The sequence below is a fragment of the Benincasa hispida genome, chromosome 11, assembly GCF_009727055.1.
Source record: "Benincasa hispida cultivar B227 chromosome 11, ASM972705v1, whole genome shotgun sequence".
Taxonomy (NCBI): domain Eukaryota; kingdom Viridiplantae; phylum Streptophyta; class Magnoliopsida; order Cucurbitales; family Cucurbitaceae; genus Benincasa; species Benincasa hispida.
In genome coordinates this window covers 9,216,425-9,288,513 of record NC_052359.1, presented here as the reverse complement: position 1 = coordinate 9,288,513, position 72,089 = coordinate 9,216,425, and the positions used below count along the sequence as shown (strand labels likewise).

Below are 72,089 nucleotides of genomic sequence, written 5' to 3'. Positions count from 1 at the left end.
GTAAATTTATTGAATATCTCTGTTTATGAAGATTAACAAAGATTAAGTTACTGAGTTTGTTAACAAAGATTAAATTACAGAGTTTGTTCCCCCAACTTTTACTAAATTCCTTAATTTATAAGAAAGTACCTATTAGATCACTAAGCTTTCAAATGTTGTATCTAATACATCTGCAAACTCTAAAAAACTTTATCAAAAGTTTGAAATTTTAATTTATGTCCGATACAACAAGTCTCTGTTTTATAAATTTTGTTTTATAAATCATGGGTAAATTAGACATAAAATTAAAACTTTAAAACCTATTGAAAACAAAATATTTAAAGTTTAGAGTCCGATCGATAAACATAAGGTTTTGGCAGTCTATATTTTGTGTCTTCCTTTCATTACTAACGTTTTCGAAAAACTGTCCAAAAGAAAATGTTCCCACCTTTTATAACTAGCATACATTTTTTAAACTCGTCGAAATAGTTTTTTTCAGTCCTTTTCTCGACCAATATTGACCACACAAATTTGAATGAAAAATTATATTTTCATCTTATATCCAAACTATCGATTGTTTTGGGATTTCTAAGTGGAATCTCTGCTAAGATGCAGGTCGATATTCAATAGAATTTTTCTCAAATCTTACAACCTTTCTAATCTTTTAAAAATTAAAAAAAAAAAAAAACTACAATCCCATCCATTTAAAATTTCATTTAGATAATTGGTAAATCATTTTGAAAATTCACATAATTGTGGAACCAAAAAGTTTGGGTGTAAGATTTAATATAGACTAGGAAAGATTAGAGAATTATATTAGAGAGAATTTCAAAAGATCTAAAATTTGGAAAGATTACACAATATTTTAAAAAAATTATGTTGAATCTCAATGTTCATCCTGGTGAGATTCACTTTAATAGATCAAAAGAATCGATAATTTGGATATAAGATGAGAAAAATAATTTTTTATTCAAATTTTGGTGCTGAAAAGGACCAAGAAAACTATTATAACAAATTTCTTTAAAGGTACTCATTCTAAAAAGTGAAACTTAAAGAGATTATTTGTAACAATTTTCTGATTCAAACATCATAAGTCGGGTTTAGAAAAAAAAAAAAGTTTTCAAAACCTCAAAAGCTATTTAATTTCTTAACAAACATGAAAACATAATGAAAAAATTGGAAGGAAACTTTCAAAAGTAGAAAACTAAAACTAAAATCAATTACCAAAGTGGAGCTTTAAGAATCAATTTGACACTTATCGTAGGTTGAAAGACGTATTATATGCTTTTTATACCTCAAGAACCTATTAAACATAATAACATTTAGAAAACCAAACTTATTATTATTAACATTTACCAAATAAATCAAAATTCTCAATTCTCTTCTAGAATAAGTAATTCTTTGAAAAATATTTTATGAATTTACCGCATGAAACGTAGTAACCTTGTTGTCTAAGCAATCAAAATCTAAGAGCAATAATGTAAAGATCTTCATCACCGTCAACTTTGCTAAGCTTTTGCATATGTTCTAGAATTTCATTAATTTCATCTTCAAAGTGGTAAGAAACACCTAGACGTTGAATTGAATCAATTAAACTTAGTCTTTCTGAAGTTATATCAGCAGCTGCAAACATGCTTCTCACTTCTTCTTTTAGTTCTTGAAGTTGTTTCCGAACTTGTCGTCTTCCACCTAATTTTTCATAATATTGTATCCCACATAAAAAAAACATATGTCATAGCTATTATGTAATAATACTCATATCCAAAAGTATTATGAACCTCTAGCTCTAAATACAACTCGTTCTTTTTATTTTTTTATTTTTAAAATTTTAAACCAACCTAATATAGCCCAGGTGTTAGAAGATATACACTTTTGAGCAAAAAGTTAGACGTCGAAATCTCCACCTATGTTTAATGATATGAAATGAACAATTAAAGAATATAAAAATAATGTAAAGAAAGATAGACACACAGATATACGTGATACACTAATGGTGTGTAAGCTACGTCCATCAGACAGAAAGAAAACAATATTATTAAAAAGAATGTTTTCAAAATACAAAACAACGCCAGTAAAGTTAGAGAACTTGTATAGTGTATTTCCCTAAACCCTAAAGTCATAATCGTAATTAACCATAAATAATGAAATATGTTGAATACGAATTTTAACAAGGCATACCATACTTGGATGTTCGAAGCACTAAGATAACAAATTTAAAGCATTTCCACATTTAACAATGCTACAAGATATGTGAGTTTACTAGTATATTAATATGAGCATGTACAAAAATCATGTATAGTATAGACGAGTATTAGGTAAACGATTTTGGGGCTAAAAGTAATACTAAGTAAAGGAAGTTTTTATTTTAATTTTTAAGCTTAGGAATTGAAGAAAACAATTACGATAGCTAATAACCAAAATGATTAACCAATCTAGTTTAAAGATGAAAATAAAAGTTAAGCAACAACGAAAAGAAAGGAAACTATGAAACAACAAAGATACTACATAATGATGGAAAAGAAAAAATTTGGAAACAAAGTTATTATATTACATATACCGGATTATCGTTGCAATGAGAGGAAAGAAGATAGTCTCCCCAAGAACTTGGGGGAAAGTTTGCATCTCGACGAGGAACACCACCATTGAAAGAGCCATTATTTGGTGCCATTGGATCTGTCATTACAACTTCTTCATATGACATTTTGTCTTGAAGAGAAGAAGATTAGAAGGCAAATGGATTCTGTAAAGGGTTTTTTTAGCTTAATTCTTGTTAAAAGAATTTAACTTCAACTACATTTTGGGTGTGGAATTTATAGATAATAATAATGCACGGCTGCTGTTGCTAGTGCTTATCCAATTAGATATATTATAGACCATTCATTGACGTTGAATTTATCCAATGTAAAAAGTTGGCTCGTCTTGTAGAACGATGTTTTGTCTGGATGTGATCATTATTCATAAGAGGCAAACTTTTAAAGTTTAAAAGGTTAGGAAAATGTGCCAAAAGGAAAAATATATCAATAAAATGTTGATGTTAAAAGATATATATGTCTCGAAAAAATTATAGAAACGAAGTAGTAAAAAAATGATGTTTGAATTAGTAAATAAATATTTTCTACTTTTAAATATAGCTAAAATATTTATTATTTATATGGCAATTAGACATAAAAATATTAGTAAATATAACACAATACAAAAGAATCTGTAGATATAGCAAAATTTAAATTCAGCTTTTCGAGTCTATCAGTGATAAAGTCTATCGTGATTTTGAGAACTTTTTTCTGTATTTTTAGAGAGATTTCCGTAATTTTCTTCAATCTTTGTACAAATTCTTGCAAGACTCAATGAATTTCTTGAAGGTTTTGCTACTTCATGAGTAGGTAATTTCTTTTATCTTGGGGATTATGTTAGGTTAGCTAATTCTTGAGACTTTTTCATTCAATTTCTTCTTGTAATTTGTTGTTCTTGAATGTTCTTGCTGTTAATTAGGTTGCAGAAACTAATGATTTTGATGGAAAGTTTGGACCTCTTTTCCTATTTTCTTGAAAAGATTTACCAGTTTAGAACACTCACATTAATCATGCTTGATTTTAGTCTTTCTAATTCCAAGAATGTCATAGCTGAGAAAACCTAAGAAATGAATGCAATTTAGGAATTAAATGTGGAATGTCTTTAGGAAGCTTTTATGATCTAAATTACATTAATTGGCTAATTCTTGTTTTACTTTTACTTGGTTTCTTAGAACCAACAAATCCCCACTCTATTTGGATTTCCAAACTCAATTTTATCAATTAATAGAGATTCTTCGTGGATCGACCTCATGCATCCACTTTACTACGTGTTAGTATTAGTAGTTGTGCGCATTTTGCAAATTCTATTTGTTTTAGGTTATAATGAGCTAACGACATCATTTTTAGCTTGAACAAATTGGCGTCATTTTTGGAAAACCATACAATTGGCTTATTTGAATTTTGAATTACTTTAAAAATAAAAAATAAAAAAATAAGAGAAGTAATAAAATCCCAAAAACAGTTAGTGTGATTAAATTTCCTTTTGTGCATGACCTGCTCTCCTTGGAGTGTACTTTGTGATTTGATTGTAAACATTGACCGTGAGGAGAGGCAACTTCAAAGGAAAAGAACAAGAGGAGAAGAAGGAGAAATTGAAGAGCTAAGACAAGAAGAAGAAGAAGAACCAACACATTCAAACATTATGGGAGAAGCAAGAGAGTAAACCTTGCGAGAGCTTATGGAGCCAGATTACAACCAACAACCATTGTGCATAGTGTACCCGGAGACTATCGTTCCATTCGAACTTAAATCGGGACTTGTGCATCTCTTGCCTACATTTAGAGGACAACCTAGCGAGGATCTACACAAACACATGAAAGAATTTCATCTAGTATGTAATGGAATGCACCCTCATAGGGTAACCCAAGAACAACTTAATCTTAGGTCCTTTCCCTTCTCTTTGAAAGATGTGGCCAAAGATTGGCTATACAATTTGCCCGCGGGATCCATCATTACATGGAATGGTTTGAAAAAGTTCTTAGAAAATTGTTTCCTTTCATCCAAGGCACTAAATATTAGAAAAGAAATCTATAGCATTAAGCAAGTTGTAGGAGAGTCACTTTATGAATATTAGGAAAGATATAAACAACTTTATGCTTTATTCCCTTATTATCAAATTTGTTAACAATATCTTATCCAATATTTCTATAAAGGCTTACTTCAATTTGAGAGGAGCAACTTTGATGTTGCCTCTAGAGGGGCTCTAGCTAACAAGACACCTATCGAAGCTAGTCAACTCATATCTACCATGGCGGAAAATTCTCAGAATTTCGAATCAAGGACTCTCGTGGAAGATGTGGTGGTCACTGCAAACAAGGAGGTGGAATAAACTATGATAATAGAAATGGTATGAATTCTAAAAATTAACAAAAAAGTTCTTCCTCATCTCAAGGAAGAGGAGATGGAAGAGGGAAGAGGGAAAGACTTTGGCAGAAATCAAGGAAGTGGACGTGGTAATTTTTCTAACATTCAATGTTTTAATTGCAAAAAGTATGGTCATTTTCAAGCAGATTGTTGAGCACCGAAAAATTAAGATGGTAATTCCACCATGATGTATAAAGTGGAGAAAAATTATGAAGGTGTTCTATTTCTTACATGTAGTGCTCAAAACGATGTTATAGAGTCTACGTGGTATCTTGATAGTGATTGTAGTAACCACATGACGGGAAATGGAAGTATATTTGTTACTTTGGATGAAGTGAAAACTTGTGATGATACCATATTGCAAGTCAAAGGCCAAGGTGATATTCTCGTTAAGACGAAGAAAGACACAAAACGAGTTATGAATGTATTCTATGTTCCAGATTTGAAGCACAATCTTTAGAGTATTGGCCAACTACTTCAGCGAGGTCTAAAAGTTTCATTTGAAGGTGGTGTGTGTGCCATAAAAGATCAGACTGGTGCTCTTATTGCCAAGGTAAAGATAACTGCTAATAAGATGTTTCCTCTTGTTACAAAATCAACAATTAATGAACACAAAAGGAACATAGAGATAGAGAAGATCGACAAACAGATATACGTGGGTCACTAACGGTTGTTAGCTACATCCACGGGCAGAGGGAGAACAGCATTATTAGGAAGAATGTTTTCAGAAAATTACATCAAACGACGCCTCTAGGGTTTGAGAGTTTATATAGCGCACTACTCTAAACCCTAGGGTCATAATCGTAAATAACAACAAATAAATAAATATGCTAAATATGAATTATGAATAGGTTTCCAAAAAATTCCCGTGCTTGGTTGTTTGAAGCGGCAACAAATAAATTCAAGGCATTCCAACAATCTCCACCTTGACTTGAATTCTCTCCTAGATAAAAGATGTACCAAAATGCAACATAAATCAATATTGCCAGACGTACCCAGACTTCTCCCTCATGCCTCAAAGTGTTCCACAAAGGTGACCATTAACAATTCAAAACATTCAGCAAGTCCAAACAATGTTGGAACTTGCCTTGTGGGACCGGTTTGGTGAACATATCAGCAATGTTATCAGCAGTACCAATTTTCATCACTTTAACTCTCTGCTCACCTCTTAAGAAGTGATATCTTACATCTATGTGCTTAGTTCTCTCATGCTGAACTTGATTCTTGGCTAGGCATATTGCACTCAAACTATCACAATAAACAATAGCTTGGTCATGATGCAAACTAAGATCACTAACTAACCCCCTCAGCCATATTCCCTCTTTAGCAGCTTCTGTCAAGGTCATGTACTCTGCTTCAGTAGTAGACAAAATAAATATAGGCTATAAGGTTTCCTTCCAACTAACAATAGAACCACCTAGAGTGAACACATAGCTAGTCATAGACCTTCTACTATCAACATCTCCAGCATAGTCAGAATCAGAATAATCGGTCACAAAACACTCTGTGCAATTTCCATAAACGAGACCAACATCAGACGTACCTCTAAAGTAACGAAAAATCCTTTTAACGGCTTGCCAATGCTCTTTCCCAGGTTGACCCATGAACCTGCTGACAACACTAACAACATAGGCAAGATCAGGCCTAGTACAGACCATAGCATACATCAAACTTCCCACTACACTAGCATAAGGAACTCGAGACATGTACTCCTTCTCAACTTTAGACTGTGGTGAAAGCACAAATGACAAACGAGCATTTACAGCACTAGGAGTATCTATAGGCTTAGCTGATGACATACAAAATATGGACAATATTTTCTGAATATATCCTTTCTGCGACAAGAAGAGTTTATTCTTATCTCTGTTCCTATAAATCTCCATACCTAGAATTTTCTAAGCAGCACCCAAATCCTTCATATCAAACTCAGCACTGCGAAGATTCTTCAATTTCAGAATGTCAGACTTGGACTTTGCAACTATGAGCATATCATCTACATATAAAAGTAGATAAATCATTGATCTATCACCAGCTTTGTTGTGATATACACAACAGTCATACGGACTCCTGTTATAGCCAAGTCCAATCACATAGCTGTCAAATCGTTTGTACCACTGCCTTGGAGACTGCTTTAACCTATACAAAGATTTCTTCAACTTACAAACATAATCTTCTTTACCTGGACATCGGAACCCATCTGGTTGGGTCATATAAATCTCTTCCTCCAACTTTCCATGTAAGAAAGTTATCTTCACATCTAGTTGTTCAAGTTCAAAATTTTGATGTGCTACTATAGCTAGTAACACCTTGATAGAAGTATGTCAGACTATTAGTGAGAAGATCTCATTATAATCAACTTCTTCCCTTTGTGTGAACCCTCTAGTAACAACTTGAGCTTTATATTTAATGCCCTCTAAAGGTGATATTCCCTCCTTTTTCTTAAAGACCCATTTACAAGTGACAATTTTTCTCACCTTAGGTCGTTTAACTAATTCCCAAGTCTGATTTTTGTCAAGAGATTCCATCTCATCCTTCATACTAGCAAGCCATTGAGCAGACTCACCACATGTCACAACTTCTCTATAGGTGGATGGCTCATGAGGATCCACCTCTTCAGCAACCTGTAACGCAAAAGTAACCATATCTTCAAAATCATACCTCACAAGAGGTCCAACACCAACTCTTATAGCTCTATCACGAGCTATACTCTATTGATCTACTCGTGATCTAAAATTCTCAAGCAAAGCAACTTACGTTTTAGGCACATTAATTTCTGGTTGCACATCAGTTTCTGTAGTAACATGTTGATCTTTTCCATCTTGATGTTGTAATTCATTCACAGTTGAAGTGAATTGCATCTCCACCTATTTATCAACACTATTATTTTTTCCCACATCAGTAGACATCACAAAAGGCTTTACAGTTGAGTTAAACATGGAATTTTCATCACATATCACAGTCCTACTAAGTATGACTTTACTCTCAGAAGGTGACCAGACTCTATATCCCTTAACTCCATCCCCAAAACCCACAAATATACCCTTTTTAGCTCTCGGTTCTAATTTACCCTCATTAATAAGATAGTAGAAAGTACAACAAAAAACTTTTAATAAAGAATAATCTGCAGGCTTACCATTCCACACTTCATAAGGTGTTTTACAATCAATAGTTGTGTGAGGTCCACGATTGATCAGATAACATGATGTATTTACTACTTCTGGCCAAAACCTTCTAGCCAACCCTACATTAGAGAGCATGCATCTTGCTCTCTCCAACAACGTCCGATTCATACGTTCTGCAACCCCATTTTGCTATAGAGTATCCCTAACAATATGATGGTGAACAATCCCCTCAACTTTACAGAACTCATTAAATTCATATCCATAAAATTCTAGACCATTAAAAGTTTACAGCCTTTTAATCTTCTTTCCAGTTTTATTTTCAATCAATATCTTCCACTGCTTGAAATTCTTGAAGGCTTCACTTTTATATTTCATCATAAAAACCTAAGTCGTTCTTGAGTAATCATCAATTATAGACAAAAAAATACCTACTGCCTCCAATAGATTTTACTTTGGAAGGTCCCCAATAGTCTAAATGAATATAATCAAGTGTCCCTTTTGTACAATGAACACCTCTTGGAAACTTGCTGTGATGAAGCTTCCCAAATACACAATGTTCACAGAATTCAAAATCCTGCACCTTGTGCCCACAAAGAAGATCCCTTTTTTTTATAGAATTTGCATCCCTTTTTCACTCATATGACTAAGTCTCATATGCCATAACTTATTCATATCATCCTTGTGAATGAATGACGATGCAACAACAACATAACCTGTTATCGTGGAACCTAATTGAAAATATAGTGTTCCACGCTTTATACCTTTCAAAACTATCTCAGAACCCTTATAGACATACATTGTTCCACCTTTACCTTTAAAGCTGTAACCCTTGCTATCGAGTACATTAAAGGATATCAAACTCTTCTTCATTAGTGGAACATGCCTAACCTCTTTTAAACTTTAGAAGGCACCATTATGTGTTCGTATCTTGACTGAGCCGATTCATACTATCTTGCACACAATACCATTAGCCATGCTAACATTCCCTTCATCTATTTGTTGATAGGTTGAGAACCACTCTCTATTTAGGCACATATGATAAGATGCCCCAGAATCAAGAACCCAAACATCATCAGAATGTGCATATTCATTCATAACTAAAGCTAGATCTCCTTCAAAATCGATCTCGAATTCTTCAAGATCAACCTCAACTTGTGCAACATTAGCAGATGTTTCCTTTTTGTCACTCTTTTCCTTCTTTTCCTGATTTCTTTTTATCTTAGGACATCCAGTTTTCCATTGCCCCTTTTCTTTACAGTAGTAACAAGTATCATCTGACCTAGAACCCTTTGACTTCGAAGAATTTTTATTTTGGTTCGACTTCTGCTTACCAGAATTCCTATGTCCCTTGCTCCCTGAAGTAGTTAACCCAGATGCTTGACTTTTTGTAACTGAACTTCCTGCATTCTGACGGTCCTCTCTCATAAGCAACGTGGACTTTGTATCTTTTAAGGTCAGAGTTTCTTTCCCTCCAATATACGAGTCAACGAAAGTCTCATACGATGGGGGCAAAGATGTCAACAAAATTAGGGCAGCATCCTCATCATTAACCTTAACCTCTACGTTACGCAAATCTAATAAAATTTTATTTAATTGATCAGATGGTCTCGTAGAGACGTACCTTCCTGCATACGTAGATGATACAGACGTTTCTTCAGAAACTACTTCATGGTTAAAGATTTCGTCATGTAAAGACTTTCCAACTTCAACCAAAGACCAGCTGCAGTTTCTTCATCTGTGACCTCGGTGATGATGTCATCAACCAAACATAGCATGATCATTGAATAAGCCTTCTCCTCAAGAGTCTACCATTCTTCGTCATCCACGGCAGCCTTCTTTGACTTACCTGTCAACAGCGCCCACAGCTCCTGCTACTTTAGCAGGGATCACATCTTGATCTACTATAAACCAAAACTGTTCCTCCTGGTAAATTTGTCGATCTTTACGTTCACGCCAGACATCTTCAATTTTCAAACAAATGCGGAATTTCAAAGAAACCCTAACAAGGCTCTGATATCAGTTTGTTACGAAATCGACAATTAAAGAACACAAAAAGGAACGTAGAGATAGAGAAGATCGACACAAAGATATATATGGTTGACTAACAATGTGTTAGCTACATCCATGGGCAAAGGAAGAACAATATTATTAGGGAGAATATTTTCAAAAAATTACATCAAACNATCCATGGGCAAAGGAAGAACAATATTATTAGGGAGAATATTTTCAAAAAATTACATCAAACGACGACTCTAGGTTTAGAGAGTTTATCTAGCGAGACCCCCGTACTTGGTTGTTCGAAGCGTCAACAAACAAATTCAAGGCATTCCAACACCTCTTAAATTTCATATGGTCAAATCTCTAGTTTAAGCAGCATGTTGAAGGATCCATCCTGGCTTTGGCATTTTTGACATGGTGACTTGAATTTCGGACAACTATCATATTTGTGCAAAAATCATATGGTGAGAGCGATTCAAAATATCAACCACGAGACAGATATTTGTGAAGTGTGTATACTTGCAAAACATCACCGAGATGCGTTTCCAACTAGTAAAGTGTGGAGAGCCTCCAAACTTTTTGAGTTGATTCGTGCAGATTTGTGTGTACCCATGCGTACAATATCAAATGGAGGTAATTGATATTTCATAACCTTCATTGATGATGTCAGTAGAAAGTTACGAATTGATCTTTTGAATGAAAAAAGTGAAGCATTTGAATGTTTTAAATCGTTCAAAGCTTTAGCTAAGAATTAAAGTGGCCATAAGATAAAAACTTTGAGATTTGACCCTCGTGAGAATATGTAGTTTTTGATAATTTTTTCAAGGAACAAGGTATTCATCATCAACATATAGCTTGAATGACTCCACAACTGAATTGAGTTGCAGAAAGAAAGAATAGAACAATTATAGAGATGGCAAGAAGTATGTTAAAAGCAAAAAAGATGCCAAATGAGTTTTAGGGAGATGCTATTGCATGTACTACTTATATTTTGAATTGAGCTCCTACAAAAAGTGTTCCAGGTATGACTCCTATAAAGCATGGTGTGGTGAGAAATGATGTGTTCATCATTTGAGAGGTTTTGGGAGTGTAGCTTATTCTCATATACTAGATAAGCTAAGAGGCAAATTCGATGATAAATTAGAAAAATGTATTATGGTAGGCTATAGTGAAAAATCTAAAGCTTATCAGTTGTATAATCCTTTGCAGAAATAGATTATTATCAATCGGGATGTGATTTTCAATGAAGATGAATCCTAGAACTAGGATGTCATTGGAGAAGCAGATAGTTCATATCATGTTAGCATGGATAGGAATGAAGATGCGCAAGACTCGGAGCAAGTCAAGATTTAGGCAGTGGCGTCATCTTCATCTGCATCGCCATCTTCCACAAGTGATGATGATATGTCACTAAGAAGAATGAGAAATATTCGAGAAATTTATAATGCTACTAGCATAATTGATGTTGATGTTGCTAATTTTGCATTATTTTCGGTGTTGATCCTATAAATTTTGATGAGGCGATCCAAGATGAAAAATAGAAGATTGCAATGGATCAAGAAATTGATACTATGAAAAGAAATGAAACATGAGAGTTGATGGATCTTCTAGTAAACAAACAAGTTCTTGGAATAAAATGGGTGTACAGAACAAAATTGAAGTCAAATGACGAAGTTGAAAAATACAAGGCAAGACTTTATTAAAAGGCTACAAGCAAGAACATAGTGTGAATTATGAAGAGATCTTTGCTTCTGTGACAAGAATTAAGACAGATCGATTGATTTCGTCTTTGGCTGCTCAAAATGAGTGGAAAGTTTAGGATGTAAAATCCACTTTTTTGAATGGACACTTAAAGGAAAGATATTCGTTGAACAACTTCTGGGTTATGTGAAAAAAAAAGAAGAAGACTGTTACAAAAAGACTCAAAATCAAGAAGAACAAGTTTGCAGGCAGTTGAACTATTGTGGATATCTTTCTGTTATGTGTTGTAACCATCAGAACTTCATCGTTGACTATATTTCCTGCATATATAAAAGAAATGAATGTGAGATTAATGTAATAAGAAGAATAAGAGTAAACAAGAAAACGAGAGAGCAAGATATTCGTTCTGTAATACTTTGAAGAAGTAATAAAGATAACCTCCCGATTAGCACAGTGGACGTAGGCCTTTGGCCGAACCACTTAAACACTTGTGTCATTTCTTCTTATCTCTACGATCCTTTAAAATTTACTAAACTATCATTTACACGACCGTGTAGTTCCTATCGCATCGTGTACTCAATCGTATAACTCCACGTCTAATCGTCTATACGATCGTTTAGCTCCTCAACTGTCGTCTAAAAGATCGTCTAACTCCTCAACTATCGTCTACAAGATCGTCTAACTCCACTTAACTATCGTCTAAAAAATCGTCTAGCACTTCATCCAATTGTTTACATAATTGAACTATTGTTTAGTTCTTGAAGCTTCGTCTACACGATGGAGCTACCATTTGGTAAACGACTGACAATTTTCAAGCCTCAACATACTACTATTGAGGTTAATGCCCTAAAGTCTCGTGTCCTGTAGTTTGTAAATAGCATATACGAATACCAGTGATTGTTAATATATGATATTTACTTCACATCTATTTGTTTTGCTCGGTTATTTGATTTATTTGCTTTACTACAAACCAATAAACATAAAATCCCTGGTTATCTGTATGTGACTCAAGCATGTAAGTGGTGACATACAAGTGGATCATGTCTTGAGTGATAACCAAAATGGTTTGTACTATATGGATATAAGAGGGAAACCTTATCCTGGTAATGCTACGGACGCGGCCCGCTTTGTGGAATGGTCATAAGTGTTGTGACTTACCACAAATGGAATGATCCTGATCATTCGTGTTGGGGACATGCGAGCGGGAGCGTCCTATACAAAGTGTTTGTATAAGATCTGACCACGAAGTGTTAATGTCTCGTTATATAACACCATTCATGACAGAGACTTCACTTCATTAGGATGAACATAGGTAACATGTCCTCAATCGTGAGTGAGTTGGGAACTCCTACCATTGAGGGTGGTTCTTTGATTTGTATGGCTGCGAGTGGCCATGTCGTCGATTCAAACCTACCATTTTGGGGATTCGTCTGATTTGGGAGCTACGAACTCAACTACACAATATGGAATTCACTCCTTCCCCGAGGCAGGGGTAAGTAGATAGATGGCTCCCTTAAGGGCTGATTCTGGGGCTTGAACGATGTAGCGCCAGACACCTCTCTTTGACCCGAGAGGTATTCACACCATAGTTGGACTATATTGTATTGTTCATTAGAAGAATCGGTGGTACTTAAGGAGTGAGATGTAACTACAGGGGCAAAACGGTAAATTGACCTAGCTGTACTTACGAGCATCTGTGAAGGGTCATCGTACTCATGATTGGTTATATCTAATGGACACAGAAATATATCTGTGGTAAGAAGAGTTCAGCCATTGGTCTTTAGTGGAATCACTAACAGTTAACGGATGGTGAATCTCGTGGCTAAAGAGTTTAGTTAGCTATTCACATACCGTTGGAGCTTCGAGCCACAGGTCCATTAGATCACCTGGATAGCTTGGATAAAGTCGAGAACCAGTGTTTAGGTTAATTTGAAATGTTCAAATTGACTAGAGGAAGTTCAATATAATTGGACTTATTAATTATATATGATATAATTGGCTAAATGAATGAGATACATTAATTTGGAGGAAATTAGATATAAATATGATTTATATCAAGTAGAGGAGAAAATATTATAGTAGATATATGATATCAAACTATTGGATATAAATATAATATGATTATATTTATTAATTAAATTAATTGATTAATTATTTGATAATTAACCGATTAATCCACGTTCGGACGTGGGAAGTGGGGCTTCGAAGGTTATGGTAACTGGCGGGTTAAAGTTATGAAAATGGTTTTCATTTTATTATTCAATCGTGCATTCGTATCGCCTACGCCCAAAAAGAATCCATGAAAGAGCGATCGCGAAAGCCTATACGATAGAAGCTCGTTCGTCTAAACGGTCGTCTACTTCACGCGTTCTCTAAACAATTGTATACATCTTTTCTAAATGATCGTTCAGTTTTTCCTAAACGATCATGTAGCTCTACTATACGATAAGCATTTCCGCTATACGATAGCAGAGTTCATCTCCCACTTGCTTATCGTCTACACGACGTCTTCTCCTCCATCCTCTAACAAACTCACTAGAGCCCACTCTTTGGGTTTTTGATGTCGAGGATACCCGGGTTTCTCTTATGGTGGTGTCGTCCCTGCAGCATTGTTCGTGTACGTTCGGATCGTGCTGTTCCAATCGACAGACTCGTCGGGTGTTGGTAGATCGGTGGGAGGTTTTTCGCTATTTTGGGTCCAGTCGTTCGAAGAGTGTCTTCATATGGTATGAACCCTTTCTTTGTTTTTTATTGTATTCTGAGCATGCTGATTATGAGTTTAATATGCATAACTGTTTGTATGGAATGCATAACTGTTTGGGAGCGATCTAAGCCCGCTCATGGAATTCTCGGTATGAGATCCTTCAATTGTTATCAGAGCCAGGTTTCTGATACTCTGATTTCATTTGTTGCAACGAAATAATGTATACATTCATGGTGGGTGCATTTCTATGCTGTTTTAAGTGTTAATACTGTTGTGGATGTGCCGGATTAATGGATGTTTTCGGGATGAATTTCCTTAGTCAGTTTAATTCCATTTACGTTTGCGGTTGTTTGTAAAGGCCCCTGCGTTTTTTGGCATAAATAATCGTAATCGAGTTTTTATTCAAAATGTTTGAAGTATTGAGTCATTTGTCGAAGTTCTGGGTTGCGTCTCTTCGAGGAAGGAGATGATCTAGGGTTGATTGCATCGTGCAAAAAAGGTTCTATGCGATCGTTGTCCATCGCATCGTGAAGATAAAGGACTATGTGATCGTGGTTGAACGCATCGGTTGAACGATGGGGTATGCGATCAAGAGTTGGTCGTATCGGGTTGACGATCGAGCACGCGATCGCTGAGTATCGTTTAATGCTCGCACGAGCTAGATGATCGTTTAGATCAGCAAGTTTCATAGGTTAGTAACTGACTAAACGATTTCTTAGCATTACAAGGTAAATCGTTTCCCAAGTTGCATGCATTGGTTAGACGATCAGATGCTCGCATATCGTTTAAAGTGTGCTAGACGATCGTTTAGGTCAGTAAGCTTCATCGCTTAGTAACTAATTAAATGATCGCTTAGTAACTCAAGGTAAATCGTTTACCTATCATTGCGCTACACGATCACATGGACGATCAAACTTCACAGCCTCGTCGTCGTCTATGCGATCGTTTACTAAAGTTCTTATCATCTAGTGTACGCTGAACGATCGTCTACCTACTGAACATTACTACATGATGGAGACCTCCGGTTGTTCAAGACCCAGTTCGCCTGTGAATCAGTTTGCTCGATGAAAAATTTAATAGACAGGGTTTTCATTCCGATTTTTTTTTTTGTTTAAAGGCTCATCTCGGTCCATTAATCTATTTGTTTAATACATGCGATGTATGTTTTATATGTCATATGATATGCACATATAGTAAATCCCACCTTAGGTTATGCATTGATCATGCATCATCTCTTTATTGTAATTGTTATAATTTAGAGAAGCATGATTTTAATTATGTAAGAGCATGCTCATTCATCATATAATATAAGAGTTATATTTATACATGCATAAAAAGCATTGACATGCATCATCTTTATATTATAATTGTTATAGTATAAGGGTGAATGATAGAATGTTTGCTTGGTTATTACGCGTTATATAAAAGTTATATAGTAATCACCGGACATTGCGTGAAGCATGACACATAGGTTACTTTATAATTGTTATAAACGCCTCGTTATGCGCAATGTTTTTTAGTTGTTTCTTTTTAAGAGTTAAAGAGAAATTAGAACTAAAAGAAATAAGAAATACATGCATGCTAACTTGGGTTTAATTCATGTTTTAAAATGTTTAAAACTTATATCAAATAGACCTAAGATCATAGTTCTAATATGATTAGCAACCCTAAGGCTTTAATCTTTTCATCAGTTTAATAGGATTAAATTGGCTAATAAAAGGTTAAAGAGTAGCAAATCTATCTATAAGGGACCTTTTGTCTAAGGCGGGTTTTGTCTAGGCTGAGGTATTTAAGCTGACGAAAACGTAAAACCCCTACCTGGGAACTAACCTGGAAAGGTGAATTAGATAGATTTGATGCATGCATGCAATTTAAGGACAGTCCATTAAAGTGTTTAAATGTGACTACTTGAACTTGTTTATATTTCATAAACAAACGTTGTTTATGAGCAGGCTTTAAAAAGACCACTTAGACCAAAATTAGTAGCCGGATTGTCTTGGTTTATGAATCCCTAGGTAAAACATTCAGTGGGAGGTACTTGGGGCATAAGATGCTTTACTTAAACTTTTCATTTTTCTCCTAAAGTCCACACCGTGAGATTTATCCTCGGCCTCACGGCACCTTTGGCATGTCCCCTAGTCAGATGGTGTTTGGGTAGGTGAATATCAAGGTGGATGGAGAGAATATTCATAGTAAGTGGGAGCGGGAAGTGCAACAACATATCCCTCGGTATCGCTCGTTAGGTTGTATAAAGTTACCGCGCATCGCCTCGAGGCACCCTGGGAGTGTCCCTCTAAAGGATGGCAGTTTTGCACGTTTTTTTATTTGATCTCCTGTAAGAGGATAAGGTAACTTAGTCTCTTGTCTAATCTGTCTTTTCTCTACGGTAAGCGCATTAGGGCGAGACTCTGGCACCGAAAACGAGGGGTTACACTTACACGGAATAGTTAAAAGTTAACGATTCTGGACCAAAAAATTGTGGTTGTTAGGTTCAGTTCCAAGAGTTGGTTCTGCCTAATGGTTGAGAATGTCTCATCCCAGTGAAGAGGCAACTGATCACCCCACCAGTGGCGTTTGTCCTGACTCATGGGGCATCATTGCAAAATAGAAGTCTATAACTTAGGGTACTTGAAACTGTTTTGCAAAACTAATTGGTTTAAAAGTGGTTTAGCAAAATCTAATCAAGATTTGTTCGTATTTTCAGCAACTTTTTCAAATGGCTACAGCGCCCTATCGTTGTTAGCGCGCGAAAAATTAACTGGCGACAAGTTTTTCAACATGGAAAAAATATTGATCAACGATATCCTAATCATCTGAGGATCTCAATGTTCGCTCTTCAACTGGAGGCTGTCCATCCTATTCCAGCTCCATGTCGCTCGAAATGTTCGGGAGCTATTACGAACGTATGGACAAAGGGCGACTGAGAAGGCCCCGAGCCATATATCTTTGCAAGTCTTTTCTGGACAATTTGGGCCAAGAAGCATGAGCCTATGTTCAGCCGTGTGATCATAGAGTCCCTGCGGGGTGTGTTTTGATAACCGTCTGAAAACAACTTATTTATGATGCTCATAAATACATATTCAACTCCAAAATGCAAGAAGACACCTCTGTTCATGAACATGTGCTAAACATGATGGTCCACTTCAATGTGGCGGAGTTGAATGGGTCTACTATCGATGAGGGCAGCTAGGTTAGCATAATCCTGCATTCTTTGCCGGAGAGCTTCATGCACTTTGTTAGCAATGTGATTCTTAACAAAGTGAAATATAACCTTAAAACTCTCCTCAACGAGTTGCAGACATACCAATCTTTACTGAAAAGTAAGGAGAGGCAGAAGGGTGAGGCAAATGTTGCTTCATCCTCAAGGATGTTCCATAGAGGTATGACCTCAGGAACGAAGTCAGCATCTTCTACTTCTAACTCTACAAAGGGGAAGAAGAAGAAGCGTGGTAAGGGAAAAGGGTAGGTACCTGCTAACCCACCGCTTGTCTCCCCGAGGAGGCATCCACCAGTTGCTAAGGGAAAGTGTTTCCATTGCAACCAAGATGGACATTGGAAGAAGAACTATCCTTGGTATCTAAAGGAGAAGAAAGCAGCCAAGGCGGATAAAGGTAAATGTGATTTACTTATGCTCGAAACTTGTTTAGTGGAGAATGATGATTCAGCCTGGATAATTGATTCAGGCGCCACTAACCATATTTGTTCTTCTTTTCAGGGGATTAGATCTTGGTGACAACTGGAGGCTGGTGAGTTGACGATGCGAGTAGGCACCGGGCACGTTGTCTTAGCTGTGGCAGTGGGAGGACTCCAGTTGACTTTACAGAATAGGTTACTAATTTTAAATGATGTATATATTGTTCCTGAACTAAAAAGGAACCTTAATTCTATAAAGTGCTTATTGCAATGTAAATACATTGTTTCTTTTAATTTGAGTAAAGCATTTATTCATAAAGATGATGTTTTTATTTGCACATCAAACCTGGAATCGAATTTATATGTGCTAAGGCCGTTAGCCATTAATTCCCTCTATAATTTTGAAATGTTCAGAACTACCATAACTCAATCAAAACGTCAACGAATTTCTCCAAAAGAAAATGCCCAATTTTGGCATCTACGTTTAGGGCACATCAATCTCAATAGGATTGAGAGATTGGTGAAGAATGGACTCCTAAGTGAATTAGAAGAAAACTCTTTACTTGTTTACGAATCTTGCCTTGAGGGTAAGATGACTAAACGACCTTTTACCGGAAAAGGTTTTAGAGCCAAGGAGCCTCTTGAGTTAGTACATTATGACCTTTGTGGAACCTATGAATGTGCGAGCCCGAGGTGGCTATGAGTATTTTATCAATTTTACTGATGATTACTCCAGGTACGGGTATATTTATCTTTTGCAACGGAAGTCTGAATCCTTTGAAAAGTTCAAAGAGTTCAAGGCTGAAGTTGAAAACGCATTGGATAGACGGATTAAAACACTTCGATCAGATCTAGGTGGAGAGTTTTTAGACTCCGAATTTTAGGACTATTTGATAGAACATGGAATCGTTTCCCAACTCTCAGCGCCAGGTATACCTCAACATAATGATGTAACGGACAGGAGAAATAGAACCTTGTTAGACATGGTTCGATCAATGATGAGTTACGCTTCCTTACCGGACTCGTTTTGGGGTTCGCTGTGGAGACTACGGTGTATATACTCAACTGTGTTCCCTCCAAGAGTGTTACAATAACACCTATGGAGTTGTGGAACGAGCGTAAAGCTAGTTTACGTTATTTCTGCATTTGGGATTGCCCTGCACATGTGCTTGAGGCTAATCCCAAGAAGTATGCCTCTTTGTAGGCTACCCCAAACGTACACGAGGGGGTTATTTTTATGATCCAATGGAAATTAGGATGTTTATTTCAACAAACGCTACTTTCCAGGAGGAGGATCATATAAGGGAGCACAGTCCACAGAGCAAAGTCGTGTTGCGTGAGCTTTCCAATGAAACTACTAAAACTTCAACAAGAGTTGTTGAAAAGCCTACTACATCAACAATAGTTATTGATGGAAGTTCATCTAGTAGGTCGGTTCCACCTCAAGAGTTGAAGAAACCTCGACGTAGTGGGAGGTTTGCGAACCCACCAGTTTGCTATTTGGGATTCACGAAAATCCTTGTTATGGTAGCAGATGACGACGTTGAGGATCCGTTTTCTTATAAAAAGGCAATGGAGGATGTTGATGGGATGAATGGGTCAAGGCCATGGATCTCAAGATGGAGTCAATGTACTTCAATTCAATATGGGATCTTGTAGATCAGCCTAATGGGGTTCGCCCTATAGGTTGTAAATGGATCTACAAGCACAAACGAAGTGCTGATGGGAAGGTACAGACCTTCAAGGCTCAACTTGTGGCAAAGGGTTATACCCAGGTAGAAAGAGTCGACTATGAGGAGACTTTCTTGCCTGTTGCCATGTTCAAGTCGATCCGCATCCTCCTGTCCATTGCAGCTTATTATAATTATGAGATCTACAAAATGGACGACAAGACGACCTTTCTAAATGGCAATCTTGAGGAAACCATTTATATAGTGCAACCCGAGGGATTCATAGCCCAAGTTCAAGAGCAAAAGGTTTGCAAACTGAATCGGTCCATTTATGGACTGAAACAGGCGTCTCGATCTTGGAACATACGATTTGATGTTGCGATCAAGTCATATGACTTTGACCAAAACGTTGATGAACCATATGTCTACAAGAAGATCCTCAACGCTCCAGTACTTTTCTTAGTGTTGTATGTAGACGATATCCTACTCATTGGGAATTATGTAGGTCTACTGACCGTAGTTAAGAACTGACTAGTGACCAAATTCCAAATGAAAGATTTGGGAGAGACTCAGTTTTTTCTAGGTATCCAGATCTTTCGGGATCGTAAGAACAAAGTGCTAGCATTGTCTCAGGCATCGTATATTGACAAGATGTTGCTCAAGTACTCGATCCAGGACTCAAATAGGGGCCTATTGTCGTTCAGGCATGGAGTCACCTAAGATGCCTCATGAGGTTGAGGAGATGATGGGTCCCATATGAGTCTGCCATTGGTAGTTTGATGTACGTGATGCTCTGTACTCGTCCAGACATCTGCTACGCTATGGGCATAGTCAGTAGGTATCAGTCGAACCCAGGCCAGGGTCACTGGGCCGCATTGAAGAACATCCTCAAGTATCTTCGGAGAACGAGGGACTACATGCTTGTGTATGGTTCGAGGGATTTGATCCTTATAGGATACACGAATTCTGACTTTCAGACTGATAAAGACTCTCAAGTCCACATCAGGGTCAGTCTTTACTTTTAAAGGAAGAGCTATAGTGTGGCCAAGCACTAAGCAAGGGTGCATCGCCGACTCTACTATGGAGGCGGACTACGTAGCGGCTTGGGAAGCTGCTAAAGAGGCCGCCTAGCTCAGAAAGTTCTTGACAAACCTGGAAGTTGTTCCAGATATGTCTAGGCCCATTACCCTCTATTGTGATTGATAACTTATAGAAATACAAGTTATTTATACTGCCTTATCTAGATATTGCGGCCAAAAGAGAATAAATATGTGTTAATTGTATGAAAATTAGTTTCGAAATACAATAATTATAAATCATCGCAAATACACCAACTAACATCATTAAGATGGAAGAAAATGAGACTTCTACTCTATTTTACAAGAAACCAAGTCACCGCTTACGATCAAGGCTACTCATCTCTGTCACACTGCGCCTGTTAATCCACAATAAAAAGATGATTAATGCAATGACGGTGTAATGTGACAGTCAGTTCGAAGCCGACTTTCAACCGCATGCGGTAATAAAAACAACACCACATAAGAACACTCGATCGAAAGATGCAGCTAAGCAACGCAAAAGTGGAGGATTGTGACACGTGTACGCCTAACGGTTGTGCAGATTTGACGGTCTGATTGCATAACAGAAGGAATAATATCCCACCATCTTCAGAATTTCCATAACAAAAGTGGGGACCACAAGGCTAGAGTCAAAGATCTTCACCTATAAATACACTATAGAGTTCACAAAAAAAAGATGGCTACTGGATACAGGGCGAATTGATATTAGGTCATTGAGAGAAAGGCTGAGCTGAGTGTTAAACTAAAGAAATCCAGGAAGAAGAAGAGACAAGGCCAAGATGTGAGTCTCAGTGTTAATCTGCCAGATCCCTACACAAAGCTCTATATTCAGATCCCTACTACTGGTTGAGCAAGCCTGAGAGGGAAGCTCATCCTTTCACACGATCTATTCATATCGATAAGTAAATCTCCATCCAAATCGGTGCCGAGACGTTGGCACTTGATTTTATTTGTTTCTAACTTCTTTCATCATTGTATTTCATCTTTTTTACCCCTTCATTCACACACCATGTATCAGATGCTAAACAGATATATTGAATGTCTTGATCGTTTTCATTACCACTTCTCTACCTATTTCCGTTCCTCCATTTATCGCTTTCTTCATGAAGTGTTCTTAATCCCTGGTAGTTAATATGAATTAAACGAGTACTTAATCTGTGTTAAAGAGATAATTACGTTTAGCTAAGGTATGCTAGACGACATCTTCACCTGTGAGAGTAGAAATGAAGATGTCATTCTGATCTATCGAGAGAAGGTCAGAAGAATGCGTTAACTAGAGCGAGTAGTACTTCCAGAGATGGAACCAACCTTTCGTTCATTACGTTCGTCTCTATTTCACCACAGAGATGTGGAAACACGACCGATCACCGAGAGGTGTACGCTGAGGGAAAAACGGAACCGTGTTTATCACTTTAACGCAATTAAGGAACTTACGATGTTTATACTAGTTATCTTTCTCTTTCTACTTTGTACATAAGACTTTCCATCGCATCACATGATCTGTGTATAATCTTCACAGCCAACTTTGACCTCAGTATCTTGTACATGAAGTCTATATCTTGTACCATCTTAGCTTCGGTTTATTGCACTTTATTTTATTATCGCATTTTTACTGCTTTCCTTTACTTTATCGCAACTTTATATTATTGTACACAAATCCTTTTATTAAATTGAACAACCTGGTTGCATGTATCATAAACATAATGCAATAACCTCAAACAATCCCTATGTTCGACCTCGGATCACACCGAGAAAATTGCGAGGGAATTATACTTGGTTCCAACACAAGGAAACTTGTGACAACACATAGCATACTACAAGTACTAACGCATATCTAGAAGTAGTATTGCATGAATTAAGTCAAGTCAGGTTATTAGTGCATAACATTGGACTTGAACCGTTCGTGCATAACATCGCATTAACCCAGCGTTACAAGTTTATGGCAACATGAGCTTGTAGCACATCATCTAAGCATCGCATACATATTGCGTTCATCAAGTTTATGACACCGTTGCTGAGGACTAGTTAACGGTTTATTGTTTGAGCATGTTTGTTGTATTTTGCAGGACAGATCTCATTGTACTGACTATTCAACGCGGAGAGCAGCTTGACGGTTTATGAGTACTGGTGCTGAACCAGAATTCAAAGCTGTCCCTGAGTTTGAGCGTACCTTTTGCACACGGGCACGTCAGAATCAGATTAGACGAAAGAACGTAGCAAGCATGGTGGACAACAATGATAATGCGGTTCCTGTCTCTTATACACATCTAGATGTGTATAAGAGACAGGTACTGGTGCTGAACCAGAATTCAAAGCTGACCCTGAGATCGAGCGTACCTTTTGCACACGGGCACGTCAGAATCAGATTAGACGAAAGAACGTAGCAAGCATGGTGGACAACAATGATAATGCGGTACCGGTAGAGAATCAAGGAGCTGTTCGGCCAGTGCAGGATCCTGTTTTCCTGACAGCTGACTGCAACATTCCCATGAGGAATTATGCGGCACCCAATCTCTATGATTTTTCGCCTGGGATTTCGAGGCCTATTGTCGAGGAGAACGCAAGGTTCGAAATTAAGCCGGTCATGCTTCAGATGATCCAAAATGTTAGGAAATTTGGGGGTCTGCAAGATGAAGACCCACATGCCCATCTGACCAGCTTTTTCGAAATGTGCGGCAACTTCTCTCTACCTGGCATAACCCCCGAGAGTATAAGACTGTATTTGTTCCCTTACACTTTGAGGGATGAGGCCAAGAAGTGGGCTCACTCACTGGTACCAAATGAAATTACATCGTGGGATCAACTAGTGGAGCGATTTATAAAGAAGTTCTTCCCACCAGCCGTCAACACAAGGTGACGGAAGGACATGCTGAACTTCGAGCAAAAGAAGAATGAGACCCTAAGCACCGCCTGGGTGTGATTTAGAAGATTTGTGAAAAACTACCCGCATATCGGAATCCCCGATTGCGTCTTGATGGAAACTTTTTATAACGACCTGAATGGATCAACGCAGGCTGTTGCTGACGCCTCCGCGACAGGAGGTTTTATGGATAAAACATACACAGATGCTAAGGTCATCCTCGATTGACGAAATAGTGAAATTCCCATTGTCCTTGTAGAGACAATGACCACGTTGGCCGCACAGATGGACGCGGTGACCTCTATCCTCCAATCGATGGCAATTAATCAAGGAGTCATCCCTCAACAATCAGCGCAACCTACTGCGCCGGCTCAAGTGGTCGCAATAAGTTGTGTCAATTGTGGCGGGGTTCATGTAGCTGAAGTGTGCCTATCGAACATCCAGCAAGTATACGCCATCCAGAACAACCCCTTCAGCAACACCTATAATCCCGGTTGGAGGAGCCATCCTAACTTCGGTTGGGGAGGTAATCCCAACCAAGGGGACCTAATCACCCATCAAGGTGGTGGACGAGGGAATCCGCCTTTTCACCAAAATTCAAATCCAGGGCAGCCGAGACAGTCTAATCATCAGTAACCCTTATCTTCTAACACTTCTGGAAGCTCTTTGGAGAACCTGCTGAAGCAATATATGGATAAAAATGACGCAGTGATGCAAGCGCAGGCGTCTTCAATTAGAAATTTGGAGATCCAGGAGGGCCAGCTGGCTTCCGAGCTGAGAAGCAGAGCACCAGAAACGTTGTCTAGCAATTCAGAGGCCCCAGGATCTACAGGAAAGTGGGCAGGTAAGTAGGACAACCTGAAGAGATGTGAATTGCGTCCTTCAAGAAACGCATCTGTCGGTCCATATCTCACCACTATGTTTAATGCTTTCTTAAATTCTTGTCTCTTTGAATTCTTGAATTTTGTCTTCACTTGCTTATTTAATTCGTTCTTGACTTTATGAATTGATTTCTTCATTTATTTCCATATAGTCTTTAATTCTTTAAGCTTTTTTGTAATTAATGCGTTAAGCTTTAAATGGTGAATGATTGAGTAATAAATAAAATTTATTCCCGCAAGTCATCACACTTGCGTTGACGAAATAATAAAATAAAATAAAAAGAAAATCAAACAATGAACAACAAGTATGAAGGCAATAATGGACGCATCTTGAACCAATAAGATACACTTTGCGTTTACTCAACTCAACTGTACTGAGCTGAGGGGTGTGTTGCACTCGTATATATCCTTTGCCCGTCCTTAGCTAAATGCACTATGTTGAGGTATCCTCTAGAAATGTGTTTGGTTAAGGGGTGTGTTGCGGGGATGTATGCATTGTTACCCGTCCTCTGCGAAGATGCATTTACATTGGTGAGCACATTGCATTAATCTTTATCTTGCATCCATTTGAATAAAATATTAAAAGATAATTCTTTTTATGATTTGGGGGAGTCCAATCATTTCGTATCCCAAAGTAATGATGATTCGACAAACAAAAGGACATTTTTTCTGAAATTCCATAAGTGAGGGAAATCGAACGACGCGCCTTTTGAGTGTTTCAAGGCCTGTCGCCGCAAAAATCGCGTTGGGCCCACTGTGGCCCAACCTATAAATAGGACCCTAACCTCATTTTGGAAAGGTTACCTCATATTTGCAATCAGAAACCTTAGCGCCTTAGCATACAAACTTCCTACTTCCTCAGCATTCTAGCGTTTTACTAATTCTTCCGAGCTTAGCTTCCATGGCTAACCTACCCCTGACCATGTAGCCATGCAAAAGGCAGCATTTCTGGCTGCCAGTCGCAGGCTCGCCGCCAAAGCCCACACTATCCCCAGAATCGTCGGGAGAACCCGGAGAAACACCTTGGCCATTAGATCTCCTCTATTCAAAAGGGGATGAAGCACTGAAAGCATGCCTATTCCAACACCTCCCGTCTGAACTGAGAGTGAAAGGAAGAGATGCGATGATACGAAGGTGTTTGGCAACATCCTGTGTAACCTGGAGCTAGAAGGTGGTCTACTCGAGACAGGGGTTGTAAATCAACCACTGTCTATGGTGGAGGAGACGATGATGGTGACGGAAGAAGTGGTGGTGGTGGAGGCAGTAGCGATTGAAGAAGAACAAGAAAAAGAAGAGGAAGAGATTACGGTGGAGGAGGCCAAGGAGGCAGAAGTTATGTTGGAGACCCCTGATGTTGCGTTGGAGGAGGTTACAAGGGAGGCGCAACCAGACGTGGCTAAGAAGAAGAAGAAGAAGAAGAAGAAGGGGGAAGGAAAAGGGAAGAAGATGAGAAGACATTGTTGGAAGAGAAGAAGAAAAAGTGCGAAGTTAATTTGCGGCGTTTAATGAGGAAAAAGGGCAAAGAACTCGCAGGGCGTGAGAAGAAGGAACAATGTAGAGAGCGGGAGAAGAAATAAAAACAAGCAGTCCACCTTGCATTGGCTAAGGAAAAAGGCAAGGCAATCGTGGAGAGCAGCAAGCCCATATCGGCCAGGAAGCGTTCATCGAAAAGAAAGGAGAATGATGACATGTTGATTGAGATGGGCTTCTATCCCGCACCGACACCACTACTTGACCTCATTACAAGTGTGATTGTAGAACATGGATGGGACACATTCTGCCAGTGCCTATCTACTATTGTGTCTCAGGTAGTGGGGATTTCTACCTCGGGCATCTACATGGAAACAGGGATGTGGTGACCTTTAAAGGAGAAATAGTATCCTTCAGCACAAGGGACATCAAAGAAATATATCAAATGAAGGACAACTGTGATGCACCAGGGAATAAAATTATTGATGATCCCACGGAGCAACAGATGGAAGATGCACTGAGGATATTAACGCAACTGAGCACGAAGTGGTCGGTTTCACTCAAAGTCATCCGCACCCTGGAGTCCATGTCCTTGCTTTCGGAGGGAAGGCTCTGGATTTACCTGGTCAAGAAGCGGCTGATCCCAACAACGCATGACAGAACTGTCTCAAGGGATCAGGTCATGGCTGCATACTGCATCGCATGCGGCATTCTTATCGACATAGGACAATTGATTGCAAGGCAGATCAGATCATTGGTGGCGCATATCCGAGGGCAGTACTTCTTCCCGTGAATCATTTCAAATCTATGCTTGTCTATGGGCGTAGGCGTTGATGAAGAGCCCATGCCAGAAGTCCACAGCCTCATCAACATCAAAATTTTGAGGATGCTCCTCAAAGACTCCCCACACTACCCCGAGCTGCAAGCAAAGAGGCGGTGATCGATTTGAATGCGCTGCAAGAACCCAGGCCAAAAAGACGACGCAAAAAAGAAAAGGGAAAAGAAAGGGTTCAAGAGTAACCAGCGTAAGATCCAGACCCTGCGAACCTTCTTCCCTTAGTTATTTACCCTCCAACTCCCCCTAGCCCACTCACACAACCTTTTTCTCCACTTCACGAACATTTTACTAATATCTTCCTTGTCCCAACCTCCTCACCTGTTTACCCAGCAGCCTCACCTTCACCATCAGCATCATCACCGCAACCCACCATTCCACCGTTGCAAGTTGATGACCCACACGATTTGGGTGAAGGCACCTCTACCCAACCCCAAAATGATGCTGGCGAAACATCGCAGGCACAACCCTCCATCACCTCTATGGCTACTGAGTTAGCGGAAATGAGATCCCTCTTCTCCCAACAACAACAACTTTTCTCTAAACAACAACACTTCTTCAACCAATGATTTGAAGTGGTAATGGAGCAGATTGATGATATTCAATGCAGTGCTGCCACATCAAGAGAGGCGCTGATCAACATGCAGCGCAACATTTATAAAGTCCATATGCACTAGAGACTGATTGCGGAGCGTAATCACGAGTACTTCAACTTTCTCACCGCATATCTTCATTATCCGATGGTGCCCCTACATCTCTGGTAGCACTTAAATTTTGAAGAAGCTCCCCCTGCACCACATCAAAATCCACCTCCAAACCCGCCAGCCCCTCAGCAATAATCCTCCTATATTTTTTTTTCTACACGACCATTATATATTCTTTTATGAGTTAATCGAATTCTTTGATTCATGTACAGGCACAAATTTTGTATTGCGTTAATTTGTAATTCTTTGTATATTTTGTTAATATTCAATACAATGAGTACATATTCACTCCATTTTTGCATGTGCCTTTTTCTTTATCATCCTTTGTCAATACTTGCGATGTTCTAAATCTTTTACTTCTATGTTCTTCATTGCGTTGTTATAATGTAATATATGTTTATACTTAGAAACATTTCCCATACTTTGTGAATTCTGACTAACACTTAGTTAATTCTTAGCTTAGCAGTACTTTACCTTTTATCTCTCAAAGTTCTACTCAAACCTTCTTTTTGAAATTTTATTCTAAGTGTTTGTCTAGTCTATCCAAACAATGCAATGATGACCTTGCTCATCTTTAAATCTGGGGGTGGGAAAGGTCTACGCAGATAAGATTAAAAAAAAATTCATACAAAACTCCAATGTCAGTGTAAGGGAAATCCTTAAAAATGTTCCCAACCTGATAAGAGTTTAGTTGTGAAAGAAGCCTGCTCGTAGTTGGATGTTCGTATGACACCCGTAGGAGCAAGCCAAAACGAAGGTGGGTTTCCAAGATCAACGCAATATGAAAAAGAGAAGAAAAATAAATGCAAGAGACAACTCCTTTGATTATCATGAGTTAAAGTTGAAATTGGCATACAACCGTAGTTGGATGTTCGCATGACACCCATGGGGACAGGCCAAAACGAAGAATGTAACCATGACCAACAGTCTCTAATAAATAACACAAAGTTTGACCATCGCATATTGATATATTGAGTTGTTTTGACAAAGACGAGATAAACATTCTATTTTCAAAAGAATTTTGTTATGTAGAAGAATAAAGTAGGGCTTGTTAAGAATTAACAAGGATAGAAGGAAATTGCGATGTTAAGTAATGTGCCTAAGTGAAACATTCGGAGCAACCAGTCGACGCAAAAATATAGGATAGGAATTAAACTCTATTGCCTAAGTAGAAGATATGCTTGAGGACAAGCATAAATCTAAATTTGGGGGTGTGATATCTTATAGAAATACAAGTTATTTATACTACCTTATCTATATATTTTGGCCAAAAGAGAATAAATATGTGCCAATTGTATGAAAATTAGCTTCGAAATACAATAATTATAAATCATCGCAAATACACCCACTAACATCATTAATATGGAAGAAAATGAGACTTCTACTCTGTTTTGCAGGAAACCAAGTCACCGTTTGTGATCAAGGCTTAAGAGAAACTGACCAACGCATCTTTGTCATATTGCGCCCGTCAATCCACAGTGAAAAAGATGATTAATATAATAATGGCACAATGCGATAGCCAGTCCGGAGCTGACTTTCAACCATATACGGTAGTAAAAACAACACCGCATGCGAACACTCGATCGAAAGATGAAGCTAAGTAATGCAAAAGCGGAGGATTGTGACACGTGTATGCCTAACTGTTATGCAGATTTGACGGTCTGATTGCATAATAGAAAGAATAATATCCCTCCATCTTCAGAATTTCCATAACAAAAGTAGGGACCACAAGGCTGGAGTCAAAGATTTTCACCTATAAATACCCCATAGAATTCATAGAAAAAGGATGGCTACTGGATACAGGGCGAATTGATATTAAGTCAAACTGAGTGTTAAATTGAAAAAATTTGGGAAGAAGAAGAGAAAAGGCCGAGAGGTGAGTCTCAGTGTTAATCTGTCAGATCCCCGTCGTGAAGCTCTATACTCAGATCCCTGCTACTGATTGAGCAAGCCTGAGAGGGAAGCTCATCCTTCCACACGATCCATTCATATCGGCAAGCAAATCTCCATCGAAATCGGTGCCGAGACGTTGGCACTTGATTGTATTTGTTTCTAACTCCTTTCATCATTGTATTTCATCTTCTTTACCCCTTTATTCACACACCATGTATCAGACGCTAAATAGATATATTGAATGTCTTGATCGTTTTCATTACCACTTCTCTATCTATTTTCGTTCCTCCATTTATCGCTTTCTTCATGAAGTGTTCTTAATCCCTGGTAGTTAATATGAATTAAACAAGTACTTAATTTGTTTTAAAGAGATAATTGCGTTTAGCTAAGGCATGCTAGACGACATCTTCACCTGTGGGAGCAGAAGTAAAGATGTCATTCTGATCTATCGAGAGAAGGTTAAAAGAATGCGTTAACTAGAGCGAGTAGTACTTCCAGAGATGGAACCCACCTTGTGTTCATTACGTTCGTCTCTATTTCACCACAGAGATGTGGGAACGCGGCCGATCACCGAGAAGTGTACGCTGAGGGAAAAATGGAACCGTGTTTATCACTTTAACGCAATTAAGGAACTTGCGATGTTTATACTAGTTATCTTTCTCTTTCTACTTTGTACATAAGACTTGCCATCGCATCACATGATCTATGTATAATCTTCACAGCCAACCTTGACCTCAGTATCTTGTATATGAAGCCTGTATCTTGTACCATCTTAGCTTAGGTTTATTGCACTTTATTTTATTATCGCATTTTTACTACTTTCCTTTACTTTATTGCAACTTTATATTCTTGTACACAAATCCTTTTATTAAATTGAAAAACCTGGTCGCATGTATCATAAACACAACGCGATAACCTCAAACAGTCCCTGTGTTCGACCTCGGATCACACCGAGAAACTTGCGGGGAAATTATACTTGGTTCCAACGTAAGGAAACTTGTGACAACGCATAGCATACTATAAGAACATCTATTAATAACACATATCTAGAAGTAGTATTGCATGAATTAAGTCAAGTCAGGTCATTAGTGCATAACATTAGACTTGAACCGCGCGTGTATATCATCGCATAAACCCATCGTTACAAGTTTATGGCAACATGAGCTTGTAGCACATCATCTAAGCATCGCATACATATTGCGTTCATCAGTGATCATAGTGGGGTAGTGGCAAACTCCAAAGAGCCAAGGAGTCACCGGCGTGGTAAACACATAGAGCGGAAGTATCATCTGATCCGCGACATAGTGCATCGAGGGGACGTGATCGTCCTGCAGATCGCTTCGGAGCACATTGTTGTTGACCCGTTTATGAAGGTTCTTATGGCTACAGTGTTTAAGGGTCACCTACGGAGCATGGGTCTATAGGATTGCCCGCGGCTGAACTAGGGCAAGTGGAAGATTTTATTGTACTAGGCTTTTATGCCCTAGTTTATTGTTTTGTACTAAGTTTTTTGTACACCCCACTTCGTTTTAGGACAAGTGGGAGATTGTTGGGGTTGATGCTCTAAAGTCTCGTGTCCTGTAGTTTTTAAACAGTATATACGAACACCAGTGATTGTTAATATATGATATTTACTTCACATCTTGTTGTTTTGCTCGGTTATTTGTTTTATTTGCTTTACCACAAACCAATAAACATAAAATCCCTGGTTATCTGTATGTGACTCAAGTATGTATGTAGTGACATACAAGTGGATCATGTCTTGAGTGATAACAAAAATGGTCTGTAGTATATGGATATAGGAAGGAAACCTTATCCTGGTAATGCTACGAACGTGGCCCACTTTGTGGAATAGTCACAAGTGTTGTGACTTGTGAGCGAGGGCATCCTATACAAAGAGTTTGTATAAGACCTGACCACGAAGTGTTAATGTCTCATTATATAACACCGTTCATGCCAGAGACTTCACTTCACTAGGATGACCATAGGTAACATGACCTTAATCCTGAGTGAGTTGGGAACTCCTGCCATTGAGAGCGGTCCTTTAATTTGTATAGGTGCACCATTTTGGGGACTTGTCTGATTTGGGAGCTGGGAACTCAGCTACACAAGATGGAATTCACTCCTTCCCCGAGGTAGGGGTAAGTAGATAGATGGCTTCCTTAAGGGCTGATTCCGGGGCTTGAATGATGTGGCGCCACACACCTTCTCTTGGCCCCAAAGGTATTCACAAATAGTTGGACTATGTTGTATTGTTCATTAGAGGAATCAGTGATACTTAAGGAATGAGATGTAAGTACAGGGGAAAAACGATAAATTGGCCCAATTGTACTTACGAGCATCTGTGAAGTGTCATCGTACTCCTGATTGGTTATATTCGATGGACACAGAAATATATTTGTGGTAAGAAGAGTTCAGCTGTTGGTCATTAGTGGAATCACTGACAGTTAACGGATGGTGAATCTCGTGGCTAAAGAATTTAGTTAGCTATTCACGTATTGTTAAAGCTTCGAGCCACAGGTCCATTAGGTCACCTGGGTAGCTTGGATAAAGTCAAGAACCAGTGTTTGGGTTAATTTGAAATGTTCAAATTGACTAGAGGAAGTCAATTATATATGATATAATTGGACTGGTTAATTATATATGATATAATTGGCTAAATCTGTGAGATACATTATTTTATAGGAAATTAGATATAAATGTGATTTATATCAAGTAGAGGAGAAAATACTATAGTAGATATATGATATCAAACTATCGGATATAAATATAATATGATTATATTTATTAATTAAATTAATTGATTAATTGTTTGATAATTAACCGATAAATCAACGTTCAAACGTGGGAAGTGTGGCTGCAAAGGTTATGGTAACCGGCGGGTTAAAGCTATGAAAATCATTTTCATTTTATTATTTAATCGTGCATTCGTATCGCCCGCGCCCAAAAATAATCCGTGAAAGAGCGATCGCGAGAACCTATATGATAGAAGCTCGTTGGTCTAAACGATCGTCTATTTCACGCGTTCTCTAAACGATCGTATACATATTTTCTAAACGATTGTTTAGTTTTTCCTAATCGATCGTGTAGCTCTACTATATGATAAGCCTTTCCGCTATATGATAGCAGAGTTCATCTCCCACTTGCTTATCGTCTACATGACGTCTTCTTCTCCGTCCTCTACCAAACTCACCAAAGCCCACTCTTTGGGTTTTTTATGCCGAGGATACCCGAATTTCTCTTGTGGTGGTGTCGTCCTCATGACATCGTTCGTGTACATTCAGATCGTGTTGTTCCAGTCGACAGACTTGCCGGGTACTGATAGATCGGTGGGAGGTTTTCCGCTGCTTTAGGTTCAGTCGTTTAAAGAGTGTCTTCATCTGGTATGAACCTTTTCCTTGTGTTTTATTGTATTCTGAGTATTATGAGTTTAATATGCATAACTATTTGTATGGAATGTATATCATTTATATTTCGGTCACTGTGTAATCGGAGCGATCTAATCTTGCTCATGGAACTCTCGGTATGAGATCCTTCAACTACATCCTCCAACTTTTGAATTGTTATTGACCGTTAAGTCTATTTGTTTTATGATTGTTAACGTGAAGATCTAGTCATCTAGGATAACAAGTGGTATCAGAGCTCAGTGAATAGTTCAAGACAGCTCCAAGATTGAATTCTTGATCCAAAATAGTCAATCATGAGGACCAAGAATGGCAACTACCAGATATGAGATTGAAAAGTTTGATGCTAAGACAGATTTTAAACTATGGAAAGTAAAGATTGAAGCAGTCTTGGGACAATAGAATACTTTACTGGCCATTATGGACCATGCAAAGTACTCTGAAACAATCTCTAAGGCAGACAAAAAGACGATTGAGGTAAACACGTATGAAACCATTGTTCTAAACATCACAAACAGTGTTTTGAGGCAGATTGTAGATCGACCTACTGCCTATACCTTATAGAATAAATTGAATGAGATATATCTCAATAAAGGCCTTCCCAACAAAGCTTTCTTGAGGGAATGATTCTTCACCTACAAGATGGATGCAATAAAGTCTCTCATGGATAATCTAAATAAGTTCAAGAGATTATCTTTTGAATTCAAATCATCGAAGATAATATTAGGGAAGAGAATGATGCGTTCGTATTATTAAATTTTCTACTAGAATCTTTCAAAGATGTGAAGACTGCCATGAAGTAAGATAAAGAAAGAATTACCACAGAAGCTATCATATGAGTTGTGAGAGTCAGAGAACTTGAGTTGCAAATGAGTAAGAAGGATCAACAGGAGCTGAAGGCTTGTTCTAAAAGGGGAAGAACAAAAACATTGGGATGGGGAAATAGAACAATGGTGATAAGTCCAAGAAAAAGTGCTATTTTTTCACAAAATGGGGTACATGAAAAAGGATTGCTATTCCTTGAAGAGAAAATTGAACCAACAAAACAAAGGGGGTAAACAGACCGAGGTTGCTGTAGGGGAGAATTCCCTTATCTATTCAGATGCATTAGCTCCTACAGAAGAAGGTGGACACCAGAATACTATGGAGACTCATGACTGGGGTGTGGGAGGCACCTTTTGGGGATGTTCAATGCCATAGGCTGTGAGAATAGGGGTGTGGGAGGCACCTTTGGGAATGTTCAATGCCAATAAGGATTCTATAGTGGTTTTGGTGGCAACCAAGGTAAATTGTTTATAGGTCTTCAAGGATGTGTAAATGGCATACTCAGCCTTGTTGACAACTGATGAAGAACCTACAATAGATGAGTTGTGGCACAAAAGGCTCTCATATATTAGTGTGAGAGAGCTACAAGTGCTCTCTAAACAGAGGATTCTTCCAAAAGGTGTTGGAGACAGCCTTAAATTCTGTGAACATTGCATATTAGGCAAAGCAACAAGAAAATAGTTCCCCAAAGGACAACACACTTCAAAGGAAATCCTTGAATATGTGCATTCAGACTTGTAGGGGCCAACTCATTTTTAATCTCTAAGTGGAGCCAGGTACTTTCTTTCATTTGTAGATGATTATTCAAGAAAGAGTTGGTTAACTTTTTAAAATTCAAAGATGAAGTGATTAGTAGATTTAAAGAATGGAAAACCTTGATTGAGAAGCATACCTCTGAAAAAATTAAACACTTGAGAACTAATAACAATTTAGAGTTTTGTGGAGAAGAGTTCAACTTGTTTTGCAGGGAACATGGCATAGTAAGGGATAGAACCATGAGGTACACATCTCGACAAAATGGAGTAGTTAAAAGGCTGAATAGAACTGTGCTGGAAAGAGTAAGATGTTAGCTGTCCAATGCCCTATTGCTTGAAAAATATTGGATCGAAGCTGTCTCCTACACCATATATGCTCTTAATAGATGTTCACATCAATCCATAGAGTTGAAGACTCCTGAAGAGAGGTGGATAGGGTAGCCACCTAAGCTGGAACACTTGAAAGTGTTTGGCTGTGTAGGCCACGTGCATCAAAGTCAAGGGATGTTGAAACCAAGGGCATTAAAGTATATGTTTTTAGGCTTTACACTAGGAGTAAAGGGCCTTAGGCTGTGGCATCCAGTTGAAAAGAGGTGTGTGAATAGTAGAGATGTGGTTTTCAGAGAAAATGAGATGTTTATGATGTCTGAATAGCCATCTACTTCAATGACAAAGACTAGTAGCCTAAGATTTGAGGTGGAGTCTCAAAATGATCATAGAACTTCTACTTCCTCTCAAAATTTAGGGTTAGAAGGTGACGAGGTTGTTGCAAATAGTGAGCATGTGTCAAGTGAAGAAGTTGAGACACATGGAGACTTACACAAGTATTCATTAGCAAAAGACATACCTAGAAGTACAATTGTGCCATCGACAAGATACCAAGAGTCTGATTTTGCTAGTGTAGCATTAAGTGCTGCCATTTCTTTCAGTAATAAAGAACCTTCCAGCTTTGAAAAAGCAACAAATAGTCTGGATGCTAAGCAATGGATCGTGGCAATGAATAATGGAAAGAACCCCTCAACCAAAATGACACTTGGAGACTATTACCTTTGTGTAAAGGGTACAAACCTATCTTATGTAAATGGATTTAAAAATTTAAAGAAGAGATTTTAGGTGTGCAAATGTCTAGGTTCAAGGCTAGGCTTGTTGCTAAGGGGTTCACTAAAAAAGAAGGTATTAACTACAATGAGGTATTTTCTCCAATTGTAAAGCATACTTTCATTAGGCTGCTCCTTTCCTTAGTTGTGCAAAAGGATTTGGAGCTAGACCAATTGGAAATAAAGGTAGCCTTTCTACATGGACTATTGAATGAGACAATTTACCTGATAATACAGTTGATATGCTGATCAAAACTGTTCCATTAAACAAGCTTGGCAGATACTTAGACCTTATCTGGTTTGAGTTACTTGAAAAAGGTTAGCTCAAGTCAGCTCGGTAAAGCAAAGAAGGAAGGTACTTTGGATGCTTACAAAGGTGGAGATTGTTATAGAAAGACTCGAAATCTAGTAGAACAATGTTTGCAGGCAGTTGAACCGTTGTCGACATCTTTCTGTTATGTGTTGTAACCACCAAAGCTTCATCATTGACTATATCGCCTGCATATATAAAGGAAAATGAATGTGAGATTAATGTAACAAGAAGAATAAGAGTGAATAAGAAAACAAGAGAGCAAGAAATTCATTCTATAATACTTTGAAGAAGTAATAAAGAGAACTTCCTGATTTGCACAGTGGACGTAGGCCTTTGGCCGAACCATTTAAACTCCTTGTCCTTTCTTCTTATCTCGACGATCGTTGAGAATTTACTATAGTATTGTTTACATGATCGTGTAGTTTCTATCGCATCGTGTACTCGATCGTTAGCTCCGCATCCAATCGTCTATACGATCATTTAGCTCCTCAGCTGTCGTCTACACGATCGTCTAGCGCTTCATCCAATCGTTTAAATTATTGAACTATGGTCTAGTTCTTGGAGCTTCGTTTACACAATAGAGCTACCATTTCGTAATTGACTGACGATTTTCAAGCCTCAACATACATATTCCCTGACTTTTGAATTGTTATTGACCATTAAATATGAGTATTTTATGATTGTTAACATGAAGATCTTGTCATCTGGGACAACAAAAACAAAGTGTACAAGTTGAAAAAGGCCTTGTATGTATTGAAGCAAGCTCTGCGAGCTTGGTATAGTCGCATTGACAATTTCTTTGTAAAGACAAGTTTTCAAAGTTGGTGTCCATATGAGCATGCACTCTATGTCAAAGAAGATAAGTATGGCAAATTTCTTATTGTTTCATTATATGTCATCGATTTGCTTTTTACTGAAAATAATAAACTGTTGCGTGATGATTTTAAGAATTCCATGAAAAGAGAATTTGAGATGAGTGATATGGGTCTCATCCATTATGTTTTAGGAATTGAAGTAAATCAAAAGGATGGAGAGATTGTCATCTCACAACAAAAGTATGCTCGTGATTTGTTGAAAAAATTCATAATGGAAAATGCTTTTGCTTGTAACGCGTCCATGGATGCAAATTTGAAATTAAGCAAGAATGATACTGGAGAAGATGTTGATCCAAGCTTATATCGAAGCTTAGTTGGAAGTTTGATGTATTTGATTGCAAAAAGACCTGATATGTTAAGCAGATTCATGTCAAGCCTGAAATGAAGTCATTGGGAAGTGTGTAAGCGAGTGCTTTGTTACATTTTTGGCACTATTAATTTTGGAATTTGTTACAAGAAAGTTCTATAATCAGTGTTAGTTGGTTTTTGTGATAGTGATTGGGGTGGTAATGTTGATGATCATAAAAGTACATCTGGTTATGTTTTTAGCATTGGTCCTGGTGTTTTTTCATGGACTTCAAAGAAATAACTTGTTCTTGCTCTTTCTACCACCGAAGTAGAATACATCTCTTTATCTGCAGCTGGATGTCAAGCTTTATGGCTTAAATGGATTAAATGGATGTTGAAAGAATTGGGTGTATGCAAAGAAGTCAAACTACTTTATATTGTGATAATTGGTTCTACCACTGCATTATAAAAAAAAATCCAGTCTTCCATGGAAGAAACAAGCATATTAGAATCAAATATCATTTTATCAGAGACTTGGTTAAAGATAGAGAAGTGATGGGGAAGCATTGTAAGACTCAAGATCAGGTGGCGGATATTTTTATGAAGGCACTGAAGTTGACTTATTTGTTATGTTCAAAGAAAAGCTTAGAGTTGCTCAAGTCTAGATTAAGGGAGGATGATATAATTAATCTAGACTTATATTTAAGGTGCATGAATTACATTTAATTAGATACATGAGTAGTTGAGATTCAAGGAATAGTTAAGTACATGAATTACAAGATACATTGATGAATGTTCATGTATTGGTGAAAAGTCTCATGTATTTGCATTTATCATTGATGTCTTTTGATGTATTTTTCTACTAGTATAAATATGTGTAGGATTTGTCATTTGTAAGCAAACCAAGAAAATAAAGTAATATTCAAGTTCTAGTTTCTCCAATCTTGTGTGAGTAAGAGAACAATTTTCTTCTTTTATCTATTGAGTTGTATTGTGAGGGCTTACTTCGTTTCCAACAGAATACTACCATTGAAAGAGCCATTATTTGATGCTATTGGATCTGTTATTACAACTTCTTCATATGATATTTTGTCTCGAAGAGAAGAAGAAGATTAGAAGGAAAATAGATTCTACAAAGGGTTTTTAACTTGATTCTTGTTAAAAGAATTTAACTTCAACTATATTTTGGGTGTGGAGTTTATAGAGAATAATAATGTACTATTATTGGTTGTACGTCAGAATGTGATCAAGTGTGGCATAATGCATGACAGCTGCTATTGTCTAATTAGAGAGAGATTATAGACCATTCATTCAACTTGAATTTGGCCATTGTAAAAGGTTGGCACATGTCTTCTCGAGCGATGTTTTGTCTGGATGTATTATGATTGAGGGAAAGTTTAAAACGTGTATGGGACCAAATTGTTGAAGTCTTACAGCCTAGATGTTGGCTAATAATATGATCCTGTCATGTCAAATATGATGTTCCAACCACTATAAAATTTATTAGAAGTTATTTTCATTTTTTATTAAATCTATCTCAACGATATGAATACTTCTTTCTTTCTTGGTAGTTGAAAAGATCTTGGTCTATATTCGTTGTTCTTCTTAAAGCAGATGTATGTCACTGCAGTTTGGTTGGTTGATCTTATTATAGGCAAAATTCGAGTAATATGTAACATGTTAAAGACATTGTCATAAATATCGTTACATGTCTGGCAACAAATTCTACCGAACTTTTTTCTTTCTTTTTTTTCGACTTTTTTTTTTGAAAAAAAAATCAATAGAAACATATATATTTCAACTGATATAAGATATATACTATTGACAAAAAAGTTAGAAGTCCAAATCACTCCATATGTTTAACATAATTCAAGTATTTGTACTAAAGTATTAACACAAACTTGTATAAAAATCACATATTTTAAAGACGAGTATTAGGTAAGGCTAGCATAATTTGGGATAGAAAATTGTGCTTTTTATTAGTATATTATTACTTTTTTTATTTTAAAGTATACGAATTAAAATAGACATTACAGATTAAAATAAAGTTTGTAATGAAAAGAAAAGATTAAAACAAGAACACTATATGAATATACCATATATACCGACCCATTATTGTTGAAATGAGAGGAAAGAAAATAATCTCTCCTAGAACTTGAGAGAGAGTTTGCATCTCGACGAGGAACGTTAAGCCATTATTTCGTGCTATTGGATCTGTTATTACAACTTCTTCCTATGACATTTTGCCTTCAAGAGAAGAAGATTAGAAGGCAAATGGATTCTACAAAGGGTTCATTTAACTTCATTCTTGTTAGAAGAATTTAACTTCACTATGTTTTGGGTGTAGAATTTATAGAGAATAATAATGCATGGCGGCTGCTGCTAGTACTTATCTAATTAGATATATTTTAGACCATTCCTTGACGTTGAATTTGTCCAATGTAAAAAGTTGGCACATGTCAGGTAGAACGATGTTTTGTCTGGATGTGATAATTATTTAATATATTATTACTTTTTTTTTATAGAGATTTTCGCCATTTTCTTCAATCTTTGTACAAATTCTTGTCAGACTCAATGGATTTCTTGAAAGTTTTGCTACTTTATGAGTAGGTAAGTTCTTTTATCTTGGGGATTATGTTAGGTTAGCCAATTCTTGAGACTTTTTAACTCAATTTTTTCTTGTAATTTGTTGTTCTTGAATGTTCTTGCTGTTAATTTCAATAAAATCCGATAGAAATGGGTTGACACTTCAATTTTGTTAGATTTTTGTATGCAAAACTACATGGCTCTATAGCATAATTGCAATTAGGTTGCAAAAACTAGTGATTTTAATGGAAAGTTTGGACTTCTTTTCCTATTTTTTTTAAAAGATTTACTAGTTTAGAACATTCATATTAATCATTATTTTAGTCTTTTTAATTTCAAGAATGTCATAGTTGAGAAAACCCAAGAAATGCATGCAATTTAGGAATTACATGTGGAATGTCTTTAGGAAGCTTTTATGAACTAAATTGGGGTTAATTGGCTAACTAGGGTATTAGGGCTTAGCCTTAATGAACTATGGAACAATTGAATTGCTTAAAATGAATTAAGTCTATGATAGAATTAGGTTAATCTACATAATATTCCCGAGATCTTTTTTCCATTGAATATGTTACATAATTTCTTTTATACTATCTCTCATTACCAAAATTTCATATCAATTCTTCTTTTACTTTTTCTTAGTTTCTTAAAACCAATAAACCTCCACTCAATTTTACCAATTAATAGAGGTTGTCCATGGATCGACCTTGTGCTTCCACTTTACTACGTGTTAGTATTAGTAGTTGTGCGCATTTTAGAAATTCTATTTGTTTTGGGTTAAGATGAACTAATGGCATCATTTTTAGCTCGAACAAATTGGCCTTGTTGTCGGGGATCCGTACAATTGGCTTGTTTGAATTTTGAATTCCTTTAAAAATAAAAAATAAAAAATAAGAGAAATAATAAAACCCAAAAAATAGTTAGTGTGATTAAATTTCTTTTTGTGCATGACCTGTTCCTTGCGGAGTGTACTTTGTGATTTGATTGTAGACATTAACCGTGAGTAGAGGCGACTTCGAAGGAAAATAACAAGAGGAGAAGATGGAAAATTTGAGGAGCTAAGACAAGAAGAAAAAGCAAGAGAGTACCATGCGAGAGCTTGCGGAGCCGGATTACAACCATCAACCATTGTGCATAGTCTACCCGGAGACTACCGTTCCGTTCAAACTTAAACCAGGACTTGTGCATCTCTTGCCTACATTTAGATGACAACCTGACGAGGATCTGTACAAACACATGAAAGAATTTCATCTCGTATGGGATGGAATGCACCTGCATGAGATAACCCAAGAACAACTTAATCTTAGGGCCTTTCCTTCTCTTTGAAGGATGTAGCCAAAGATTGGTTGTACTACTTACCGACAGGATCCATCATTACATTGAATGGTTTGAAAAAGTTCATAGAAATTATTTTCCCTATATCTAAGGCACAGAATATTAGAAAAGAAATCTATGGCATTAAGCAAGTTGTAGGAGAGTAACTTTATGAATATTGGAAAAGATATAAACAACTTTGTGCTTTATTCCCTCATTATCAAATTTCTTAACAATATCTAATCCAATATTTCTGTTCAGGTTTGCTTCCATCAGAAAGGAGCAACATTGATGTTGCCGTCGGAAGGGCTCTAGCTGACAAGAGACCCACCAAAGCTAGTCAACTCATATCCATCGTGGTGGAAAATTCTCAGAATTTCGAATCAAGGACTGTCAACCACAACATTGGTCAGTCCAAGAGGTAAGTGAGCTTAGAACTCAAGTCTTTAATCTTGTTTCTCTTTTTACACAGGTTTCTCAAGGTGGTCTTCCTCATGTTAAGACATATGGAGCATGTGGAGTAGTCGGACATACCTCCGAAGCTTACCCATAAGCTCAAGTGAATGATATCGAAGGCTTCCAAAGGAAGTACGATCCGTATGGGAAAACCTACAATCAAGGGTAGAGAGATCATGCTAACTTCAAGTGGGGATCTCAAGGAAAATTTGAAAACTGAAACCAATCTTCCTCATCATCTTCCTCAGGTATGTTTTTAGAAGATGTTGTAAAATCACTAGCTGTCTACTATTTGAAATTTCAATAGGAACTACATCAACTTCAAAAAGATAACATTCAATTGCAACAAAAGACCAAATCACTCCAACATGACACAAAATCTTTCCAAGTAGAAACAAGATAAGGCTTCATCAATTTGGGGACTAAAATAACCCAACTGGCAATCGTGGTAAGCAAGGTAGAAAGCAAGTGCTCCGGAAAGCTTCCTGCCCAATCGGAGCATGCGAACGTAACTGCAGTAACTCTTAGAAATGGAAAGGAGATTTCCTCCTCCTCCTCCTCTCAAGATGCAAACCCAATTCAATCCTCTTAAAAAATGTAAGAAAAGGTAATGAAAGAACAAGAGAGAAAGGTAAATGAACCAAAGGAGACTTCTATTTTTTTCAAAGTATGTGATTACTCTCCTCTTAAAGTAGAACCCTATGTACTTCAGGCATCATTCCCTAATAGATTAGCAAGGCTACTCTCCTCTTAAAGTAGAACCCTATGTACCTCAGGCATCATTCCCTAATAGATTAGCAAGGCTTAAGGGAGAAGATATCGATTTAGAGTTTATTGAGATGTTCAAAAAGGTACAAATTCACATCCTCTTTCTTAATGTCATTCAACAAATACCTAGGTATGCTAAATTTTTGAAAGACTTATGTACTAAGAAAAGAAAAGGGAAGGAAGAGGAGAGAGTAACCGTTAGCAAGAATGTCTCTTCTTTGTTCATGCCTATAAAATATAGAAATCTGGGAATGTTTACCTTGCCATGCAAAATAGGAGAAAGAATCATTACACATGCTATGCTAGATTAAGTGCTTCAGTAAATGTCATGCCTTACCATGTTTATGAAGATTTAAAATTGAACGGCCTACAAAAAACTAATGTTTGCATACAACATGCCGATAAGTCATACATACAACCTTTAGGCATAGTTGAGAGTAGGTGAATTGATCTTTTCAGTTGATTTTTATATCTTGAAAATGGACGAAACTTACACTACTTCTTCTTCTAATATTTTACTCGGAAGACCCTTCATGAAAATTACAAAAACTAAAATTTATGTAGATAAATGGTCTTTGTTGATAGAATTTGATGGAGAAGTAAAATCATTCAACATTTATGTTGCTATAAAATTTCCAGAAGAGTATTTGTCTCTTTTCTCCATTGATACGCATGATGAGATAGATGATATTGTTGATTCCATGTTGCATAAAATTTTTGATTGTTTGTTAGTTCCCTCTATAGATTATGACTTTAATTTGATTTCCCATAAACCTTCTCATGCATCTCTTAATTTTTGCGATCATAATATTTTTAATTCTTCTCTTGAAATTTGCAAAAATGATGAATCTTCTTTAAAAGATGATGATTTAAATTCCTTCAACAATTTTTGCCAAAATGTTGATACTTTAAAAATAAATTCAAAATTTCAAAACAAAGTTTGTTTGAAAGAAAAACCTTCAATTCATCATTCTAATTATGAATTTGTTTATAATGACAAAAACAAAAATAAGGCTTCTAACTTTTTCTTTGTTTTAAAAGTGTAGTTAAAAGGAATTAAGTCTAAGACTCTCCCATCTACTAAGAAGAGCAAATTCTTGGACAATTGTTTCAAGAATTCAAAGAAGAAAGCACCTAAGACCGAGAATTTTGATGTTCCTTAGACAGACAAATTTTCAAGGCAAACGGGCATAAGCTTAAAGTCTACAACGAAGGGCATGTAAACCAAGTTCAATTGGACTTACATTTGACTAATCCTTCGTACATGTGTGATAACTTGTAGAAATACAAGTTATTTTTCCTCTTAAGTTGGAATAACTAAGGTTTTTAATTATAAATTCTCCCCATTTTTAGTAGAAACGCATGAAAGTACTCAAACATTAGCAAACTCATGCAAAAGAAGTTTTATTACTAAATACTGCGGCGCTAACGCATTGTATTGTAGGATCTTTACAAAAAGCTAATGCATGATCAAGAAGTGCCATAGGGAAAGCTCTAACGCATGGGCTATGCGTCTAGAGGGAATTCAACGCAGAGAAGATACATTGATCTAGACTAATTGTGTCACATCACCACTTGCAGTATGGGCATCTGCAGCAGGCGGCGTCTGAAAAGCTTCCGAGAGTCAGGAGGCTGACTAGGGCATGGACTTTAATGCTGCCCATTCACCAAGTGGACATGACCAACGCCTATAAATAGATGAAGTGCCTCCAGAGTTCGAAGTCAGAGTTAGTACATAGAAATTATCAAGACTCTCACTGTCTGTAATTAGCGTAGTCGTAGTTTAAGCTGTGCTGTGGTGCCAAGACGATCAGAAGGGTTGAGAACCACCACCATCGCCGGTCAGGGAGCGGAGGAAGCCAAGCTTGAGAAAGATACTTTGTCCAAATCTTATACAAGTGATTGTACACAACAAAATTGAGCCAAAGAGATATAAGAGATTGTACTCTGCGGCTTGATTCAGTTCATTTCATCTCATTTATCGCTTTCATTGCATTTGATTGAATATTGCTTTTGTAAATACAATTTGCTTTTTTATAAAATTCATATATTTGATCCATCACATTTTGCCATTGTTTATTTCTTGTTTATGTTGAATGCATTTATATTTTATGCAAAACTTCATTTCAACACTCAAGCCAACCTGATCAATTGGTAAAAGCATCTTTAACTTAGATTGTTCGAGAGAATAACTAAGTCGCATCAAGTAGGACGCCTAGTACAACTAGAGATATATTTACTGGTGTTTATTGTATTCTGTGTTAGACGCATGCATCCTAGAGATAGATTTTGTATGTTATTCGGATTGAGAAGTATTGAATAAAGTCTAACGCATGAACAAAAGATGAGTAAATCATCCCATCTCATCTACATCACATTCTGATTTGTGTACACTCATCTTAGACCGACACATACCACCTACATTAAACTCCATTTTCGCATGACCCATCACTCACCCCTCAACTCTTTTGTATCTTCTTGCACAAACACAACACTTTAGTGTAAATAACACATTTTTCTCATATATTTAGGAAAACCCCTACAATAGCTATAACACAAGGTTTGCGTCAATTTAATTGAATCCCTGAGTTCGACCCTGGACTTACCAGGAACCTAAATTAGATTGATACTTGGGTCTGATTTAGGAAAACTAGAACGTCAACAATAGGAGTGTCGTGCGTCTGTTGCATATTTTTAATGCACCAATGTATTACAAATACTTAAACGCATCAAAGAATCAACGCATCGTTTATACTTAGAACTTATTTTTTCTAATTTGTTTCATATATTACGCTCCCAGCTCGAATCACGATAGCAACGAACAATGTGATACCCCTTTTCATCAACGACGAGCGTGCGACGCTAAAAAAATTGCAAAATAGGATGAATTTTCTCTTTCTTTTCATTTTCAAATTTTTTTTCTTTTATTTTTCTCTTACTTTGTTAATTTTTTTATTTCTTGGCATACTCTGTAAATAAATAAAAGAATGAAAGAATAATTTATTTTTCTTTTTCTTTGTAGTTAAACTCAAGGAAAATGAAAACTAACATAAACAAAAACAAATACAAAGAATTCTCACAATCAAAAGAATAAACAACCACAAAAATCAGAAAAGTTTCTCTCTACATCCCTTACTTTTTGTTCTTGAACATATATGCATAGTTTAAACAATGTGGACAATGTTCAATTTTTAAGTTGGGGGTGGGAAACATTGCTTGCATGTTTTTTATATTTTTTTCATAGAAAATTAGCCTTAATTAAATTTCTCGCTTTATAATGATATATAAATGTATGTCTGGAACCGTTGAGCATCTGAACTCGGGTTAGATTTAAATTTTATTATTTGATATTTTGATATCTTGACTATATGTTGGTGGCTCTATGGTGATGACTTTGAGATTGTGAATCATGATTTCTTTTTTATGCTCAAAATGATTATTTTGCTATAAATGAATAAATGCATGATTGATTGAAGGCATGAAAACAAAAAATAAAAGAATCTCAATCAATATAGTCTAAACATTAATAAAATATCTCTTATTTTATTAGATATATAATTTGTCTTTACAAGCTACAAGATACACTCAATTTAAGATATTAACTGCAACACAAACATTATGGGTAAATCAAGTTTGGTCCAAAATTCAGTGCGTACTAAATAATTAATTAAGAAATTCAAAGAAAACTCATCAACAACTCACCAAATAAAAAATCCGATGAGCGGCGGTGACCGATAGATTCACAACGACGAATGGTTAAAAAATATGAAATTAATAGCAATTTTTCCTTTTTCTTCTTAATTAAATTTCAAATTTCATTTAATTTTCAAAATCCTAATTCTTTTCCTTTTCTTTATTTTCAAGTCGCTATCCAAAATTTCCCTCTAATATATTTTATATCTTCCACTATTTAATAAAATTGAATTATCTTTTTATAATCCAATTTTGACCGTAAATGTAACTCCAATTAATTCAAAATAATTAAATTGGAATTAATTTAATAATTAAATTTCAAATTCCTTTTTATTTCCAAAATTCTAATTCTTTTCCTTTTCTCTATTTTCAAGTCTTTATTTCTAAAATTCTAATTCTATTCCTTTTCTCCAGATTGAGAGCTGGCAGCCTATGGTATGTTAGTTCTAAACCTTAGTGATGATGTTTGGAGGCAAGTTATTGATCAGAGACTACCTATAGGATTTGGACAAACTTGGAAGACTTGTATGCCAATTGAGATCTTCCTAATAAAATGTACCTTAGGGAGAATTTTTCACTTTTAAAACGGATTCATCAAAGACTCTTTTTGAAAATCTAGATGAGTTCAAGAAGATTGTTGCTCAATTTAAGAATCTTAGGGAGAAAATAGGAGATGAGAACGAAACATATGTACTTCTAATTCCCTACCTGAATCCTATAGGGAAATTAAAAATGCTTTGAAGTATGGAAGGGATAGTATATCTACTGATGCAATAATTTCTGCCCTAAGAACTAGGGAACTTGAGTTGCAAGTACTTAAGAAGAAACAACCAAATAGAGAAATACTGTTTGTAAAAGAAAATTTCAAACTAAATCAAACTAAGGACAGAAAATAGCCACAAAAAGATTAAAACAAGGCAAAGAACAAAATTAAGTGTAAATATTACAAAAGAAGGGGCATTTAATTAAAGAAGTTCTTCATCCTCAAAAATAAAAATCAAGAGAAAGAAAAAGAGTCCCAAGGCAAGCAGTCTGAAGCCTTTGTAGTAGAAAGCTCCTACATCTACTCTGATGCTTTAACTTCAACTCTTGACAAGGTCACTTATGTTAATCGCCTTGGAAAACATGATTGGGTTTTGGACTCGGATGCACCTACCATATGACACCTATGAGACCTTAGTTTAACTCCTACAAAGAGATAGATGGAGAAATGGTTTACATGGGGAACAACCAAGGCTGTAAAATTGAAGGCATTGGGTCAATCTTCATGAAAATCAAAGATGGGACTATCAAACTTCTGATGAATGTAAGACATGTCCCACTTCTCAAGAGAAACTTAATCTCCCTCGGAATGCTAGATACAGTAGGGTGTGAATACAGGGGCAAGGGTGGAACCCTTGATGTCCTTAAAGATTCTAAGGTAGTTCTTGTTGGGGAGAAAGTCAATGACTTGTTTGTAGTCATAGGTGTTGAAATGATGAAAGGGGCATATGTTGCCACATCAAATGACATGACAGAAGCTGATGTATGGCATAAAAGACTGTTTCACATAAGTGCCAAGGGGTTGGAAGCTTTGTCTAAATAGGGAATTCCACCCAAAGGAATCTCAGACAAGTTAACTTTCTATGAACACTGTGTTTTGGGAAAAACAACTAGATACGGCTTTACCAAAGCACACTATTCAACTAAGACAATCTTAGACTACATTCACTCAGACCTTTGGGGTCCAGTTCAAACTCCTAGCCTAAGTGGTTCAAGGTATTTACTTTCTTTTATAGATAACCTCTCAAGGAAAAGCTAGGTTTTCTTTCTTAAATCTAAAGACCAAGTATTTAATAAATTTAAAGAATGGAAACTCATGATTGAGAAGCAAACCTTTAAGGAAATCAAATACATAAGGACAGATAATGGGTTAGAGTTTTGTAGTGAAGAGTTTAATAAATTTTGAAAGGAATCTGGTATAATTAGGCATAGGACAGTCAGGCATAAACCCCAACAGAATGAGGTAGCAGAGAGACTCAATAGGACCATTATAGAAAGGGTTAGATGTTTACTCTTAGATGCTATACTGAGTGAGAAGTATTGGGTAGAAGTTGCTAGCTATACTGTTTACACCTTAAATAGGTACCCACATACATCCCTAAACTTTATGACCCTTGAAGAAAAATGGACAAAACATCCTCTTAAATTAGATAACCAAAGTGTATTTGAATGTGTTGGTTATACACATCAAAATCAGGGAAAACTAAAGTCTAGGGTTGTGAAATGTATATTTGTTGGGTTCAATGAAGGTGAAAAGGGCTTTAAAATGTAAAACTCTGTTGAGAAAATATTTGTAGTCAGTAGGGATGTTACCTTCAGAGAAAGGGAAATGTTCATGCAAAAGGAAAAGACTACAATTGAGATACCTAAAAGCCTTTCAACTAGGATTGAGGTGGAGGCCCCAAAAGACAAATCCACAAATCATGACTCTCCTAATGACTCAGAAGAAGAAGAGGATATTGGAGAACAACAGGTAGAAACCACTGAAAGACAATCTTATTTGAGTCAATACTCACTAGTAAGGGATAGGTAGAGAAGAGTGATTGTTCCACCAGCTAGGTACACTGAAACAAACTATATGAACCTAGTTTTAAATGCAACCATAGCTCCAAGTGACCAGGAACCAACTAATTTTGAGGAGGCAGTAAGCTGCCCTGATGCTAGGAACTGGATTGAAGCTATGTGTGAAAAAATACAATCACTAAGTATTAATGACACTTGGACTCTAGCTCCTCTTCCTAAAGGATGCAAGGCAATAAACTCTAAGTGGATCTACAAACTAAAGGAGGGTTCTTCTAAAGATCAAAAGCCAAGGTATAAAGCAAGGTTAGTGGCCAAAGGTTTCACTCAAAGGGAAGGTATTGACTACTCTGAAATTTTTTCACCAGTAGTTAAGCAAACATCTATCCAACTCTTACTATCTCTGGTTGCTCAATACAATCTTGAACTAGATCAGCTAGATATTAAAACAGCTTTGTTACATGGTTATTTAGATGAGGTCATCTATATGGTTCAGCCTAAAGGTTTCGTGGAAAAGGGTAAAGAGGATCTTTACTGTCTTCAAAATAAGTCCATTTATGGTCTTAAACAGTCTCCTAGATGCTAGTATAGAAGATTCAATGACTACATTAAAAGTATTGGGTTTTAGAAAAGCACATATGATATCTGCACCTATGTAAACTCAACCTCCTATAAGAACAAGGTGTACCTTCTTCTCTATGGGGATGATATGTTGCTAGTTGGGACCACTAAAGACGATCTAAATCATGTCAAAAATATCCTAAAGAGAGAATTTGACATGAAAGATATGGGTCAGTCTAATAAGATCCTAGGGATTGAAATAGACAGAGACAGGGGTTCCTCTATCCTAAGCATTAGCCAAACCAATTACTATGAGAAAGTGATCAGAAGGTTTAATATGTCCAATGCTAAACCTATAACTATTCCTATTGCTCACCGCTTTAAGCTGTCTTCAGCTAATTCTCCTAAGGAAACTGACTTGGAACACTTAAATTAGATGCAAATGGTTCCTTATAGTCAGGCAGTAGGAAGTTTGATGTACCTCATGATCTCCACTAGGCTTGATTTGTTGTATTATGCAAGTCTAGTGAGTCGATTTATGTCAAACCTAGGAAAAAGGTATTGGTAAGATACTAAGTAGATTCTTAGATATCTAACTTGGTCTAAGCAATCTAAACTAATCTATCAGAGTGTTAAGCAAACAGATCATGAACTCGATGGATATGTAGACTCAGATTTTGCTGGGGATCAAGATAAGAGAAGGTCGCTAACAGGGTATCTCTTCCTATATGGTCCTAATCTACTAAGCTAGAAGGCTAATCTACCGTCAATAACAACCATATCCACTAGCGACGCTGAATACATGGCATTTTCAGAAGCAATAAAAGAGGTATTGTGGTTAAAGGACTTGATGGAAGACTTTGGTATCAAACAAACAGTAGTTAAGATCTACTGTGATAACCAAAGTGTTATCCATCTTTCTAGAAACCCACAATATCACTTTAGAACAAAACATATTTACATCAAATATCATTTTGTAAGAGACGGAATTGAAAAATGTCAAGTTGAAGTATTAAAAGTCATACCTCATAAAACGCAGTGGATAAGCTTACCAATCCAGTGTCGAAGTTCAATCTCAGCAAGTTCCTTAACCTGATCGGCTTTGTTTTACCTGAAAAAGGATAAACAGTAGTCAGATTCGGAAGGGAGAAGTTATTCAGAGTTGAGATTAATGTGGAGATTGAAAGATAATAATCTTAAATAGAGCCTCAATGACTAGTTTTCTTTACAACAGCTTTCATAACAGACATGTAAACAAATATATATAGTTGTTACATTTTTGTTTCAATATTTACATTCGGTCTACAAAATCTGTAAAAAGAAAACTTATCTCTAAATATACTTCAATAAAAGATCATCTACCCTTCCCGTGGACATAGGATCTGAATTAGGCCGAACCACGTACATGTTTTTGTTCTTCTTCTCTTCCTCTTTCTTTTCTTCAATTTGCATGTGTAAATCGATCCTTCAGTCTCTGTAATTCACGCAAGAACACAAAGCAAAGGCTGAGTGGATTTGAGAGCTTTTATGGAAATTTGAGAGATAAGAAAGAGAAGAAATTGTTACCAAAATGATTTTAGTCGGCTTCCAATATTTCCCACTGATCCTCGATAGTGGAGTAGTCCACGTGTAGTTGAGGCAGCTGAGAGGCGTAGGTCTCTGTGAGCCTTTCTCTCTATGAGCCTTTCGTTCTACCAACCTATCTTCTTTTGGGCTGAAATCCTCATTTCATGGGCCTGAAGTCAAAACAAAATCCAACACATACTTTATGTCAATCGAACTAAATTCATTTTGACTATTTTTTGTTATAGTTGGCTTATTCGTATAATACTAGTAAATGTGTTGGACGAATACAATTCATCATGTACTTAATTGGATTAATAAGTGTGTTAATATGAACATGTTGTGTTTGAGTCCATTTGGATTCACTAGTATAGTTGGCTTATTTGTAAAATCGTTTTTATTTAAACTCTTTGAAAAAAAACTATTTAGAATGAACTTTGAAATTGTTTGAGTCAAAATCTATTTTAAGTGGTTGGTAAATACTTCAACATTTTCTAAAATGGTATAATTTATTAAAATCAAATATTTTAAAAGTTAAACAAAGCACACGCTTAGTTGTTAAAGTTTTGAGTTTAATTAAATCATAATGTCTTACTTATAATTTAATTTTAAATTGATGTAATGTAATGTTAATTACAAATTTCTTTCGCCATTGGTGATGAAGTTATTAATTAGTAACTATTTAAGAGGTATTGAGTTTAAATTCCAATAATGTTGTTTTTTAACTCGTCATTTCATGTTATCACTGCATATATACTTATAATACTCTACACTTTTATTATAAACTACTAACTTTCTCTTTTAATGTATATATTCAGGTGGGATATGAATTGCATTGAGAAGCTCCCAAAGTACATGAAAGTATTTTATGGAGTTATATTAAAAGTTTATGAGGAGATTGAAAAAGATATCAACAAGGACAACATTCCATATGCTATTCAATATGCAAAAGAAGGGGTGAGAGGTTTTAATTTACTCATTAATGTTATGTAGTTTTTAATTTCAACATATCATGAAAAGAAAAAGTCTCTCTCTTCGTTATATGATATGATATTAAAGTTGCTTTTACTCATCAACTATCGGTGATTTAAGATTGTATTAGAGTAGCAATTTTATTTTCTCTTGAATTGATACCATGTCATCTAACACTTTTTTTTTCTAATATTAATGTTGAATTTTGTGTACAGATGAAAAGGCAATGTAGAGCTTATTTTGCAGAAGCCAAATGGTTCCATGAAGGGTATTTGCCAACAATGGAAGAGTACATGAAAGTAGCTATTGTGTCTACTTGTTACTATCTTTTTGTTCCAATTTTATTTATTGGAATGGGAGTTGCTGCTTCAAAAGAGGTTTTTGAATGGGTTGAGAGTGATCCAATGCTTCTTAAAGCAAGTGGAATAATTGGCAGGCTCATGAATAACCTAACTTCCCATAAGGTACACAAGTCATTTAAAGGAAAATGTATTTAGCTTCATGATTAAAAGTAAAATCAAATCATACCCAAATGCAACCAATAAAACAATCAAAATCCAACCAAAAAAGTGCTAAAGCCTAACATTGGTATAATATCATTCCAAACTTAAAAGCATCCCACGATATCGTTTAAACACAAGAATTCTCACAACTTAACTACAAGCCTTTTGAAGGTGGTATCGTTTCAATAATGAAGTTCAAGTATTTTGTACATGATTCTCGAGTTTCTATTGAAGATGACTCATTTTGGACTTCTCTAATTTTAATCCATGAAGCACTAATTCAATTGTTCATGATCTGGCTTATCATGCTCGACTGACCAATTTCTTAAGTGCATGGATTGAAAATTACCATCCATAGATGGATGTGTTGTTGTGTCTTGTGACATGTCAACTCTTTAGTTCAAGCTTTTTATTTCTATTTCTTTTTATTAAAATGGAATAAAATAAAATAAAATCTACAAACTTTTGAGGGAAAATGGAAATTCAATTAACTAATAGAGGGTATTTATCTTTCCAACTAATTAGCCATTGTTTGATAACCACTTTTTTTTTATTGTTTGTTCCTGAAAATTATGTTTGTTTCACATAATTTCTTAGTAAGTTTGGTTGTGTCTTGTGACCTATCAATTCATTAGTTTTGGCTTTTGTTTTAATTTTTATAAAATAAAATATACAAATCTCTGAGAGGAAAATGGAAAGTCATATAACTAATGGGGGTATTTAACTTCCATGCTAATCTAGCATTGTTTGATCATTGTTTTGAATTTTTGTTTCTAAAAATTATGTTTGTTTCACATCATTTGAATTTGATGAAATTTTTTTTAGAAAAATCAAGTCTTTGAAAAATAGTTTTAAAGAGTTAGTAATAAAACGAGAATAAAAAGTTAGAAATAATATATGACGGTAATTAAGCTTAATATTTAGTAATATTAAACTGAAAAATAAAATGATTATCCAACGACATCTTTATATTTCAATTTGCTCTAGGGTTGAATTTGGCTAAATCAAATGAAAGTAAATAAAAAAAAATGATAACATTTTTTTTTATTTATCCAGAATGATAATAGAAAAAGTGACAACCTAAAGCTAAAAACAAAAATTATTGTCTGTCGTCAATGAAGTATTCGTTTCTTATTTATATAAATACCTTATATTGTTAAAGATGAAGTAATAATCAATCTGATGCTATTTTTTTTAGAGAGAGATACAATAGGATCAAGGATATTGAATCAGTAGAATACATCAGAATATCTTAACTAGGTCCTTTGACATATTCTTAGCACCCTCATTATATACTGAAATAATAAAATCGATACTACTTAATAGTAATTAGACATGTTAACTATCCAAAACAAACTGAAACAACATGTTCAAAAACTACTAGACGTATTCAATAGTCATTAAGTTATTGTTTCTTAGATAGATTTCTGATCATTATAGTGTGAATATAATTAAGATCTTTTACTTATGAATAATGCAATTGTTTAACTTGACTATTTTCTTCTAAAAATCATATTTTAAAATGTTGGTTATGTTTCCTTTGTAATTAGTTCGAACAAGAGAGAGGGGATGTTGACTCAGCCGTTGAATGCTACATGAAACAACATGGAGTATCAGAAGAAGAAACCATAGTTGAATTGGAAAAGGAAGTGGTTAAAGCATGGAAAGATATAACAGAAGACTATACCAAATCTAACAACATTTCAAATGAAATCCTTTTACGTGTGTTGAATCTTGCACGACTCTCAGACCTCTTCTATAAACAGGAAGATGGTCACACATTCGTTGATGGAGCAACCAAACATTTCATTGCTTCCATCATTATAGGACCTTTACCAAACTAGTTTTTTAACATGCACATTGGAGGTAGAGAGTTACACTTAACTCACAGGAGAAAAATGGATTAAGTTTTATTTGATAATATTAATAATAGTAAATAACAAAAGTATTGTGAAATTGAGTAACACAACGGGAACACAGATATGGAGAAAATATATAACAATAATAATATAAGATCTAAACGTGCTCATGGATGCTCTTCGTTAAGAGTTCCTTCAAGTTTATCAGTGGAAAGAAGTGAAAGAGTAGCGGTAGCCATTATTAAAATTGTTGAAAAATGAACAAACTTAATAAGTCTACTTGCACTAAACCACTTTTAACACTAATTAAGTTTTAGCAAAATAGTACTTTTGTACCCTAAGTGACATATATTTTACAATGATGCTCTAGTGAGGTAGGACAAAAGTCACCGTAGGATGATCAAGTACCCTTCACTAGAATGAGACAATCTCAACCATTAGACAGAAACAACTCCTTGTAACTTAATCTAACAATCACCATTGTCCGGTCCAAAATTTGTTAACAACTTTAACAATTTTGTGTAAGTGTAACCCCTCATTTTAGGCCCTAGAGTACCATTCTGATGAGTCAACCGTAGGAAAAAGCAGATTAGGACAAGAGACTAAAGCAACCCCATCCATTTCTAGAGATCAGATAAAGAGTTGTGTAAACTAGCCGTCCTTTAGGGGGACACTCCTAGGGTGCCTCAAGGCGATGCACTAAAACTTTATCTAACTTAATGAGAGAGACCGATGGATATGTTGTCACACATCCCACCCGCAGTTACTATCAACATTCTCTCCATTCACCTTGTTATTAACCTACACAAATACCATCCATAGGGGGACACTTTCAGGGTGCCTCGAGGCTGAGGATAGATCTTACGGTGTGAACTTTTAATGGAGAAACGTGTAGAGGTAAAGTGAAGTATCATATACCCCAATTACCTCTCACTGAATGTTCTACCTACGGATTCATTAACTTAGAAAATCTGGCTACTGATTTTAACTAAGAGGTTTGTTTAATTTGCTCAAAACAACACTTACTTTTGATGATTAAACAAGTTTGATTCAAGTCTTATTAAACACTTTAACAAACTTTCATCAAATTTGCATGCATGTAACAAATCTATCTAATTCACTTTTCCAGGTAGGTTCCCAAGTAGGGGTTCGACGTTTCAATCGACTTAATTACCCCAGCCTAGCCAGAACCAACCTTAGCCAAAAGATCCCTTATAAATACATTTTTTACATATTTAATCTTTTATTAGTCAACTTAAACATATTAAACCGAATTAAAATATTAAACTTAGGTTTTTAATCATATTAGAAACGTGATCTTATGTATATCTCAATCAATTTTAAAAAAAAATAAAATATGATTAAAACCTAAGGTGTGTATGCAACTCTTTCTTATTTATTTAGTTTCTAACTTCATTAATTATAACTCTTATAAAGAATGAAACAATTAAAACCATTTACATTGCTAGCTAGATATACATCAGGAATTTATAACTTTTATAAATAAACATAAGTGTCATGCTTCATGCAATGTTAATTCATTATTAATATATAACTTTTATATAATAAGTAATGAACTAAGCATACATGCTAACAAACAACCTTATATTATAACATTTATAATATAAATGATGCATGGATATGCTTTAGTGCATGAATATATTATAACTCTTATATTATATGATGCATGAGCATGCTTTAAGTAATTTAATCATGCAAACTAATATATTATAACACTTATAATATAAAGATGATGCACGAATTAAATGTATAATCTATGGTGGGTTTTAAAACTATATGACATACATTATGGCATAAATATAAATATACATCACATGCACATTTAATAAAAATTGATGGTTCGGGATAACTTGTCTCAAAACTGAAAATAAAAGCTAAACTCTTACAAAAGATTCGAGTCCACCGGTTCGAATAGGTGAATCGGGTCTTGAACCGCCCGCCAAGAAGCCTCGTCACTTGATCGTGTAGCAAACCCTTCTGATCGTCGAGTAACGCACATCGAGTATAAACGATCATGTAGCGGTGATCGCATGCCTAAGGACTATGTGATGAGTATGAAATTCTACGGGATCGTGCAACGTGCTTTAAGTAACGCATGTCATATGATCGTGTTGCTAACGACTATGCGATGAGCATGATAGTCTACACGATCAACTAGCAAGTGCCGAGTATCGTAGACCATGCGATCCCATAGCTACAGACAATGCGATGGGCATGATAGCCTACACGATCGTTTAGCGCGCATGCCTTGCATCGAGTATGAAATACTCTACGATCGTTTACCCCCGAGCGTCTACACGATCATGTACTCAACGCAACACGATCGAGTAAACTCTTTACACGATCATGTAGTATTAGCTACGTGATCGTTTAGCAAATGCTACACGATCGAGTTGAACATTTCTATAGGATCGCATAGCCAAATCAAAACAATCGTCTTGCTTGAGCTACACAATGCGACCACCGTTTCGTCTTCTCCCTTGAAGCGAACAACAACTCCTTGCGTCTGAAGCTTCTTCATAAACGACTCAAAAATTTAAAGGAATACAGACTCGATTGCAAGTTATTATGCCCAAAAACGCAGGGGCCCTTACAAATTAAATTTTGTAAAAGGAAAGGAAAGCATAAACAGAGACAATTATCCCGAAATATCTATCAACAACATCCACAAAAACACTTAACACTTAAACGCATTGCAGAATGTTAAAACCCACAAAGACTATAAACGAAATTCAGTACAGCAATGGAATTTGGAAATCAGAATACAACCTAGCTCTGATACCAATTGAAGGAACTCTAAGTACAGAGGATCTTTGAGCGGAAGCAGATTGTCCAAACTTCATTGTGAATGAACTTATACATTTACAATCATACAGAACAGATTATGCATTATAAACTAAATTACAACTTGTTTTGAATAAAATACATATAATAAGAGATTATAAATTTGAAGAACCCTTCTTCAAGTATATCCCTCGATCGTTCACGAATACAGTAAACAACTCGATCTCCCTCAAACAGCAACAAGTAGCAACTCGATCCTCAAAAAACCAGACACTGCCACAAGATTACCTTGGTATTCTCGGTGTGAGAATCCAGGAGTGATGGGCTCTGGCTTATTTTGGTTAGAGGGAAGGTTTTGTATGAAGGAGGAAGACGATCGAGTAAACGACAGAACCATCGTATAGATGAGAAAGTCTATCACATAGACTAGCTACTCGATCGTTTAGATATTGAAACTATTGTAAGTCTCTCCATGTTTTCGTGTAGTAACTCGATAGTGTATCTGATATCTCATGGAATCATTAGAAAACTATTTTCATTTTATCCTATTTTCTCCATAAAACCAAATAACTATCCACTAAGGGTGGTTATTTGAGAAAAATATTTTTAATTATCAAATAATAAATAAATATGATAACTAACTTATCATATTATATTTATAACCGATAGTTTAATATTGCATCATATACAATATACAAACCATAGTTCTTTTTCTATTTTATGGCATGTAATATAAATCATATTTATATTAAATTTAATAATTATGAATCTAATTCATAGAAAATATATTTGAATCATATTCAAATATTAGTTTCTCCAATCAAACAATAATGTATCAAATACATTATATCAATTATATCATATATAACTGAATTAATTTAAGTATATCATATATAATCAAATTCCCTTGAATCCATTGAGCTACCAAAGGGACCTTATGAACATGTAGCTTAAAGTTCCAATGGTACGTGAATAATTGACTAAACTCTTTAATAATATTATCCACCATCTGTTAACTGTCGGGCACTCCACTAAAGACTGAGAGTTGCACTCTTCTCACTACAGGTATATTTTTGTGTTCATTGGATATAACCAATCAACAGTACGATGACCCTTCACAAATAGCTCGTAAGTACAGCTAGGCCAATTTACCTTTTTGCCTCTATAGTTACATCTAACTCCTTAAATACCACTGATACCTCTAAGGAACAATAGATCATAGTCCCACTATGACTAAACCCCTCTCGAGCCAAGAGGGTGTGGCACCACATTGTTTAAGACTCGGAATTAGTCCCTAAGGGAGCAATTTATCTACTTACCCCTGTTTCGGGGAAGGAGTAAATTCCATCTTGTGTAGCTAAGTTTCTAGCTTCCCAATCAGATGAATCCCCAAAATGGTAGGCTTATTGAGTCGGCGATCTGGCTACTCTCAAATCAAAGGACAACCCTCATAGGCAAGAGTTCATAACTCACTCAGGATTAAAGTCATGTTACCTATGGCCATCCTAGTGAAATGAAAGTCTCAATTATGAACAAAGTTATATAACGAGACTAAATATTTCGTGATCCGGTCTTATACAAACTCCTTTGTATAGAAGATCTCCGCTCGCATGTCTAATACATGAATGATTAGGATGAAATCATTTGTAGTACTTTACAATATTTGTAACACTTACAAAGCATGCCATACTCATAGTGTCACCAGGATAAGATATTCAGCCTTATCCATATATTACAAACCATTTAGGTTATCATTTAAACACGATCCACTTGTATGTCTCCACATACATGTTTAAGTTACAACGATAACATTGGATCTTAGTTTATGAGTGTGTGGTTAATGCAACTAAAATATCAAATATTTCATAGACAATGTGAATAAAATATCATATAGTATAAATCACAGAATGTTTGTTCAAACAAGTGTTTACAAACTACAAAACCCTACGAGATTTAGGGCATCAACACCAACATCAGGTTTCCAGAAGGCTTCGAAGAAGGGCAAAACCCGTAAACTACGAATTGTATTTTCTTCAGTGTTGTTATGAGTTCACTACAAGAAAAATCACCTTTCTTAACGTTTTCAATTTTAAATACTTGATGTTTTTATGAAAAAAAATGTCAAAGAATAGGTGATTTTAAAAAAAAAAAGGTCAAGAATTTATTTTAAAAAGCGGGGTTTGTGCATTTTTCCTAGAAAATACAGTACTTGACGTTTTTAAAATGTCAAATTCAATTAATGGATTCTTGACGTTTTAAAAACGTCAAGAATTGAAGAATATATGGGGTAGCATTGCAACGCTACATATTTTGACGAAAAATTGAAAAATGTGCGCACCTCACACATGCAATGTTCCAACGCTCTCATTAGCGTTGCAATGCTATGGGTTTTGACAAAAAAATTCCTCGCTCTTCAACATCGTTGCAACACTATTTTAGTAGTGTTGCAACGCTATCAGAAAGATTTAAAAGAAGTTCCAGCAGATTTAGTCGATTTTATTTCAAATACACTCGAAATCTTTTTGGTTTTTCACTTCCCTTTGATGCATCTTTGTTATTCCATCAATCTTGAAGAGATTCTTCATTGAGGTAAGTAGATTTAAGGCGTGAACTTTCAAAGTTAGGGCTTAATCTTGATTTTCTTATTTAGATTGGGTTTAAGTCTTGATTTTCTTGGTTTGATTAGGCTTAATCTTTTTTAGATTAGGTTTAATTATTAATTTTCTTAGTTTGAGGCATGACCTTTCAAAGTTAGGGCTTGATTTTCTTTGTTTGAGGCATGAACTTTCAAAGTTAGGGCTTGATTTTTTTAGTTTGAGGCTTGAACTTTCAAAGTTAGGGTTTAATCTCTCATGTATATTCTTGAATCTCATAATAAACTCTTGTTTCATATTGTTTTTGGATGAGATTGAATTTTAGATAACTTGCCAAAGTTGGGATTGTCACTTTGCCAAAGTTGGGATTGCCACTTTCCAAAGTTAGGGCTTTAATTTTAGAGAGCTTGCATGAACTTTCCAATTTTCTTTAATTAAATGCTTGCTAAAGTTAGATATGTCAATGTGTCTAATTTGTTAGGGCTTTATGAACTAAGTAATGCTTTGTTAAAGCCGGAAGCAAACCTTATTCATCCTGGGTAGATATACGATATATAACTAACATGTAAGTTAACCTTTTTCATTTGTAGTATTTGTTTTAAAGTGCACTTTATTTTAAAATAATTTGTGCTTATTTCTTGACAAATAGGGTAATTGCGATGTTTCAATCTCAAAGAATATTAAAAAAGGTCGAAAGCAAACCTTATGGAGAACAATAAAGACAAGTGTAAATTAACAATGACTACTTATTCGTCATATTAAGTAAACATCTAGTGCGTATGGATTACTTCATTCTTATTTACTAGTTTTTTCTCTATAGTGTCCTCTACATGTTGGGAGCACCGAATGTGGATACTACGTCATGGGGTATATGAGGGATATTGTGACCAAAAGAAGTATTGTCATCTCAGATTTGGTATGTTATCGTTATTTCGACATTTCAAATAGCATAGAGAAAAATAGAATCCAGTATAATATTTGGCTTTTATGTTTATAGATTGATACAATGAAACCGTACTCACAAATTGAGTTAGATGATGTGCGGATAAAGTTGGCTGAATTTTTAGGATGCTACATGTGATTGTGGTTGGTCATTTTAGATGTGTTTTTTCTGGCTGATCAATTTCTAGATTTACTTCATATCTATATAGGCGTAAATATCTTTTGGTATTATTCAAATATGCACGGGGAGGGAGGGAGGATAGTTTTGGATTGGTACATGTGTGGGTAGATGGATGGTTTTGTTGATAGAAGTTTTGGAAATGTATTTTTTGAAACTGTTCATATTGGGTTGACTGTTAGAATTATGTTCCTTAGGTTGTATATATTGACAATGTTAAAGAAGTTAAGTTTCTATAAAGAGATATTGGTGGTTTTTTGTTGATATATAAGTTTGCCAATGCATGTATATTGTTTATTTGATTAATGAATATATGTCATATATATACCAAATGTGGTTATTGGATCAAAATACAGGAGCAATTAAGGTAAAAACACCAACATTGTAGATTTTTCTAAGAAAATTACAAGCAAATTTATTGACGTTTTTAAATGTCAAGTTCACAAAATTTATTGACATTTTTTCCTTGTCAATAATGCCCATATTCTTGACATTTCAAAAATGTCAAATGTCTGTGTTTCTTGACGTTTTTTAAATGTCAAGTTCACAAAATTTCTTGACTTTTTTTTCTTGTCAAGAACGCCTATATTCTTGACATTTCAAACATGTCAAGTGTTTGTGTTTCTTGACTTTTTTAAATGTCAAGTGTCACTTTTCTTGTAGTTTTAAAACATCAAGAAAATCAACATTCTTGACACTGGCTTCCTTGACGTTTTTAAAAACGTCAAGAAAAGTCATTCTTGATATTTAAAAAACATCAAGAAACACTGTTTTTGTAGTAGTAATTTTTCGTACATATGCATATGTGTAATTTGTATGGTGATTAAGAATACACCACATACTACAGTTTTTTTAGGGGGTCATAGGGCCTAGTTTTTAAGCCTGTAACGGAATCTCATGGGATGGTCAGGGCGTCATAAGGTTGAACTCCTGAGCCTATGGAAAGAACCTCATGTAGAATGGTCAGAGGATCGACAAGTCTAGTTTATGAACCTACACAAGGTAGAGCTATGTGCACATAAGAATATAAAGCTAATTGTCTGCCGAGTGTGTATTGATAACATGAAACGTATATGTGCAAGCCTAAGGTTTGAGTAGTAACCTTGCGGTGTTGATTTGTTGCTATTGCACTTTTGCTATTAAGGGTTGAAAGAGATGTTGTAGTTTTTTTTACCACTTACTTGGCTTTTAGCTCATTCTTTTCCTTCGCATGTAGCAGAAGAGTTCAAAGCATATGTGATATAATTAATCAATATTAATCAATATTAATCAATATTCGTTAACTACCGAGACATACCACAATAGCTCAGTAGTTGTACTCTCCCCACTATAGATAAAGTTTTGTCTACTTGATTTAACCATAATCATTAAGTTGATCCTTCAAAGGTTATCCATATTAACAACTAGGTCAAAATTACTAGTTTACCCCTGTAATACATCTTGCTTCTTAATTCTCTACTGATCTTCTAATGAACAATTGATTTATGGTTCTATCAATAAATCGAGTCTTCTCAGACATAGAGAAGGCATAACCCATTGTTCAAGGCTAGGAGTCAATACTTAAAGGAACAACCTATCTACTAATCCTGAAACTGTTAGGAATGAATTCCATGTTGCAGGACTATGTCCTCAGCTATCTATCCGGTCTTACCTCTAAAGTGGGAGACTTATTGAGTGGCAATGTTGAGTCACTCTCACCCATGAAGATTAAAGGATAACTTGAATAAACAGGAGTTTATAGTTAGCTCAGGATTAAGATCGAGTTACCTTAGGTCATCAAATTGAATTTAATCAAAATGGAGTTGACCTTCATGCTTGGTGTTGATGTAAGTCTATATTTTACTTGCCACTTTACGTATAAATAGTGGCATTTTGTAGAACTTAAAATCACACACTCATTGGTAAGAAATTCTCTTCAAATTCTACTAAATTTTCTATTATCCAATTTTATAATTTTAGTTATTTTATGATTTTAGCTTTTTATCTTAAATTATATTTATTATTATTATTATATTATTTTTCTCCATATTCGTATTCCCGTCGTGCTACTCAATTTCACAATATGTTATCAAAATGAGCTCCGGTCATTTTTCCCACTAAAGGTAGGTCCTAAAGGTATGTTAGTTTTTCCCTCTACGTTATAATTAATAAATTTAATATTATTTTGCATATTCAATATCTATTAAATTTCTAACATAAGTACAATATTTTATTATAGTGCCGCCATGATAAATCTCACAAAATTAGAATTTGCCGCCCTTGATATTAACAACAATAATTATTTTTCATGTGTACTTAATGTCGAAATCCACTTGGATGCTATGAATCTTGGGGAGAAATAATTAAAAAAGAAAATACGACATCTAGTGAGGACAAAGCAAAAACTATGATTTTTCTTCGTCATCATATCCACGAGTGATTGAAAATGGAGTATCTTATAATAAAAGATCCCTGTATCTTGTGAAAATTTTTGAAAGGGATGTACGATCATAAAAAAATAGTTATTCTTCTTAAAGCTTATTACAAGTGGATGCACTTAAGGCTACAAGATTTTAAATCAGTAAATGATTACAACTTCACATTATTTAAAATGAGTTTGAAATTGTTATTATGCGAGATAATAAGGCATAAAGCAATCGCAACAAAATTTGCCGAGTGAACCAAAGGCCCGTAAGATTAATTTAATTTATACTTACACAACTTGGATGGAAAGTTGGGGAAACTGTTGTGGATGAAAGTAGTAAATACTTATTTTTCTAAGTATAGAGACCGATCCATAAGATTGTTCAAAGAACCATAATACCTCAGTATAAAGATAGACCCAGTGGAACGACCATAGAGCTTGAGAAAGTCGACCATATAAAAGTAAAGATTATGCTTAAGTGTTGTATTCTTGCACATTTTTGGGTCATTAGTGAAATCCGAAAATTTACTATGTTTAGTAACGGTTTGATTAATGACAGAGAAATTAATTAGCGAATAACCGTTACGGAATCTATTTCTATATACTCGTTTGATGTACATTGAAATACACCATGAACTCTATACCCTCTAATTTCTATCTCTCCCTATAAACGATTATTAACTTGATCATTGGAATATCAGTGGCGAAGCACTATGCCGAAATATTAAATTTAAGATAGCTCTTGCACACGTTTATTGAAGGATCTGCCAAATGTGTTCCAAACTGTTCTACACCATCAAATTTCTTTGAAGGGTTATCCACTTCTGACACCAATCACATCTTCACCTTCTTATCTTTATCCAATGCATCTTATAGATTTCATTAAAATAATTAATTCATAGCACAAGTAAAGACTCTATCAAAAGAAGCATATATTTTACCAAAATCTTCATGAAAAGAAAAGAAAATATCATTTGAAGAAGAAGAAGTTGAATCAAATCCCATGGCATCGAATTATAATGCCTCTTTCAATGATAATGGTGTTCCTCGTCGATCAGCAAACTTTCGAAAAAGTGCTTGGGGACATCATTTCCTTTCTTATCAATCTGAAACTCTGGTATGTACAATATACCCATGACATATATGCTATGAATTCAAATTTTATTTTGTTTTTTCATATCTTGATAGTTGTTGTTTTCATGATGTTTTATTTCATATTGTTAATACTTTAAATATATGTTTTGGTCCATAATATTTGAACGGTTATTCAATTAAGGGAATCCAATTTGGGCAAATCTCATTTCAACGTTCTTCGATTAATACATTGTGAATTTCATTCTCATTCCTTAACTATGTTGTGAGTCTCTATCTTGTGAATAAATTTGTACATACCAAGATTCAAAAACTCTTGAACAATAACCTTTTGCTTATGTCGGTTGGGCGTACCTATTTGACCCCAAAATGCGGGTGAGGTTTGGTGCTCTCATGAATTCTTATTCCTTCCTCTCACTTTGTGTTTGTTCCTCTCGCTTCTTTCTCTTATTCTTCGTTAGACACAACTACGATTTTTTTCATCAATTTTTTTTCTTTCATTCATCTAGATTATTTCTTCCGCCTTCTTCCTCTTGCTTTTTCGTTGTAGTTTTTTTTACCACTCACTTGGCTTTTTGCTCATTCTTTTCTCTTATGTTTTCCTTCGTAGGCAGCAGAAGAGTTCAAAACATATGTGTTATAATTAATCAATATTAATCAATATTTGATAACTACCGAGACATACCACAATAACTCAGTAGTTGTACTCTCCCCACTATAGATAAAGTTTTGTCCACTTGATTTAACCATAATCAATAAGTTTATCCTTCAAAGGTTGTTCATATTAACAAGTAGGTCAAAATTATGGGTTTACCCCTGTAATACATCTTGCTCTTGAAATGTCCACTGATCTTCTAATGAAAAATTGGTTTATGGTCTCATCAATAAATCGAGTCCTCTCCGCCGTAGAGAGGGAAAAACCCATTGTTCAAGACTAGGAGTTAGTACTTAAGGGAACAACCTATCCACTAACCCTGAAACGGGTAGGAGTGAATTCCATGTTGCAAGACTATGTCGCCAGATATCTATCTGGTCTTATCTCTAAAGTGGGAAGCTTATTAAGCGGCAATGTTGAGTCACTCTCACCCATGAAGATTAAAGCATAAATCAAATAAACAGAAGTTCATAATTAGCTCAGAATTAAGATCGAGTTACTTTAGGTCATCAAATTGAAATAGTCAGTTTTAGCAGTAAACAATTGTTATAAAGAAAAGTGACTATTTCGTAGTCCAATATTATACAAACATCTTTTGCATAGGATGCCCCCAATTTCATATCTCCACATGAAAGTCTTTAAGATCACATCTTTTTTATCAATATACAAAGGGGACCGTATCCATGTTGGGTTTTATGCCCTAAAACTCGTGGTTTGTAAACAATAAACTGATTCTGTAAATCGATAAAGTTGATATTGAATATATGAATTGCTTATTTCGTTTTAGAAATAAATCCAATAAACTAAAAAATCCATTACTGTTACATGAGTACTTGAACTTTATGTGGAGACATAAGAGTGGATCAGGTTCGAGTAAATAGGCAAAATGATCTATTGCATACGAACAAGGTTGGGTGTCTTATTCTGGTAATACTATTAGAAGCGACCCACTTTTTAGTTGTTACAAGGAGTTGTAAAGTACTACAAACAAAGTGATCCTGATTTGTTCATGTGGTGACATGAGCAGTAGGGGCGTCCTGTGTAATGAGTTTACATAAGATCGAACCAAAAAATAAGTTACTCTTACTTTATAACGTTGTTTACTGTTTAAGGCTGACTATTTCAAAGTGATGACCTAGTTAACTTGACCTTAATTCTAAGCTAACTATGATCTCATGTTTATTCAGGATTATCCTTAGATTTGCATGGGTGAGGGTTAGCTCAATAGCACCGGTTCAATAAGCCTTCCATTTCAAGGTCAAGATCGGGTAGATAACTGGGGCCATAGGATGCAAGACAAGATTCGCTTCTACCTACTTTTAGGGATAGTGGAGAAGTTGTTCCTTTAAGTGTTGATTGTGGGTCTTGAACAAGGGGCCCCACCCTCTAATAAACCCAAGAGGGACTCGGTTTGATGATTGGATCACAAACCAATTGTTCATTACAAGATTAGTGAGACTTAAAGAACAAGAGGTAATCTCAAAGGTAAAGCAGCCTTTTGACCCAGCCGTTATTACGAACAACCCGTGAAGGGTTATTTTACTAATCATGGTTATATTGAGTGGACACAATATATCTACAGTGAGGGGAGTACAACTACTGGGCTTTAGTGGAGTGACATGATAGTTAACGAATGAGGGTTAATTCGGTATAAAAAGTTTAGTCAATTAATCTTGAATCGTTGGAGCCCATGATCTGTAGGTCCATTAGGTCTCTCTACTAGCTCACAAACGAAATTAGCCTTAGAATAGCATAATAAGTTGATTTCAAACGTTCAAATTCGAATTAAGGGAATTAGAAATTATATCTGATATAATTATACATTTAATTTTAGAATTAAATGTAACTCTAAAATTGATTAATATATAAATATGATTTAAATATTCATTTTATGAATAGGGATTCATGATGATGAATTTGATGACAAATTAATTTAATATTTGATATTAAATTAATATAATTAATTAAATTATTTAATTAATTATTAATTATTAATTTTATTAGAAAAATAAATTTATGAATTAATTTTGTAAAATTAATAAAATTTTAAGTTTAATTAAAGAATTAAAATTTAAAATTAAATTCAAAATGGAAATTTGGGAAAACCACAAAGTGGGATTTTACCACTCAATTTAAAAGCACCTTAATCACAATAATCCACTAATTCCACAAAGTAGGTGGTGTCTTCCTAGGATGAAGACTTCAAAGCATGGGCTAATAGTTTTAAAAACAAAAGAGATTCAGTTGAAAAGGACATGCAATTGCTGAATTGCTGAGTTTTTAAAAGTTAAAGAAGTTGTTCTTGAACAAGCTGAAAAATCGGAAAACCTTTTCTCCAAATGCCCTATGTTCAAGCTTGTTTTGAGTCCTACAACTTAATCTAAGGCTCCTAGAGAATAGTAGGGAAGCTCTAGTGGTGGTCCACAGCCTGAATCGAAGAAGATTGTAGCTGTATTTCGTTGAAGAATAGGATCTTCAAAGGTATGTAATGAAACCTTCTTAATACCCTATGAATGTGCTTATTTTAATATCAAAATTGAGGAATTAAAATGCTTAATGATGTTGTTTTCTTCCGCTGCATGTTTTTTTAAACAAACAATCCATAGTGTCCCTATGATAAGGTATCTATTGATATACTTATAGACCATTTAGGCTATATCCTCAAACTTGATCCACTTTTATATATATACATAAAGTTTAAATATTCATGTTATAGCCAAGGATTAGTTTATTGGATTTAGGAATTGATAAATGCAATTTACAAATTCAATAACACCTTTGTTGAAAGAAATCTAACATCTTTATTATGAAAGAGATTTTGTTAAAAGATTACAAACTACGTGTTTTAGGACATTTCTCCACATCTTATGCTAAATAATATTTTCTATGCTTTTCAAAATCATTTCGTCATATTCTTGGTGAATTTTTCAATCATGTGCTATTGTAAACGCTGAAAAAATAAACAAACTTGACTCAAGACCGACATTGAACTGTTGCCAAGCAAGGTTTATTCCATTCTGGTTAAATGCAATCTAATCCACGATTATTGTTGAAATCTACGCTATGCCTAGTTTCATTAAATCCAAGCTCCATTCAAGATCGAGGTTGAACTCTTATCAGGCAACAACTCCATTTTGATTAAATTCAACTTAATCCAAGCTTATGGTTGAAGTCTACCTCAATTCTAGTTTCACCAAATTTGACTTGTTTTCATATTGGTTTCAAAATTTGGTGAAGTATGCAACTGGAGATTGAAGCTTGCGCCAAACTAGGTTCAATGAACCAAACCTTATCCAAGATTGGGATAGAAATCTCATACAATTGTTTCTAGTTGAAGCATATGCAAAGTCCAGGTCTATCTTTTTCAATACCAAATCTTCACATTGGTTTCAAATTTGGATTAAATTCAACGTCATCCATGATTATGGTAGAAGCTTGCACCAAGCCAAGGTCTATACAAAACCTTATCCAAGATTTAGGTTGAATTCTTGCCTAGCAAGATCTTTTCTATTTTGGTAAAATTCAACACATTACAAGATTGAGGTTTGAACTCTTGTAAAACATGGACAGTTTCAAAATTTTTCTAGATTTTACATCCGCCATCTAGATTATTACTTTGGATGACAAGGTACTTGGCATAACTTAGTTATTATTATCACAGGTAATCAATTGGTTATTGTGAATATATATATATATATATATCCTTGCATAAAATCTCAATTCCATCATTAATTTCAGGTGTAAAGACAAAAAATATATTCATCACAAATATTTTTAAAAGTAAAAATGGTAGCAAATTAATATTTGGTTGAATGCGGAGTAGCGTTTCTTTTTGGGTTTTTGTTAAAAATCCATAAATACATGAAATGCTTAAGCAGAATTAAATTTGAGAATTAGTAGTGTTATATTTGTGAATTGTTCTACTTCATAAATACATGGAAATTCTTCTGCAAAAAAATAGTGTTTTGTTATGGGTTTTATTGTTAAAAGTCCATAAATTCATGAAATTTTTTCCTAATTTAATATTCTAAATTTGAAATCATTTTCACATAATTAACAATGTGAAATTCAACCATTAATAACAATTTTTAATTTAAAATGAGACTTTGTAGTGTTTCACCTTTTGAAATTTAATTTCTTAAATACGTGAAATTTCTCATTAAACATCGACGACAAATATTAGAATCACCAAATTGATGTTATAATGTTCTTGAGGTGTAGGAAATTAGTTTGGGAATCCAAAATAAATTTGAAATTTACTTAATGGCTGTGATGTCATTCATAATTATTAGCTCATGTTTTATTTCCAAAATGTGAGCTAATACAAATGAGACAATTTAAAAACAGACCAAATAACATTTTATGGCCCTTATTTTTCTAATTGAGTAATAAAAGGTAAATTTTGATAACGTTTTTTATGGGTGTTGTAAGGTGTTAACATTTCTCTATACACAAATATCTGAATTTACGTAGACCAATAGTACTTTTTTTAATTAGATGACCAATCATGCCTTTAATATGATGGGTGGCAACCTTAGAACTCTTAAAAAGACCCATACAAGAGGACGTCAGCTACTCCACGTCACGATCACATTGTGACAAATGTCAATATAATATAGCTATTAAAATACCACACCTTGCCAATCATAACATAATTCAATTCAACTAGCTAAGGCATTAATCCTCAAAGAAGAAATTAAAGGATTCAAATCACATGCTTCTCTGTACGTGATGTACCCAAATATACTGAATACGTAACAGAAAAGTATTCTTAAGCATGGTAGATTTCATTAAAATACATATAACAAAAGAACATAATAAGTTTTGCTTATTAAAAAATTAAAATAATATTTGCGAAAACTCGTTTTTCATTAAAAGTACAAACTAGTATAGATAGGATCAAATTGGCACGGTGAGTAATAAGGTAATAAGATGTTTAGTTTCTCCCTCGACGAAAGTGAAACCATCTCGCTCAATGTAATAAAAGTTTGTGGCTCGAGTAACATTCAACCCGAATTGAAGGATCACATTCGGAAACTTTCCACACAATTTCATGTAATCTTCTATCATATCCTTCCATGCTTCCACCACTTGGCCTTTTAGTTCGGCTGTGGCCTCTCCTTTCGTTACTCCATATTGTTTCATGTAGCACTCAACTGCAGAAGCCACATGACCTCTCTTTTGTTCAAACTAAGAAAGAAACATGATGACAACTTAAAATATATTTTTAGTAAGTAGAATAAAAATAACAAAAAACAAAAGTACCTTATCAAAGATGTTGAGGCGGAACCCAACATAATTAGATACATCAATTACAAACTTTTTATTTTCAAAAAGATAGAAACTCTGTATGTTTATGTAATATGATATAAAAACTCTGAAACCTCAAGCATGTATACTTCTATTATAATTTTTTATAATAAGTATAATTGCTTCATATTATCAGTACCTCGTGGCAAGATATATCATTCATGAGTCTGGTAATTACTCCAGTTGCTTTAAGAAGCATGGGTTCACCTTGAACCCACTGGAAAACCTCTTTTGAAGCAACATTTCCCAAAGATGGGAAGCAAACTGAAGCCACAACATAGATGCCAATAGAAATTACACCAACTTTCATGTATTCTTCTATTGTTGGCACATATTCTTCATTGAACCATTTAGCTTCCTCCAAATAAGCTCTGCATTGCCTTTTCATCTGTGGCCAAAACTCCAAACTAAAATAAATTAGAAAGAGACTTCTTCGGTGAGGTGTTGATATAATATTAAATAGGTAACAATTGATTAGGTACAGCTTAGTCTCCTACTTCTCTTACCTTTACATAGTATAAATAAAATTAAACATCATTTTTTACTAAAGAAATTTAGCACATGGCTGCCTGGGAAGAGATAGGGATAGTCCAACACCCACAAGTTTCATATTAAATTCACCATATTCTATCAATTCAAGCTTTTAGAGTGATTTAAGCATAGTATAAAAAAAAAAAAAAAAACATTCGAAGTTCAAACCCTTGTAAAGTCATTTTCTCTCAATTTAATATTGAATTTTACTTGTTAGGTCTTCAACAAATTTTCAAGCTTTAATAGTCTTCTCTTCCCAAAAAATATATATGAAACCAAACTAGTCCAATAATAGAATTTACCGCTTCTTTTGCACAATCAAATGCGAATGTAATATTGTTGTCCATACACATATCTTGTTCAATCTCTCGATAAAATTCAAGTATAGCTTCATAAAGACCTTTCATGTAATTTGGGAGCTTGTCAACGCTCTTGATATCCCACCTGAAATTTAATCAAACATTCAAGTGATTAGGCTAGAATAACGACACTTCTTTAATATTTTAAATTCTCACACATGTTGGTATTGGGTGAAAAGTCCTATATTGGCTAAGGAATTGAAGGGAGGGATCCAGGCCTTTGGCTAGTTCCAAAATGAAATCATAAAGTTTATGCACGAGTTGCAAAATATCCTACTATTGTGGAGGTATCGGGCTATCCGTTTTGATCGTTGGTCATTTAAACGAGATCACATTATTGAAATAATTTATACGTATATATCATATATATAATTTCTGTAATGATTCTAAACTATATTTGATCATTTAGTATTTTTAGTAATGCATCCTATTAGATTATATATTCACCTTATGATCTATTAATATGAAATTATACTTGAAAGAAAAACCATAGAACAATCTTTGAAACAATTTAACCTTGAAATTCTATTGCTCAAAATCATTACTACACTAAAAAGAATATTGAAGGTGAATGTTATTGACTACAGGGTAAAACTAGTTGTGCAAGCTTTACATCTAAACACTAAATTAAATAAAGAGTTTAGAGATAAACCTTTGAATCGCTTGGGTGAAAAGTTGAAGTTCATCAAGTATGCCATATGCATCATACACATCATCAATTATGGTTATGAAATAAATAATTTTGACAAATATTCTTCTATTGGTAGAGTACTTTGGTTCATAGTATACTCCCAATGCCCAAATATAGCATTCCACCACCCTATCTCTTGCAAAAGATAATTGTTCCATAAACTTCTGATCCCTCCACCACCTATGTATATATTCACACTTGGAATTAGATTTTTTTTTTTTTTTTTTTTTTTTTTTTAAAGAAGGGTAAATTTGATAAAAAGTTAATACCTGCATTTTTAGACTATTTAGCCCCATTTAGAAACGATTTTATTTAATATTTTGTTTTTGAAATTTATACGTGTTTTTTATCATTTTTTTCGATTATGCTATTCACCTTTCTTGAATGAAAACACTTGAACTTTCTAATTAATTTCTAAAACCAAAAAGAAGCTTATAAGAATCATTTTTCTTTTAGTTTTGAAAACATGACTTTTTGAAAACATGAGTAGAGAGTGTACAATAAAACATAGAGACTTGTGGGAAGTGGTTTTTATAAATGCTTAATTTTCAAAAATCAAATGGTTATAAGTGGAGTCTTTGAAAACTATCTTTTTTAAAAGTTTGATACATCATTTTGATCAAAATATGAGAATTTAGCTCAAAATTTTGATTTGAAATTTGTTTGCTTGACAC

At 35.3% G+C, this 72,089-nt stretch overlaps 2 protein-coding genes and 2 long non-coding RNA genes across 5 annotated transcripts in view; 2 read left to right on the top strand and 2 right to left on the bottom strand.

The window, feature by feature from the left end:
* The window catches only part of LOC120090131 ((-)-germacrene D synthase-like), a 5,386-nt gene extending 2,591 nt beyond the window's left edge, over positions 1–2,795 (bottom strand). The window contains 3 exon segments of the mRNA XM_039047650.1: positions 1–19; positions 1,405–1,668; positions 2,537–2,795. The exon segment at positions 1–19 is cut by the window's left edge and continues 357 nt beyond it. Coding sequence (XP_038903578.1) covers positions 1–19; positions 1,405–1,612 — 227 coding nt within the window. The 5' untranslated portion in view covers positions 1,613–1,668; positions 2,537–2,795.
* A 36,711-nt stretch (positions 2,796–39,506) lies between these two features.
* LOC120090489 lies at positions 39,507–44,136 on the top strand. Of its 2 annotated transcripts, XR_005485557.1 has the most exons (3): positions 39,507–39,630; positions 40,594–41,621; positions 43,586–44,136. It is a non-coding gene; the product is annotated as an uncharacterized LOC120090489 (long non-coding RNA). The 2 variants fall into 2 exon arrangements; XR_005485556.1 differs by lacking the exon at positions 39,507–39,630 and having other exon boundaries at positions 39,637–41,621.
* A 22,368-nt stretch (positions 44,137–66,504) lies between these two features.
* Positions 66,505–68,189, top strand: LOC120090241. Its single transcript, XR_005485470.1, has 2 exons — positions 66,505–67,005; positions 67,596–68,189. It is a non-coding gene; the product is annotated as an uncharacterized LOC120090241 (long non-coding RNA).
* A 1,107-nt stretch (positions 68,190–69,296) lies between these two features.
* Positions 69,297–71,711, bottom strand: LOC120090544 (sesquiterpene synthase-like). Its single transcript, XM_039048270.1, has 4 exons — positions 71,377–71,711; positions 70,668–70,809; positions 69,974–70,222; positions 69,297–69,714 (listed from the first exon to the last, which is right to left on the bottom strand). The coding sequence occupies exons 1-4, from the start codon at positions 71,709–71,711 to the stop codon at positions 69,424–69,426; spliced, it is 1,017 nt and encodes a 338-aa protein (XP_038904198.1). The 3' UTR covers positions 69,297–69,423.
* Between the last annotated feature and the right edge of the window lie 378 nt (positions 71,712–72,089).

Excerpts from the sequence above, each read along its gene's own strand:
- LOC120090544 (XM_039048270.1), bottom strand. The coding sequence starts at position 71,711 with ATGGGGCTAAATAGTCTAAAAATGCAGGTATTAACTTTTTATCAAATT. Across the intron at positions 70,223-70,667 it reads TTGATTGTGCAAAAGAAGCG|ATGAAAAGGCAATGCAGAGC; the intron begins GTAAATTCTATT and ends TTTTGGCCACAG. Across the intron at positions 69,715-69,973 it reads ATGATATATCTTGCCACGAG|TTTGAACAAAAGAGAGGTCA; the intron begins GTACTGATAATA and ends TTTCTTTCTTAG.